The sequence below is a fragment of the Zootoca vivipara genome, chromosome 3, assembly GCF_963506605.1.
Source record: "Zootoca vivipara chromosome 3, rZooViv1.1, whole genome shotgun sequence".
Lineage (NCBI taxonomy): Eukaryota > Metazoa > Chordata > Lepidosauria > Squamata > Lacertidae > Zootoca > Zootoca vivipara.
The window spans coordinates 53,621,751-53,673,264 of NC_083278.1; the positions used below are offsets into that span (position 1 = coordinate 53,621,751).

At 41.7% G+C, this 51,514-nt stretch overlaps 1 protein-coding gene across 1 annotated transcript; it reads left to right on the forward strand.

Moving 5' to 3' along the window:
- The first annotated feature begins 8,529 nt into the window (after positions 1–8,529).
- On the forward strand, positions 8,530–43,841 carry CLVS2 (clavesin 2). The gene is made up of 5 exons (XM_035110688.2): positions 8,530–9,193; positions 15,861–16,035; positions 35,982–36,092; positions 38,652–38,872; positions 43,357–43,841. Exons 1-5 carry the CDS (start codon positions 8,805–8,807, stop codon positions 43,442–43,444), a joined length of 984 nt encoding a protein of 327 aa, XP_034966579.1. The 5' UTR covers positions 8,530–8,804; the 3' UTR covers positions 43,445–43,841.
- Positions 43,842–51,514: the final 7,673 nt, after the last annotated feature.

Genomic DNA, 51,514 nt, shown 5'->3' on the forward strand with positions numbered 1-51,514 from the left:
ACCAGGCTGGCCTGGCTATTCCAGCAATGGAATCCATGCTGGATCCTGGAATTAAAAGTGGGGTTTAGGCATACAGCGTCGTCCCTCCCCAACTCAGCCCTGTTTAGGGAGGCTTTTAATGTTTAATTGATTATTTTATTTTATTTTTCTGTTGGAAGCCGCCCAGAGTGGCTGGGGAAACCCAGCCAGATGGGCGGGATATAAATAATAAATTATTATTATTATAACAATACATTTTGTGGGTTTTATTTTCATCTTGCAGTAATTATTATTTTATGGTGGGTGAGCTGCTTGTTGTTTAGTCGTTCAGTCGTGTCCAACTCTTTGTGACCCCATGGACCAGAGCACGCCAGGCACTCCTGTCTTCCATTGCCTCTACTTACATTAAAAGTACAAATACTCCCCCCCTCTTTTTCCTAGAAAATGAATAGGTGATGGGGGGGCAGTAAGAAATCACCAGTTCTGCAACCACTGCATTTTCAGTCATGATTCCTGAGACAGCTTCTTAACTGACTTACAAGAACAAAGTCATGTAGAGAATACCTGCAGAAACAGTGGCTTGGTTTTATTCTCCTGTATATTGTTTAATTTTATTTCTGGCTTGCATGCGTGATGACATATTGCTTCTTCCTCCCTTTTAATGTTCCAAACATGGGAAAGAATAATCAGTACTTTTAATTGCTGAATTTAAAAACATCCAGATAACAAATGGCCCCTACTTATATAACATTTTGCAACTTCAAAGTGGTATGCAGATCTTAACTCATTAATCTCAAAATATCAGTGTGAGGAAGTTAATTAAATATTACTGTGCATATTTTAGAGATAGGGAGCCTCCAGCAAGGTCACAAAGCTATAATTCACAAAACTGCTTCAACTGGAGTACTTAAATTTGAGGTGTTGGGCAGCGAAAGAGCTCGTTCAGCTTCAACAGAGCTGAAAGATGTTTGTATTGCAATCGGCAGAGACTAGTCTATTAGGGCAAATGAGGCACTACCCAGCCAGTCTTAGTCTGCCCTCAATCAGCCTCTACCTGCTCACTTTCTTATTTATTACCTCCAGTCCAGGGAGTGGCCTTGGATTCTTCCTCCTTAAGTCTCACTGTTCCCCATGTAGGGAGGAGGGCAGGGACAAAACTAGAATTAGTTGGCTCTGCCTGTCATTGGCTCTGGCGCCACCTACTGTTGGCCTCCCAGCCTCCCACCCCACCAGTCCCAATAGCACTAGCAGCCACTGATTGTACCAGCCAAAGCAATAGGCTTTGCTTAGCAAATTGGGCTGAGGAAAAGGCAACAATCTCCTTGCAATCAATCAACTGTCACTGAATTTCTTGAAATACTTGTTTGTTTGTTTTTTAAAAAGACTCCCAGAATTGTGCTTGTTGCAGAGATCTGGGCTTCCAGAGTTTCATGGGACATAATCTCACTGGCCATGGGTAGTGAAAAAAATAACTGTGGGCCAGGCAGCACACAGAAGGTGACCTATGTGAGGTCATAACGTGCATTCCTGAACAGAAGAGAACACAGCTTCCTTTCAATGGCAAAAGATGTGTCTAAGCATATGAAAACATGCTGACAATGTTCAAATTTCCTGTCTTGCATTGCAATAAGATGGCTTTACTGAAACTAATGTCAAATTGAAGAAAAGCATGTGCGTATGGGATTATCCTAGATATTTTCAGAAATTGTTCATAAAATGGAATGCCAAATCTAATACTGCAGAAAACTAGAACTGGATCAAAGGGAGTGGGGATTTAGGCTATGCTTGCAACAACATGAAAATGTGAACAATATTGTTCAAGCTAAAATAATAGTTCAGGGCAACTCATTGCTAACAAAGGTAGAAACTGAATTCAGTCTTAAAGAGTCTTTCTCTCTATGTATATAAGGTGTTCTTTAGATCCTTCAGAACTACAAGTATCATTTGAAATACATTGTCATTCAAATACATTTTTTGAGGTACCTTCTGTGTGCTAAGTTGTGACTGAGGAACCAAACTAGTTAATTCCAAAACTATGAGTGCAATTATATGTACTAGATATGACAACAAAGGAGATTAGGATTTGCCCTAAATCCTAGGCCACCGCCAGTGTAACATTACACCAGCCAAAGAAAGATGTGGCAAGTCATGGTAACTCTCCACACAGGGACACAGGAAGCTGCCTCATACTGAGTCAGACCATTGACCCAGCTAGCTCAGTATTGCCTACCCGGACTGGCAGCACCTCTTTGGGGTTTCAGACTGGGGTCTCAGTCCTCCTTGAGGTGCTGGGGATTGAACCTGGGAATTTCTGCATGCAAAGCGGATGCACTACCCCTGAACCTCAGCCCTCCCCTACTCAATGGAGAACCACCACCTGGTGTTCTGCAACCCCCCCCCCACTAAGCCAGGAACCTCTTTGCAAAGCCAGGCTTTCCCCTATACCATTGCACACACCCCAAGATGTCTAGACCTGTTAGTATAACCGAGTATCCTCTAAAACAGTATTTTAGAAGAGCGGCTAATTGTCCATGTGTTTACTGGTGAGGCATTGCAATGAATAATAGAGAAGCCAGCAGCATAGCTGCCAAGTTATCCCTTTTTTTAAGGGATTTCCCCTTATGCTGAATAGGCTTCCTCGTGAGAAAAGGGAAAACTTGGCAGCTATGGCCAGCAGGCAGAGGGGCACCTCTGGTGCACTTTCCTCACCAGCAGCGCAAAACATAAATCAAATGTTGATAGAGCTTTAGTTTTCAGTTTCAGTTTCCACAACTGCAAAGTTCAATAGTTTCTCATTGTGCCTTTCAGCAAGATGTCAATACTGTATTACTGGGGGGCAGGGGAGAGAATTCCCAATTAACCTCTCTGAAAGCCTCTTCTGCCCTAGAGCAGCCTCCATCCCCATAGCAAACTCTAGATGGTGCTGAGCTCCAACTCCCACCAGCTGCAGCTAAAGGTTGACTGCGGTACTGGGACTTGTAGTCCAAAACAGCTGCCTGAGAGCTAGGGTTGCCAGACTCAATAGAGGACAGGACTTCTGAGCCTTTAATTGCCCTGCTCTCTTTTGAGTCTGGAAGCCTTAAAGAGAAAGCAGACCCTTTGTTTAATTTACAAGCAAAGGGTCTGTTGGTTTCCTCTTTAAGGTTTCCAGACTCAAAAGAGAGCAGGGCAATTAAAGGCACAGAAGTCCTGTCCTCTATTGAGTCTGGCAACCCCACTGAGAGCATTCATTTCCAAACTAATTGCAATGAACATTTCCTTTTTTGTTTAACACACACTGTATTTATTCCCGCTTTCCTTGTGTACTGTAACATTTGGACTGTAACATTTGCTGTTATTCACTAGAAACTTCACCAACTTTGTTAATATGGGATTAGGCCCACGGGTTTTTCATTTTAAAAAACAGATCTAGGGCAGGAGGATAACCAGGAGATTATAGGCTTGTTAGCCTAATATCGGACCCAATTTCAAAGCTAAAATCACCAAACTTATAGAATGGCATTTGCCATCCTGGTAGTCTCATAGCCATGCAGGGGGATTTTTTTTGGGGGGGAGGGAGGATCATGCTGGGGATGGGAATGGATAACCACCCTCTCCCCATGTGCTGCAGTCCCAATAACAATCCCTCTTCCCACACCTGTAATTAAGTAAAGATGAAAACCAGCTGCATGGTATACACTAAGTATACCTTGTATACTTAGATGGAGGTGTACAAAATCTCTCTCATAACAGAAGAACTTGCTGTTTATAATTTTATAAAGTTCAGAGACAAAACTGTTGTGCAATTCTTAAAGCAGATGTTTAACTTGATCAGTTGATTTTCATATTTCTGGGTGGTTAGAGAACTGCAGGTGATGATTCTGACTCCAAAACAACCAAGTTATCAGTGTCATAGCAGCACTGCTCTGGGTGAAGAGATGCAGCAGCAAATATACAGGAATTCTGAGTGGAAATATAGCCAAACAAATTGTACAAATCAGCTAGTCATCAGACTGAGTTATCACATGCAGCCAACTTACTCTTGAGGTTCAGAATAACATACCGGTAATAAGAATGTTTGCACATATAAAAGAATCAACCTTAAGAAATCAGATTCTGAATGTGTGTGTGTAGGAGTCTTGCAAACAGAAATTAAAATTATCTATCACTTTTATTCCTCCTTTTTTTTTTTTGCTATGCATGCCAAATCAACAAATCAAGTAATGTTTACAGTGCTTCAGTTCTATAATATATTGAAAGTCCTTGAGAATATCACGTAAAGACTGGCATATTCTTTGGTTTCTTAATTCCATCCAGACCTTTTCTATGCACACACAGTGCATTTGGAGGGGCTTTGGGATCTGTCTTAGAGGGGGAAAAGGAATAAATATTCCATAAGTGCATTTTTGCTATGAAACTCATCCAAGTGATTAATCAAAATGATATGCTGAGACTCCCTATTTATGGCTTCATATTTCAAGGGACAGAGTTAAATATCATGAAACAGTTGAGCATCTTGGTCACCAGACACAGAGATGACAGGCAGCTGCTTCTGAATTATATTGCAAATGCTCATGTAAAGGTCAGAGAAACCTGGTGACATTTGGAGATACAGATTTACTGGAGACTATTTCCTTTGATACAGAACTAACATGTGTCCAGATTGAAAAACCTATTTATTTTCTTATCCCACGATTTAGGGGTTTCAGAAGGTGCAGATTCAAAACACACACACACATACACTTACACTTCTCATTTGTAGAGAATATAGCATTTCTATAGATACCATGAACAGGTTGTTAGCAAAATGTATTCTTAAAATTATTGGATTTTTCCTGGAAATTATGTATCTGCAATAAAAGGGGGGGGGGGGAAACCTGTTGGTACCAACAATCCCACATGGATGTTTTGAAAAATTTGCATATGTGAAGAGCACCCACCCCACAATAAACATCTGCCTGGAAACCTCCTCCTGTCACAAGCCCTCAGTCTTCTTTGTGTACCACAAAGTCTTGGTTTAGTAGCCGTATATCCATGTAAAAGAAGAACTGTACGTTGGGTATATACAGTATACAATCACAGGGATTTATGGAGTAGAAAGATGTGAATACTGTGAAGAACCCTTTAGGTGAGATGCATCTCCTATGCACAGATACACTTTCTGGTACCTTGTCAGGTGTACCTCACTGGAGGCTGGGGAACTATTGCCAAGGATGGGCAGATTTTGACTCTACGGTGAGTGCCCTGGAGTGCGATACTTTTTCCCTGTAAGAGTTATTGGCAGATAACTAAAATGGGATAAATGAGTGAAATCCGGAACAACCGTGCTAATATTGTTGTAAGAAAGTAAGAGGAGCCTCACTGCATCAGGCCAATAGCCCATCTAGTCCAGCATCCTGTTCTCACAAAGGTCAACCAGGTGTCAGTGGGAAGCCTGCCAGCAGGAACCGAGTTCAACAGCAATCTCCCCACTTGCAAATCACAACAACTCACAGCCTCCAGCTGTGGCAGCAGAACACAGCCATTGTGACTAGTAGCCACTGGTGTCCACCAGCTTTGAGTGTGCCATTTCAAAAGATGTACCGTACTTTTGCTGCCAAAAAATTATGACGTGGTAAGAGTGATTCAAGGAATACAGATGAGAGTCGCATCATCTGCTGTCAACCGCCGCTCACCTTTTTATGATTGAACAGATAGCCTGATCCCTCCCTTACCGTTTATCACATATTACTGGAAGTTACTGAAGCAAAACCTTATTTAATAAGATGGAAGCACTATTGAAAACATGTTCTTATAGGGAAGATAAATCCATGGGAGAATTCACACCACTTTAGGTCAATTTCCAGTTATTGGTTTGGCTATGGCAGTCATATTTATTGGATATAAAGCCATTTTTTCCAGTATACAACTATCTATGCAACGATCATCACGCACAGTCAAGGGCAACTATAACACCATCTAGATCTAGATTGAACTGCACCTGTCAATCTATGATAATCATATGGTTGGACATCACATAATATTTAGCTGTGATTTGACACGTTGTAAGCAACCCCCACCCCACCCCAGTCCCATTATGTGTCACACCCCTGGCATCGCATGTATGAACCATCGTGCCTCCCTCCCTAAGCTGGGCAGAAGCTTCCTGGCCTTTGGGAGGGAGGTGCCATACTTTAATACTCTAATTGACCAGGAACATTTAGGGGATAAGCCTAAATATGTGCCTGGCCTAGAGAACCCAAGAAACACTTCCAGGCACTTCCCACTACTTCCTATATAGCTACCGTACGGTAGCATTGAGCCCATTTTCCTGCCCTCGCCCTCAGGGTCGTGTCCTTTGGTCAACACAGCAACTAATAACCTATCCAATATAGGTTATCTGAAGAAGTGTGCATGCACACGATATATAGGTTATCTGAAGAAGTGTGCATATAGAAGTGTGCATATAGGTTATCTGAATATAGGTTATCTGAAGAATAGGTTATCTGAATAGGTTATCTGAAGAAGTGTGCATATAGAAGTGTGCATATAGGTTATCTGAAGAAGTGTGCATATTATCAATATAGGTTATCTGAAGAAGTGTGCATGCACACGAAAGCTCATACCAAAATAAAAACTTAGTTGGTCTTTAAGGTGCTACTGAAGGAATTTTTTTATTTTACTTCGATCCAGACCAACACGGCTACCTACCTCTATCCAATATTGGAAGCTATTATTGACCGGCTAGCCACACATAGCTTTCAGCGGCTCCAAAATGTCTTGCCTTTAGTCGCAATCCTGCAAGGGAGCGCCCCAAAGCAACCGCCCTAAGCAACTCATGCCGCGCCACTTTGCACACAAAAGCGCAACAGGCAAGGCGCATTGGGGTGCAGAGGGCTTTCTTTTTCGGGTGCGTGTGTTCCGAGCGTAGATCGCGGAGGGTTGGCCGAGCAGGTGCCGAGAGCGTGGCATGATGCGGGGCGGCTGGTGGGGCTGGGCTCTTCTTGGGTAAACGCCCCTCCTACCCGCGCCCTTCCTTCAGCTTCCTCCTCCCGACCAACAATACCGAAGACTAGCGAGCTGGAGGAAGGGTCGTGCTGGGTAATAACAATGCGCGCGCGGGGGGCGGGGGCTGCATCGGGAGCCACTTGCCGCGGCAACAGCAGCAGCAGCAGCGACGGCTGCCGCCCAGGGAGCCTTGATTGACGTCGACCTGCTCGCGAAGCGGCGCATCGAGCGCCAGGCAGAGCCAAACAGCCGCCGAAGCCACCGGCTGGCTCGCGCCGGAGGAGCACAAAGAGGCGGCAGCTCCATCTTTCCCAGCGGCAGCGGATCGGCCCCTCCGAAGAGGAGCTCGCCGAGGATTGCCGCCCGCCTCCGCGCCCTGTCTGCGGCCAGACGGCGCCGCCATCCGGGCAGAAGGGCGAGGGCGAGGAGGAGGAGGGCAGGGAGAGGTTCGCCGGGGACCCACATGGGCATGTCCTTGGCTCGTCTGACCGCGCTCCTCGCCGCTGCTTCCCAGCGCTAGGAGCTGCCGTAGCTGATGGATGCCGGAAGGTGCCGCATTGCCTTGTGTGGCTTTGCAGCCTGCTTTGCTGGTGCGGATTACTTGGCTGTTCCGTTTTCGCCCCGGATGCCTTTCTCCTGGCGGATGGCTGTTTTGTGGCGAGGCGACTGAATCCTCTCTTGTCCTGCGAGTCTGTCTGTCCTCGCGGGGAGCGGGGCGGGTGGTGGGGAGGAAAGGACCTGGAGGATATTTTCACCGCCTGCCTGAGAAGACCTGGGAACGAACGAGAGGGACATGCGACAGTCTTGCTGGTAGTGGATGAGATCACTGTGTACGTAGGAGGGGAACTGGGGTGGGTGGGAGGGAGGGCGAATCCATCCCAAGCTTCATGGGCTAAAAGGAGTGGGGTGGGGTGCAAATAAGAACCTCGGGTTTTATTTCATTTTATTAAAAAAGGAAGCACCCTTCAGCAGACCAGTTGCATGCCCTTAGCACCCTGTCACGCACTGACTTCTAAATCCACGAGGATCTGAGTCTCTTATTTTGCGGGAGGGAGAAAGTCCCTGGTGGAAACGTTGCATTGCCACCTGATTTATTGATATAGTTCTTCTTGCTATCTCCATTGCACCAGTACCAAGGGTGAGATCACTGGTTTTCACAGAGGAGTGAGGTGGGAATATCTGAAGACAGCGGTGGGGTGGGGGCGCGGGAGAGAGATATCCAGTACTGATCGCCCCCAGCTTGGGGAAAGTCACTGTACAGCGGCTGTTTGGCCTTCTTCTCTGCCATCATGTTGCTTTAACAGTACCTGCTGATCAGGGAATCTGGTGATCAAGCCAACATGACTAGTTAACCCAAAGGACACTATTGAGTGGGAGGGAGGCAGGGAGCACCTTTCCTGTAGCTGGGCTGTAAGAATACCAGCTCCATCTACTTGGGCTGTGCCAAAGCCATTATTTCTGTCAATCAACAAGCAATTGCAGTGGAAGGATAGCAATTGGGGGTTCGGTTATATGCAAGGTATAGTTATACTGCAGCTTTGAGCTGTTAGTGGGTGTGGGAAGGGTGGGAATTTGAGGGCGAGGAAGAAAAGCAGCAGCTGAGTGGAGTCACTGTGAACGGGCCACCGGGAGATGGAAAGGGGAAACAGGAGCTGAGCGGGTTGTGCACACTGGACGACATCAGGGTATTTGCTTTGGAGAGATTCATGCTGTGAGGCAAAGGAGCACCCAACTTGTCGGTTCTGGAAAGGGAAATAAGGAACTCCCCTCTCTTTTTCTGGAAAGAAGAAGAACAGACTTTGTGGCATTAGGGGCTGCCTCCCTTTTTACTTCAGAGGAGTATTGGACGGAGTGGCACAATGACTCATTTGCAGGCAGGCCTGTCCCCAAAGACGCTGGAGAAAGCCCGGCTGGAACTGAATGAAAACCCGGACACCCTGCACCAGGACATCCAGGAGGTGCGGGACATGGTGATCACCCGGCCAGACATTGGCTTTCTCCGCACGGACGACGCCTTCATTCTCCGCTTCCTCCGGGCCAGGAAGTTCCAGCATTTCGAGGCGTTCCGCTTGTTGGCCCAGTACTTTGAGTACCGCCAGCAGAACCTCGATATGTTCAAGAGCTTCAAAGCCACGGACCCAGGCATCAAGCAGGCACTCAAGGATGGCTTCCCAGGAGGACTGGCTAACCTTGATCACTACGGCAGGAAGATCCTGGTTCTGTTTGCTGCCAACTGGGACCAAAGCAGGTAAACATAAGAGTTTTGGTTGTGGGTATCTGGGGTCAGATGAGACACTTGCCTGAATTTACCATCGTGCTGCAGTCCAGAAATGTCACCTCATCATAGCAAACTGAAATCCCGTTTGGCCCCCGTGATGAAATGGTGTTAATATTCCTTTCCCAGCCAGAAGAATGCTGGGTGTAAGGCGTCTTGTTTTGTCCTTAGTTCTCCGTGTGGCAAATTGCAATTTTGATGATCTGATCCAGATGTCCTGTCATAGTGGGGTGGTTTGATAGATGTCCTTCAAATTCTTTCCAAATGCAGAGCTCAGAGATAGGGAGAATCAACCTTCTTAGGTTCACATTTGCATTGGGCCAGGTTGGGCCATAAAATGTAGGAGAAGGGAATGATGAATGGAAACTTGTTCTTTTATCTTGGAGCCTTCACTTGGAGGGCTGTTGGCTAAGCCATTTTAGAGGTCCTGCTCAGTAGGGGAAGAGGGATGCTCTTGATATACCACCTTTAATATCTTTCTGTGACAAGAGCTGTGATGCCTGTAAAGGAGCAAAAGTGTTGGCCGTTTGTCCTGACACTGACAGATATTTATCCAATGCAGTTTTGCCTGCTTCTGTGAAATAAGCAGTCAGCTGGGATGACGTTCAGTAGTGCTCATTTGCATGTCACTGTTGTCCACTCTTTCCAATGTTTCCCAGCTGTTTCCCAGCTCTCAAAAGCAGCTGAGGATGTAGTGTTTGTCCTTCACACTTTGAGGACTTGAGAGGGACTTTGCCATTGTGGGCAACAAATTTTGCACAGAGGGGTCTTTGCCCATCAAATACGACAGCTGGATCTTAAATTTTGGTATGATAATATTTCTTACACCATTTTAATATCCCTAATCCTAATCCTGGCTGTGACATATAAAAGTGCCTCTAGGGCTAAATATTTGTCGTCATTTCACAGGAAAGGACACATCTCTTCTTCCTAATCTGTTTTAACCCAAATGCTCAAAGGGTGGGCACATAGAGGTGCTGTGGGCTGCCCAACATCACAACATTGTTAGAACAGCCTTCCCCAACCCAGTGCCTTTCAAATGTAGTTGGACTACAATTCCCATTGTCCTTTGCTGTTTGGCCTTACTGGCCAGTGCTGATGGGAGTTGTAGTCCAGTAATATTTGGAGGGCACCAGATTGGGGCAGGTGAAGTAAGTGAAGACAGCTTCTTCAAGTCTCTTGGAGTGAGGACTTTTAATGTCATCCTGTTACTTATGAGGGATATATTTATTTATTTATTACATATTTTATTGAAGGAGCTCAAGGCTTCTCTCCCTCTTCTATCTTCACAACAGCCTTTTGCATTAGATAAGTCTGAAAGATAGTTGTCACCCAATGAGCTTCACTGCAGGAGTGGGGATTTCAAGTCCTGGCCCATCAACATTCAACCCATAATTACTCAGAATTTGCCCCAGTTCGGAGGTAATTTTTATAGCGTTTCCTTCTGGTCATCTCCCATGTTGTAGCAGCAAAACCTGAACTTCTGCATCAGCATGGGTTGCCCAGAAGATAGCGATACTTCCTAAGACAACATTCCACTTCTCTTGGTGTCTGCATGGAAATTACCCATTGTGATATATAATTTCAGGTGATACCAATGAAATGTGGGAGCCAATCATAGTGGGGCAGAAAATTGGAACTCTGACTTGTTAATTCTACCAGTTTGGTTCAGTGGAAGATGATGGAATTCGGCTGAGATAAGTGCTGCACACATGCTGATTAAGCACTCTGTCACAATGCGACTGAGCCCACAAGGACTTGATCCAACCCTCTTGCAGGTACCTTGGAAAAGCAAGGACTTTATCTCAGAGGCAAACTCCATGACTCCTGCCAGTAAATCTATTTATCCTAAAATTTATCAGATGCCTTTCCAGGCAATGCACATCAGTTGCTTAAAATGTAGTGAAATGCAAATGCAAAAGCAGAGTAGTCCTAAAAATATATTGAGGCAGGAAATTTAATATTCATCCCCAAAGAAATGCCTTTATTCTCATAAAATCCTGCAAGGCTCCATCAAGTCTCCAGAGCATGCAGACTTCCTGGCTCAGGCTGGTCCCAGTTTCCTTTGTCTGGTGTGTGTGAGCACAGGCAAGGGACCAGCCTGGTTTACACCACTGGAATCTCTGATGTGCTGGAGATGGATATGCTTCAGGCCAGTGATGGAGAATCTGTGACCCTCTAAATGTTGCTGTACTAAACTCCCATTATCCCCGACAAGTGGCCATGCTGTTTTGGGTTGATGGACACTGGAGTCAAACAATATCTGTAGGGTCACAGGTTTCCGACTCCTCCTCTACAGTTAAAAAGGTATTGGCTATATCAGGTATGGCAAAGGCCTTTGCCCAAGGTTTTGGAGGGCAGGAATTACTAGGCACAAACAACCATGGATTAGATGTTCTGTGCTGTGATTGTTCTCATTTGCACATTCTCTCATATATATACTGAATGGATGGAGAAGGGAACAGAATTAGTGTTTGGCTCCATCTTCAACAGGAACAGTAAAACAACAAAATAGGCCTTATTATGGCATAGGTTTTCATTGACAACAGCTGTATTAATCAGATGCAGGAATTGAACTGAGACGGTAGGAGGCATGAGGTGAAGTGTAGTAGAAAATAAATCATACTAACCTAGTTCTGAATTTTCATTCAAACCCTTACATTTATCAAGCTAATACATGTAATACAAATTATTACAAGCTAATACATGTAATACATAGAGCAGAGTGAACAATACAATCTTGGCGAAATGACAACAGAAACCGAAATACAAGGAAGCCACATTTGCTTATAAGCACTTACACTTTTTTTTGGGGGGGGGAGGCAGTTACACCCAGGAGTTGATGTTAAACACTGCCACCATCATAAGGTGATTGGTGGGTTGTTGTTGTTTAATTAAAAAGGTAAAGATGACATCATTAGGATGCTGGATTTTGTAGTGTCAATTTTGAGCTTTTCCTGCAATTGCACATAACCATGAAATAGGCACAGCCCTGGTTAAAACCCGCTGAAGCATAATTCGTAAATTAAGCCTTTCCAAAAGTCAGTAGTTTATCATTTACGCTGGTACAACCCCATGCTGTATCAGTGTGAAAATAACAATAGCACAATCCTATATATCTTTGCTCAGAAGGAAGCCCCTTTTGTGCATGTTGGGGATTACTCTCAGGTAAGTGTGCATAAGATTGCAGCCTCAGTATGTGCATTTACTTTTAAGTATGTTTTGAGAGTTGGCAACAGTAAGAGTTAATTTTGCTTATAGCACACAAGTGCTACAACCACTTTACAGATGCGTAATTTTGTCTCTTTTCTTAAGGCATACAACATTTTAGAAATGGGATAAACAGTAGTTTTCTAACAGCATGCATAAATAGGGGGCATTAAACACAGTTAAATTAATCATGACTCTCAGATTATCTTTAGAAATTAGTTACACACCACTGAGTACATAAATGTGACCCACGAGACACTATAAGAAAACTAAGTTTCAGTGAAGGCAGCTGGATATAAAACAGAATTTAATTTACTGGCATGCTAATACAATTTTTCTCTATGTTACTGAAAGGCAATAGTTCCTAATTTACCTTTTCAGCTCTTGACATCCTTTACTATTTCTTTGAGAAAACTTGAAGATGAAGAAGGAAGAGGTTACTCTTACTTAAATTGTGTCTAATTTTGTCTTACAGACACCCTACAGTGGCCTTTGGGAAATTACACATAACTTCATATGTGGCAACATACATACTACTTACTTTTAATCACTTGATAAGTCATTGAAATGGGTTGGGTAAATATTTTATAGGCACTCCCAAAGTTGGCAAGTTTGAATTAGCTCTGAAACAAACTCTGGGGCTGGGGGATCCTGAAGCATATTCTCCAAACTCAGTTTGTACACAGAAATTTGAATGCACGTTGACCCAGTCCTCCCCCCTCCACACACAATCCTCTCATGGATAGTTTTTGATGTGGTGTTAGTTGTAAAAGCACTCCATTTCCTTCAAAGAGACTAACAGGGTTTCAAATTTAAGTGTCTCTCGGAATTGAGCACTTGGGAATTTTTCAGAATTCAAACTCTGGAATGTTGGCAAATTTCAAATTTGAGCAGAACTTCTTTTCAGCTCTACTTCAAATGTAACGTTTCAGTCCTTAAGGTCTATTTCAGAATGGAGCATGTGTTGTGTTTCATCACTCAAGAGAATACGTTAACGTAATCTGTCACGAGCCTGTGATGGAACTTCAAGTTTACATTCATCCGCCTTACTGTGCTGTCAACATAAATAACGATAAGGATGAGGTGAAATGTTGGATATTGCAAGTCCAGGGTGAATTTATGCAAATAGTTCCTTGCTGTGGGAAGACTTCAATGCAGATGTCTTTCATCATAATTTGCTTGGTACTGCCGCTTTGAAAACGAAAGCTTACAATTTGTGATTCCTACAATGTATCATGGGGCTAATGGTTCGGATGTCTTAGCCAAGTCTGGAATCAAGACCTGGTATCCTAACACCAGTTGCTGGGCTTGTCAGCTGCCATTTACACTTCCCAGGACATTCTGGACTAACATTATGTTGGGCACTTTGGAGCATTGCTAGAAATTTAAATGCCAGCTCTCAACCACCCTTGGAGTGCGACTGCCCATCCATTTTTAGTTCGAAAGCACGTCAAAAATGCAAGTAGATAAATAGGAACCGCTACAGCGGGAAGGTAAACAGCGTTTCCATGTGCTGCTCTGGTTTGCCAGAAGCGGCTTTGTCATGCTGGCCACATTACCTGGAAGCTATACGCTGGCTCCCTCGGCCAATAATGCGAGATGAGCGCGCAACCCCAGAGTCGGTCACGACTGGACCTAATGGTCAGGGGTCCCTTTACCCTTTACCTTTAAGGGATCCAGCAACATGAAAAGGGAGACACAGAGGGCATTTTGCTCATGCCTCTTCAAACCTAGCTTTGGCCCTGGTTTATCACGGTTTTTTGAAAAAAAAAATAAGAAAATTGCTGCCCTAAATTGTGTCCTCTAGTGGATATTATGTTCATCAGTGGTTTTGCAAAATGAAGCTTCCTTATCTCAATGCTATGTAAGGCAAGGAGAAGGCCACTTAAGGAAACCAAGGTATCCCACAGAGATTGCATATTGACTGCTATTTTTAAGTACTTTTAATGGGTCTTTCTGGATGAACAGGTTCTTTAAATGCTCGGTTCTTTTTAAAGTTAACGGCTGCAAACCTGAAAACAGTTACGCTTCGAAAATCCAATTGACTTCCATGAGCTTTAAGCAACTCAACAGGGAGCCGGACTGCAGCCAGTATTGCTACTCTCTCTTGCTAGCTAGCTAATGAAAATTCCGCAGGAGGTAAATCATGGAGAGGCATAGAGAAACATACTGAAGGAACATAGCTCAGTGGTAGCGCATATACTTTGCATGCAAAGAATTCCAGATTCAATCCCTGGCATCTCCAAGTAGTTTGGGAAATATTCCACCCCCAAATCCTTGAGAGCCACTGCCAGTCAGTACGGGCGAGAAAGGGATGGGAAACCTGTGTCCCTCTGGATATTGTTTGCACCATCCCTGATAGTTGGCCAGCTGGCTGTGGATGATGGGAGCGAAGTCCAATTGCATCTGGGGGGCCCTAGGTTTCCAGACCCCTGAACCTAGTACTAAGCTAGGCCAATGGTCTGACTAGGTGTAAACACCTTCAGAAATGTGGATGAGGCTCAGTGAGCCTTAACAAAGTGCTGGGCTTCAAACTCTCCCCTCTCTCCCGCCTCTGCCTCCTCTGAAACTGGAGGAAGGATTTATGCCAGGGTCCCCAAACTAAGGCCCGGGGGCCGGATGCGGCCCAATCACCTTCTTCATCTGGCCCATGGACAGTCTGGGAATCAGCGTGTTTTTACATGAGTAGAATGTGTCCTTTTATTTAAAATGCATCTCTGGGTTATTTGTGGGGCCTGCCTAGTGTTTTTACATGAGTAGAATGTGTCCTTTTAAAATGCATCTCTGGGTTATTTGTGGGGCCTGCCTAGTGTTTTTACATGAGGAGAATGTGCCCTTTTATTTAAAATGCATCTCTGGGTTATTTGTGGGGCATAGGAATTCATTCATAATTTTTTTCAAAATATAGTCCGGCCCCCCACAAAGTCTGAGGGACAGTGGACCGGCCCCCTGCTGAAAAAGTTTGCTGACCCCTGATTTATGCTAAGTTTAGTTTCATATTTAAAAATTCTTGCCTTGGTGTTATGTACAAACCAGGAATCCTATTTTAAAATACAGTATATTCTAGCCAGTTTATAAGAAGCCAACTTCAAAGCTTGGGCTATTATTAAACTAGGCAAAGATTGTTGCAAACCAAGTAACACTAAGATCTGAAATTATAAACTAAGAAGGGGGTTGGGAGTGTGCAAACCTGGCACTTCACTTGGACTCAGCCACATAGCTTCATGTTTCATACAAATGCTGCTGTGTCGCAGTGTCACCCCAATCTTAAAGGTTTGTGTATTTATCTGATCACATATAGTGAAACTGTGATTACCATACTTTATCATGTGCAAACTGGATACTTTGACAGCAGATTGCAAGTAATACATTTTCTTTTAGCATCGGAATATTGTTAGCTAGCTTAATACGATCTTGTCTTTGTTGGCAGGTACACACTGGTGGATATTTTGCGTGCCATACTTCTTTCCTTGGAAGCCATGATTGAGGATCCTGAACTTCAAGTAAATGGATTTGTTTTGATTATAGACTGGAGCAACTTCACTTTCAAACAGGCTTCTAAACTGACACCAAGTATGCTTCGATTAGCCATAGAAGGCCTTCAGGTAAAAAACTTTTTAAAAGCATTACTCATATATCTCCTAATCTTCCCTCCTCCTCACCCCCAACCCCCCCCAGTTGGTGTGCTTCCATGCTAAAAACAGAACAAGAAGAATATAAATTCAAACAATCCAGTACAGTGGTGCCTCGACTTACGAATTTATTCCATTCCGAAGGCACCTTCGTAGGTTGAAAAATTCGTAAGTTGAAAAGCGCCATTGGAAACGCGATTTCCCATAGGAATGCACTGGAAATGGAAAAATTTATAAGTCGAAGCAACCCCACCTAAAAATCCGTAAGTCGAAAAAACCCTATCTAAAACCGCCGCGGTTTCCGTTCGGATGTCGAGAAATTCGTAAGCGTGCGGCCATTTGCCCCACTCGTAAGTCGAAAAATTTGGTTGTTGAGTCGTTCGTAAGTTGAGGTACCACTGTAATTGAAATTTTAGGATCTATATTCATTTCTCTCAATTTGTGACCTAACTGAAGAAGAATCAAGTGGTTGTTTATTTTATGGCTGAGAAACCGAGTCTCATATTTGATGGTTGCCTCAAATCAATCAGCTCTAAATTATTATTGAGGGAAGAGAAATAACAAAAACTTCCAAAGGAGGCAGAGTTGGATTACTGATTTTTAAAATATATATATATATTTAATTTTCCATTTTTAACATTGATACAACATCTTATTTTCATTTGCAAATTTTTAGCTCCATAGAGCCCTTCATTTCCAGCAATTTTTATTTCTCATTCTATACATTTTAGCTAATTTAGTTGGGGTTAAAAACCATCTGTACATCATTTTCATTATATTTTCTTTCAACACCGTACATGCCGTAAATTTAATTCCTTCATTCGATAACTTTAACCACGATTCAAATGGAATGTTATGCCCAGACTCTTTCGCCCAGAGTTGGATTACTGGTGGATGTTGTGCGTTGCCCAGTCAAAGCAAATTCCTCTTCAATAGTGGTATTAATTTTGGGATAACCAAATGTGGAGTGTAAGTTCATTCCGTTTGCTGCGTATGCTTCACTCAAGTGAGTTATTTGGAGCTTTCTCTCTGTGTTGTATCTGTCTCATCTTTGCCTGGGGCACCTACGAGTCTGGATTGCAGCAGTTGACCTCTTGTGGGTGGGGAAGAACATCTAAATGGTTCTGTCTTGTGGCAGCAAGGTGGAGTAGATGGCATTTTGGCCTCTTCCTTCTGTAACTCATTTCCCCCCACTGATATCTTTTCTAAAACACAGAATAAGTTGGTTGTGCTAGTTGCTATGTATCACAAACCTATAATGTAATAGATGTGCTTCATTAGGTTTCTGGTGTGTTGTGAGGAGAGAGACTGAACAAATAACTGGATATCCATGCTTGTACGAATGATTGAAGAATTAATTTTACAATAGCCACTGCTTCGGCCACCTCAGGCCTATGGAGATGCATTTCTGAGATACTGAAGGAGTTACTTTCAGTATGCGAAATGTCATTCCTATGCAAGTTTCCCACTTCGACTGTTTCCAAGCATCGCTCAGCACATGAGTTGGGTGTGTGTGTGTTGCACAGCCCTGCCAGCTGCCACCATTGCCTTGAGTAATGCACAGTGGCCTTGTTTCATGTGGTGAATAAATGCTTCACAGCATTTATTTGGGAGGTAGGAAATTTGCTACTGGGACATTGACCACTGTGGTGAAAGTAATGTCTAGATTGGCTAAAATATTGTCCTCAGGATAGAGTTCTGAGGTAGCCTCAGTAGTTCACTAACCACATGGAGAGCTTATCATTTGTAGTTTCAGGCTATACAGTATACTTGCTGTCACCACACACCCAGTTCTCTCAATTTTCTACCATGTTTAGGAGTGTGGTGATTCTTAGCCTGAGGGCAACAGAAAATGAGTTCATTAGTGTGGCTAGAGGCACTACAGCACAATATTTTCAGAGGCCACTATGCAGTAAATGGTTGTGTGATTCAACCCTGTATCTTGAGAGTTTGCTGATACCTTAATGCTTAATGGAGGTTGCTGTGAGCTTTTCCTTAGCCATTAACCGCATACTTGATTAAAGTTATCTATAGGTTAAAGTGCTTCTCTTGCAGTTAAATCATTGAATCATGGTGCATAAGTGCTTTACGTTGTATTTAATAAATGCAAAACTATTTTCATTAAAGCAAATGTTTATCTAAGAGAGAACTGAATTTTTATATCCAAATATTGAGGTTTTTGCCTCACTTCTTACTGCAGTTGGTTCTGCTTTTACTCGAGGAAATGCTTTCATTCCCTTACACTTCAACCTCTGAAATGTTTTTATGACTCCTATAAAGCAAATGAGCAACCATCTCTGTGAGCTTTTATGCGCTTTGATATTGCAGTCAATTTTAGTAGGGTCTGCCAGAATTTTCATCGTTCTTCTGTAGAGTTATGATCTAAGGCCACTTTCCCATGTCAATTCTACACCCAATATACATCAGGCTAATGAAATGGATTCGCATGTCCCTGGACTTGACACGAGACTGTTAGATAAATGCCAGGTTGGTTGAGGAAATGCACATTTCTTTGGGGCTGGGGCAAAAAGGACTCATTTCTCACCCTCATCCCTGAGTGCAGAAAGTTACTTTCCATTTCTGGAAACTTTAGGCCCACTTATTTGTTCTTCTGGGCACCACTTTCCTGCTTCTGTGTCCACTCTAGCCCTGTGTAGCTTCTGTATAGAAGAACATAGGAGCAGGGCTGCACTCAGAAGCCCTGCCTCTTATATGATGGAAGCTGAGAAGCCAGTCTGTTGGCATCCACACATACAGAGTGGATGTCTACAGGGAAGGTGCCCCCCCATGCATACAGCTGGAGGTACAAACATCTACAGATGTTCTCACTGTTTTCACAGATGCTGTGCAAACAGAACACATGATATTAGGAGGCAGATACTACTAGGCCTGCTCCTGCTCCCGTGTCACTGCATGAGTGAGCTAGAATGCCTGAAGGGGGCTACGGTAATTTTGCCCTGTTTGCCCACCTGGTTGTTTAATCTGATTGGTGGTGGTAAGCCATGTGATGTCCCCATAGTATTCTGACATGATGATGCCACAGACACATTGAAACAAAATCACCCAAGCCCATAAGTTGAAATGACATTGTGGGAAAATCAGAAAGGAAACAGTGTTCAGGAAACAACCGGAAGAACAAAAGGAACAGCACGGAAACAATGGAAATGTTCAGTTGGAAAGTCAATCTGCCTCTTATGTATGTTGTTTTCCTCTTTCGTTCCACGCGAGCTGTGGTTACTCTTCCTTTGAAAATGCGCACCCTTGGAGTGTATAAAGACATCTCACAGGTTTTTCAAACAAAAACTAACTTAAGGAGGTAGACTTACTGACAGAGCAATCCCATTACATGTCTACTCAGAAGAAGGTAGTCCCATTGTGTTTACTGTGGCTTGCTCCCAGATAAATGGCTATAGGATTGCAGCCTTCAGTGCCCTTCTCCTGACACCTCATGTGGATTTGTTTTGGGGCATTATACTTCCTTGAGACACATTGGAATTTGGCTTGTGGACAGTTGTTCTACAAATCATCCCTTTGTTTATGTTCCTATTTATCAATGTTAAAGCATTCTTGTACACTGCAATATTAATTCAGCAGCACCCACCAAAGCATTTTAAGGAGCCATTCAGGACTCATGATGACTGCCCTGAATGGGCTAAAGTGTTGTGTTGGGAGGCCGCTTGCTGAATCTGAATGAAAACCTTCAGGTGACAGTCAGGAAAAAAGAGCATTTATAAACTGGTTCCTTTCCTTTTCTTGCCATGTGACGTGCACATCAGAAACTGGTCCATCTGAGTTACAGAGCAGGTTAGAAAAGTACAGATGGGAGATACTGAAAAAGGAGCGTAACCAATAAGTACAAGACTTGCTGTCTCGATAAACAGCTACACTATTTAATCAGTGGAATTGTATTTGCTTTGGCTTACAAGACTTTGCCGAGATCACACGGCAGCTGAGGAAGAAAAAAAACTAGCACTCTAGTAAATTAATTGCTTTTATAGGAAAAGAAAAAAGACACAGAGATGGGTGGTTACCTCAGGATTACAGGAGAGAGAAATTTGGATGGGCGACTCCAGCAGACTAGCACAGGCTGTTTAATGCCAAGTGCACCTGTATACCAAATCAGCCTGCTTAAAGGTAGCCAATATTTTGTACTCCAGATGTTGCACTACAACTCCCATTATCTCTGATTGTTGTCCATACTGGCTGGGGCTCATGGGATTTGGAGTCCATCTGGAGTCCATCTGGAGTTCTAACCCCACTAACCTGGAAGTGAGGTCCGTTGAGGACTTCTGATTGTGCACGATGAGGATTGCACTGTTATTAAAAAAATTAATAATGGTTGGAATGCATGCTGGGTGATTCTTTGGTGACCTTTCTCCCTGCAAGGTACAGAAGCACCTTGGTTGTGTGTAAGAGGTAAGGGATAAATACATGGAAGTGTGTCCTCCAGGGTGCCCTTTTGTCTTGTCTCACTTTCTGGACCCACATGCATGATTTCCCTCTGGATGTCATTAGGCAGCATATGGTCCACCTCTACCTGATTACGTTGTATGGGTGACATTTGAATTCCAGAAACATTTCAGGAGTTGAAAAATAATTTCATACAATTGAGCAGGCCACAATGAAGCCAGATAGATCTGATGTTAGCAGTTCCACATTGTCGCAGTGGTCGTTACACAGGATTGGGCTCCCAAGTCCCCTCTTGCCCAGCTCCTCTGACTTTCAGGGGTTGGTGAAAGAGGTCTTCTTGTCTATACAGTGCTACTTTGGTTTACAAATGCTTCAGGTTACAAACGCTTCGGGTTACAAACTCCGCTAACCCAGAAGTAGTTACCTCGGGTTGAGAACTTTGCCCCAGGATGAGAACAGAAATCGCGCGCCAGCAGTATGCCGGCAGCAGGAGGCCCCATTAGCAAAAGCGCGCCTCAGGTTAAGAATGGTTTCGGGTTAAGAATGGACCTCTGGAATGAATTAAGTATGTAACCCGAGGTACCACTGTATTATTAATGCACCCAACGGCTAACAAGCCTAGTGTTTAAAAATCTGTCCCTGTTTCCTTTCCCCTTTTTATGTTATTACATGTAATTGGCCTTCACACATCGCTGAGCATTTCCAAGGAAGTCTGCTAATTAATTAAAGCAAAAATTACTTAATAGGGATCCTTTTAAGAACATACAGCTCTTCCTTGCTTGAAAATATTGTGATGTTAATTAACACTTCCATAATTTCTCACGCACGGGAGAAGCTCTGTGTGTCATGGAGCTTCCTATTGTCAGTATAACTGAGTGAAGAACAGGGGCTTACATCATGATCCCTGTTCTCCCCCTGCCCCACACTTCCAACGCCCTAGCTACTGGGAATACTAGAATTTTCTTCCAGTTCTCAGGAACCTTTTTCAGCCCAAGGGCCACATTCCCTTCCATGCAACCTTCCAGGGGCCACATGCCAGTGGTGGGCAGGACCAGGGGCAAAAGTGGGCAGGGCAACAAATGTGACTGTGATCTTCGTTTCTTCACACATTTGAACCAGGCAAGCAAGAAGCGTTCCAGCTGCACAAAACTGGGCACTCAAAGAGGATACAAAAGCATAGCTAGTAAGGGGTGTGGCATGGGAACAAGGGTGTGGCCTGGAGAGAATCCCAAGGGCCAGATAGAGAGGCTTGGAGGGCCACATTTGGCCCCTGGGCCTGAAGTTCCCCATCACCCCTGATCTGCTTCCACATTCCCCTTTCCTGCACACAAGCATAATAAGGTATCCCCACTTCTCTCTCTCAGTTCTGAGTGCTTGGCACTTTCCGCAGGGCCAGTATTTAGTAGTTATATTCCCAGGGACTGATGGGTCATTTGAGAATGGTCCAGCACCATACTGGTTCCCAGGAACTTCTGTGCATCTTGATGAGATTCATTTATACTTCCCCCTCACCCCTGACCCCTGCTTTCCCGCCATTATGTTGTCCAGATAAGTTTGATATTTGAAAGCCTCCTTAGAGAACGGCATTCAGCATGACGCTTCGGTTCAAGGATGGCTGGGGCAAGGGGGCAGCCAGGCCTGTTCTGTGCTTTCTCTTTCTCCTTCGACTGGTTTTGCAGAGCTCACTGGCTTGTTGCTCACATTATGTCACAGAATCAAAGGCTAGAGATGAACTAGCAGATCAACACACTGGAAGGTAGCAGTGTGGTAAAAGGTGTTTGTGTGTGAGAGATCTATCATCTATATCTACCTACCTACCTACCTACCTACCTACCTACCGACCGGTATCTATCTATCTATCTATCTATCTATCTATCTATCTATCTATCTATCTATCTATCTATCTATCTATCTATCTCAAATGGAAAGGATAGCAGAGCACCACATTAATTTATTAACATCTCTGTGTCAAGGTGATATTTAACTATTTGAGACAAAGTAAAAGGAGGGGGAGGGGAAAGGATATCCAGTTTAGGTTGCCATCCTTCTAAGGGAGCAATCCTAACAGCGCAATGGGATTTTCCTCTGAGCAAACGCATAGAATTGCATGCTGTGGATGTATGAATAAATCACGTGATAGGACTACTTTTTTTAAAAAAATCACTTCAAATGAGGGAAGGGAAAATAGGGAATGTTCTAGGTGTTATAAATTGATCGTGGGTGGACTCTCTGGACAGAATCATTGTTTTTTACATCTTTGTTTGGAAACACATGTTGGGGGGGGGAAAAACTTGCTCTCTTTAAGGGTAAATTTAATGTTACACAAAGGCAGAAGGCAAATGCCAGAAGTTCTTTTAAAAATTATTATTATTCCATCTCTTTGGAAGTGTCTTAAAGGGAAACTAGAGAAATGCTAAAGCTGCATTTTAAATTTGAGTTACAGAAAATCTATCAGAAAAACAGAGCAAGCTTGTTTTTAAGAAGCTAAGCTTTCCAGTGTTGTCATTTGGTGAAGTCATTTCTGGGATCTGCTGCAACAGATGAAAAACAAAAAGCAAAGTAGGCACAGTGGTAGGCCTACAATACTGCAGCTCTTCATTTGTATGCTGACAGATGGGAGAATGTATTGTTCATGCCTGAGAGGGACAAGGAAGGGCTGTCTGGGCTTGCACTTACAGTAGCTTTTTCTACATTTTGAGCCTTTTTTGTGTAATATAGTTCTATCTATTCCCCAAAATGATTTTGTAAAAGGCTGGCATAAGCAATGGGAAAGAATCTGTATTTTATCTCAGCTATTCAATTTGTATTCATGTTTGTCTTCATGTTTGTCATTGCTTTTACTTGCTGGATTTTGATATGATAAGGTATATAATTTTGAAAAGGGTCCCTGCATCCTTATCTTTGTCCAGTGACAACCTATCATCAAACACATGCATCCATGAACTCCCCGTTTCTTTTCAAGTCTATTGAATGGAAAGGGAAGTAATCATCACTCTTGTCAATGAGCAATTAATTACTATTGCTTGTTCTCCTGTAATGGCATAAAAAAAAACCATGCTGATGACATTAACGGCTGTTATTCAAGCCAGGCTAATTAGCAGTTCTGGTCTAAGGTAATGTTGAGTTGCAATGAAAATCATGTCAGAGTAATGCTGGAAATATTGTCAGTTATCAGCATAGTTCTCTGTATACTTGGATGCAAAGCAGTTCCTCACTTAAGCTGACAGTTACCATGGTGAGCCTTGATCAGTTAGTATGCAAACATGCATGAAATTGTGGTACAGGAGAATAAACACAGATCTTAGATGCTTAAAGCGGGAGGCGAATAGTTGTGAACTATGTGAAGAAAATTGCTCCGTTTCTTTTTTTCTTTCTAACTCATAATGTTTCCAAAGGGCAGCCAGTAGGTTTTTAACATACAATAGGAAACTTGGAAATAGACCATTTGAAAAAGTAATCTGCCATTCAAACAACCCCCTGCTCTTCCCTGACTGCTAAATGACTGATGAAATTAGGCTTCATGTTGGTTCTAGAGCAGATTTTGGTTGGATTTTCTTAGCCATTTGAAGAAAAAGAGCCATCTAATGAACTTTCCACAATTGGATTTGTTGCTCTGGGGGTATCACACAGAGACCTCTCTCAATTGACTGTAAAGTTTGTAACCAATTGTAGGGAAGGAAACGATTTTTTTTTTTAGTTCCTCCAAATCAAGCAAGCAAGCAAGCAGGTCAGAATTGTTGTAGCTTTGACCTGAAAGCCAACGTTCAGGCATATTGATTTCTAAAAAGAGAAACTGGAATCTGGAGAAAATGAGTGATAGGTTTCAAAGTTTGGTTTGATTTTCTTTGAAAAATACGAAGGACAGCAACATTCAATTTGTTCTGCTAGGGTTTATAGATGGGGCCTTGGCCTGCTGTCAGAAACTATGCAGCAATCATACAATGCACTATTGGGGTTTTATTGCTATTTTCCCCTTCTGCTTTTCAGGAAGTGGAGAGGAGGACAGGTATACTGAATTGTTTTCTGGCCTGTTGGCAACCCTACTACAATTACGTGGTAGGGGTGGTTGCAAATTAGCCAGTCGAATAGATTGCAGGTGGACCTTGGTGGATCAGAAATTATATAAATCTGCAGCAGGGAAATGACTTTGTAGAGTTGTGACTTCAGTGCTTAAGAAGCTGAGCAGAAATGTAGTGGTAGCAACAGAATCCAGGAAATATGCATAGATAAGGTGACACCTGGAAATAAGATTTCATTCTTGAGAAAATAGCTAAGGGTTTTATCCAACACTACAGTTGCACTTGCTCAACAGACCTCTGCTTGTACAACAGAACTTCCTGTTGTCCCTCTCCTGTGCATTCCCTTTCCTCTCAAAATCTGCTCCAGAGCGTAGGTGGACGCTCCAGAACCTGTTTTGGGGGCACACAGAGAGGAGAGAAAGAGATAGTCCTGTTGTGCAAAGAGAACTATGCATGTTCAGCACTGGACACAATTCTTAAGTTGGGCTTGCTTCCAGGTAAAAGTCTTAGGCTGCAATCCTGTACCCCACTGCTTCTTTTTCTGAGAATATATTTATTCATCGGTGCTGTTAAACATCGATTGCTGGACCACAACTCAGCGTTTTATTGTTTCCCTCCAATATCCATTCACCTCGAAACATGGCCATGAAAGACACAATAAATCCCTCTTTTTCCTCCATAGAATTGATGGATTTTCTTTTGCTTTCACTCACATTATGATGACAAAAAGCCTCAATAATTTTTATTGCTTTGTGTAGGAGTGTAGCACTGAAGGAAACCCTTATGTAAGTGTAACAGAAGAATTATTTAATGACCGTATTATTTATTTATTAATATCTTGTGGACCCAGTCTAAGCTTTCAGCTCTTAGACTCTGCGTTCAAATGTTATGATTCCTACAAGAGGGTTTGTGATATATATATATGATTAAACCACTGAGCCTAGGGCTTGCTGATCAGAAGGTCGGCGGTTCGAATCCCTGTGACGGGGTGAGCTCCCGTTGCTTGGTCTCAGCTCCTGCCAACCTAGCAGTTCGAAAGCATGTCAAAATGCAAGTAGATAAATAGGAACCGCTACAGTGGGAAGGTAAACGGCGTTTCCATGTGCTGCTCTGGTTTGCCAGAAGCGGCTTTGTCATGCTGGCCACATGACCTGGAAGCTATACGCCGGCTCCCTCGGCCAATAATGCGAGATGAGAGCGCAACCCCAGAGTCGGTCACGACTGGACCTAATGGTCAGGGGTCCCTTTACCTTTACCTTTAACCTGTCAGCATCCTCCGCTTAACAACTTCTGCTTTGAAAAATGACATTATTTTCAAAGAGCTATATATCTACATTTAGTTCTGTGAATAAAAACAAACTGATGGAGCTTTGTTCTATCCAGTATTTATGTACAAATTACTGAATATTATTATTATAAATTCTGTTTATATTTATACTTTTTGTTCTGCCACAGGACTCATTTAAATATACATGTTATATGCATTACAAAAACCACCCATGTCCATTTGGAGACAAACACTTTTAAGCCTAGGTATTGGTGCTTTTGGTCAAGTCCCACCCATATCTGTATAAAAACTGCATGATTGGAGTAAATTTTAAACTTGTCTAAATGCAAGATATTTCAATCCTCTTTAGTTCCAGTACAGACATCCAAATGAGGATGGTAATTATTTTCAAAAATCATTAAGAATCCATAGGGTCATCCCTTTCAGATATGGTGCCAAGACAGTGTTCAAGCTTGGCAGTCTCCAAACATTCCCTCAGAGCTTCTTTGTTCATACAATATCTAGCAGTCAGGTTTGCACCACCTACACTAATGCTGCCATGGAGTTTCCGGCAGGAAACATATATAGCAAGGATGAGGAACCTGTGGTCCTCCAGATATCTACTGCTGCAATCACCTGTGATCAACTCAAGCTTGAGGCAGGCGGGAGTTGGAGTCGACACCTGGAAGGTCACAGATGCCTTGTCCAAGATACATAGTGTGCGAGGCAGGTGTGCATCTCTAAATATTAAAGAACACATACAGTCATACCTCGGTTTAAGTGCGCTTCGGTTTGAGTACTTTCAGTTTAAGTACTTCGCGGACCCACCTGGAACGGATTAATACACTTTCCATTACTTTCAATGGGAAAATTCACTTCAGGTTAAGTACAGACTTCCGGAACCAATTGTGTACCGTACTTAAACCGAGGTACCACTGCATTAGGAAGCCGTGATTTGATGCTGCTCCCTTACACACGTCCACCATGCTCATTCAATTCATCCAACCTATTCAAGCTCTGAACAGGGTTCAAGATGATCACCATTAGATCTATGTGAGTTGGCATGCAGCATTAGCCTGAGGTTCTGTCATGCCAGTTACTTCATGACTTTCATCAAACCTAACAAATTGAAATGACAACAACTGAGAAAACCTGAAATATTTGTTTATTGATTGACCACTGGGCTTTCCACAACTACTCTTTGGGTGTCTCCAAGTGATAGATTTGTCCCTTACAAAACTTGCCCTCACTAATGGGCAATATATTAATATGATTAGATTTGCCTGTGATGGTCTGATTTGTGAATGACATTTCCAAAGCCAAGGAATCCTATGATAATGAACCGTGCATGATGCTCATGTGGTGTGAATGGGCTTGAAGAAACTAAACATCATTAAGGGAATATTCAGCATCTGGAATAGTTCAGGGTGAATTCATACTTGCACTTTCCAACCTTACTCTGGACTTTGCACACAGCCAAATCAGTAGGGAGCTGGCTAGCAATATAGACAGTAATAAGGTGAAACACAACATTTGTTGGAGTTACTGCTGGAATAAAGTGATGCTATTTGATTGCATAGATGCAAACACACACACCCTGATGGTTTCCCACCTTTCTTTCCAAACAAGTTTCAGTATATATCTCCACAATAGAGGGTGGTTTCTTTTGAATGTGAGAAGAGCTATGTGGTGTGCATTTGTTAATATTTATTATTTATCAGGCATTTAGACAGTAGATTGGAACAGCTACTAATCTCTGTAATTATGCATTTAAACAGCAGGCGATAACAGCTCCAGAACAACCATTTAAACCTGTCCAATCAATAGTGTGCAACTTTCTGAATGTTTGCTGATTTAAAGCCCATAAACTCATAAATGTATTACTGCTGGGACAGCATTCTGTGCATTTTAAATTCAGGCGTGCAGCTGCAGATACGATCTTCAGACAAAATCTGTGCTGTTCAAATGTGTGCTGAGCTGTCAGCAGTTAGAATGAGCTGCTCTGAATGCTTCAGGGAGTTCAGTGTGCCAGGAAAGTTTTTGCAGGATCACTAGGCTAATGGACATAGCCCATTTGTGTCTTCTGGGCATGCACTTACAATCCAGCAGCCTTTAGATATCAGTCTGTCTCTTAGTTATGTGATTAGTGCATTTCAGCACCTCCAGGGCTCTGGACAGAGCAAGCATGGCTTGGAGTCAATAAGTGACTGCTGAAAACGAGCAGAATGCTTGTGAATTCTAGTAAGCCGTTTCTATAAATCTTCCCCAAACCTAAGCCCTTATATCGATTTCTGCTGGAATTTGAATGAGGGCAAGAAATTCTGAGTAAACTTCCTTCCTTCCTCCTTGTGGGGCCCAGATTGATTCATGGAATTTCCCTCTCAGTTTTTGGCCATCTAATGGTTAGGCTAAGGATGCTAATATCATTAAGATTATAGACTCATGTAGCTGGAAGAGAATGAATTACCCCAGGACAGTACATGCACTAGCTCCCTATAACTCAGCCTTGTTGATCACATGTCACATATAGGGGAAAAGGTGAACATAAACGTGGCTGGAAATAATGCTAGCTTTTCACATCTTTTGTGCACAGGCCATGGAATATGGTAGATTTCAATCAACTTGACCTTTCTGAAGATTTCAAAAGAAGTACGCATTTCTGGGGCATAGCCAGCATTTCACTTCAGTTTATTAATTGTGATAACTCACTGCTGAATTTACAGTTCTTGACTCATTGTTCATTCTATTAAGCAAATGCAACCATTCCTAGTTGCCTTAAAAACAAAGGAAAAAAGTACACAGCAAATTTTCTTACAACTTCAGGATGCAAAGAAACATTATGTGAAGCTAAGGGAGGAATTTTAGACCAAAGAAAATAGCTCAAGTTGGAATCTAAGCTGAATTTTAAAGATACTTTTGAGGGTTACTTTTCCAGAATTTCCAATCCAAAACTATTGAGAGCTTTTAAAGAATTTTGTTACTGGTTTTAACCAGGTGCGGATTGCTGCCATAGAATGCTGCATGATCTCATTCTACATATGTTGTTAGTACTTCAGTTTTAGATGTGTCATGGAAGTAGAAAAGTGTTGCACTGTTGCTTCTTAGAAGAAGCCTAGACAAGGGACATTATTTTTGAAACCATGCATTCAGAACATTGCATGGTTTTGAATTGCCAATATTAGGTAGAGTAAAAAGATAATACTGCATTTGCAGCTTACAGTGCATTTTTGCTGAAACTACTTCTAGATATGCCCCTACAAGCTGGAGGATATGTACTTGGCGGGCATTAGTTTGACAAGAAAATATTTCAGGAAACTCCAGCAGTAGGTAGCTTCTGTTTCTCCTTGGATATTTGAAAGGGTGGCTCAAGTGAGTTGGGAGTGGATCAGTACCCTGTACAATTGCTAGTAGATACCGGTAGTATATTCTTTACTAAGTAGGGTGTGCAGAATTGCAACCATAAATGGATTTTCTGTGCCTTTGGTGCAGAAGGGAAATATTAACTTTATACAGTCCTTATTCTGTCACCTTAAATTTATATCAAATGACTAATAAACACCAAATAAAACATGTCAATTTACTCAAGTCTTGATAGTTTGGGGCCAAAAGAAAAAAAAAATCACTGCTTTAAATCCCCCTTTATATAAGAAGACAGTTTCAGCCTACATTGCCTTAGATTCAGCACTTTGTCTGGCATTTGCTCTGAATACACCCCCGCCCCACTGCCGCCAACCATGTGACCTTGCACCTGTTATTGACTCACTCAAGTGTTTGATTGCTGGCTCCTTTTGTCTGTGTATCTGTACGGAGGTGTGAAAATGACTTTTTTTTTGGTGACATGATCTCTAGGCTGTCTCAGCACCTGCATCCTCTGTCAATGGCAGATCGGCATAAGCAGAATCAATTTGCATCAAGTAAGAGCCGTTTTGATTGTGCCTCTGCTTGTCATATGGCCTCACTGACGGAGGCTGCCTGCAGCTGGTGAAAATATGCCTCTTTTCTCCAAGGGCGGCTCTTGACTGTTCAGTGAAAAGATGGCAATTCTCATTCTGGGATTAAAGCCTCATCCTCTGGGAATGCTGGTGCCGCAGATGCCATTTATTTAAGAGGAGCTTGAGCTCGCAGATCCCTTTAAGGAGCACTCTGGTGTAAATCTTTTTTGTTGCACACTTGGGCATTGATCTAGCTCTGGTAATGTTATTTATTTTAAGGCATTCTGTGCCATCTTCCTGTCAGACATGACATTCAAGGCAGCTTATAGTTTCATAAAAGCAGAATGAATTTTTCAAAAAGCAACCACCCTGAAAACCACTGTAAGAGAACAGAGGGTGATGCCTAGCATGGGCATGCACACAGGGGGGGGGGTGCAGTAGCAACTGGAAGGCACCATATATCTATGTATATACTGTGCCTCAGTCCTGAGTGTTTAGGAAAATACATTTCAGCTCCAATGACATTCGGATGTCCATCTGTGCCCCACTGAAATGATGTGCATCCCCTTATCCAGAGCCACCCCTTTGACTGCCCAGTGATCATGTAACAATTTTTATGTAGGGTGGCTTAGAGATTAGGACTAGGTGTTGCATTTTATGTTTGCCTTTCCCATTAATGATACTGCTTTAAACCGCTGCTCCTAGTTTCTTCTCTGATGCTTCCAATTTATATTGTGGCCTGAAGTATTTGCTCTGTTCTCCTACTCCTCAGCACCTGCAGTTTTGCTGTAATTCATTATCTGGGTCGTATCCAACTAAGTCACACTCACATAGACCCACTGAAATGAATGCACTTACATTAATCAAGTTCACTGACTTCAATGGGTCTTCCCTTATCTCACCAAATTCACAGCGTTTCCATGACTTCTGCCACCTCTTACCGTTTATTGCACCGTCCGACCTCTTTGGGGTATTAACTTCTCTTACGTCTTCAGAACCGAGAGAAAAACTATTCGAAAACAATATTGGTCTAAGGAACTTCATAAAGAAAGCACAAATGGTCTTCCAGCTTGAAATGGATAGAATGCCCCTAGCTCTTGTCTTCTAGCAGGTCAGTAGAAGAGCTTTGCCCTTGCAGATCCTGGAGAGCTTTAGCTGTCATCTCCAATGCCTCATTTATCTGAGCACTTCTTCCAACTGACACCCTGCTTTCTGTGATGGTCTGGTTGGCTCTCTCTCCTAATACACAAGTTGCTTTTCTGTTAACTCTGCTCTTTGTCCTGGACTCTGCTGGCTCCCCCCCCCACCCCCAATAATAGACTCCCCAGTCTTCCCTGCCCCTGAGCCTACTCGCTTGATGGAATGGATGGGCTGGATGCAAAGGAGTGGTGGGAGGCACCAGCTGGGGAACCCCCAGGGGAAGAAGGTTCAGAGCCAGGGGATTGGTGGTGGGACAGAGAAGAGGGGGCTGACTGGGAGGAAGAAGTGTCAGAAACTGAAGAGGTAACAGGGTTTAGTGAGCAGGAAAAGGTGGAGGCAGAGTGCAGTCCAGAATCAGAGGCAGAAGCTGGAGCTGAGTATGGGGCAGGGCTGAAGAAGCTAGAGAACAAAATCTGCAGAGAGCAAAATCTGCAGAGACTTGTGCTTCCTATTTATCTCTCTCTAAGCAAGTAAGGTTCCTTTCTTGATGCTCTTCCTTCCTTCCAAGTGTCATCCTGTCCTTTATTCCCATTCATAATTGCCTCCTTGGCAAGAATTGCAGAGAACAATGATTTTGGTAGATTCCTTCTGTAGGGGTTCTCTTAGCTTACTCAGAAGGGCTTTCCCAAGGTAGTCAGCTCTTATGTGGTTTCTTGCCACTTCCTTCATGTTGCTCTTGCCTCTATGCAGAACCTTTTTTTGTCATCTGTTGTATTTACTTTAAAATGATTCCAAGAAAGCTGAGCCCTTCAATTATCAGGGCTTGGGGGGCATTCCTTTGGTTGGGTCCTCAGGCTATCAGCCTTTGCCAACCTGTAGTGATGGGATTTCCCAACCAAAACATGCAGAGGGCATCAGGTTGGGGAACCTTGAGCTGAGGAGCTTTTTCTTATAAAAGGAGACACATGAAAAGGCACACCCACAGGAGGTGTGGGTAAATCTAGTTAGTTTATTCAGAGGACTTCATTTTGAACAAAGGTGAGGTTAAAAAAATTAGGAGTTTTTTTCTTGCAGATCTATCAATATCACGAAACACACCATTCAGCTTTCCAACTTATGAAACCTCATTCATCAGTAATGAAATGTGTGATCCATAGCTAATGAAATGTGTAGCAACAGCTGTACACCTGAGGGGTTTGTAGAACAGTAACAGATCTGACAGCTCCAGCTAAACTTTTGATTCTGGATTTTTCCATTTCTTTCATTGAAAGAATGAAAGGCACCAGCTGCATGTTATGTCATTCTAGGGTCATATCAACCACAGACCAACTTTATATTGTAAAATAACAGGGGTAGAAGTGTGCTCTCATGCAGTGATGAGCTATACGGCATTTTAGCTTGGGGATTTAGGGTTAGGGTTAGGGTTCACGAAGCTGAATGAGAGTTTCTGATTTGGCACTGCAATGCACACAGGAACATAACTCCAGAGAAATGATCTGTTGGTCAGTTTCATGAGTCATCATCATGGATTCCTCAAGCCTTCTCTGAGTTGAAAACAAATTAAGAACACTGGCTGGAGTCTACACCACCACCATCATCAGTGTGGTTGAAGATTTTGTATCCACAGCTTGTAGTACTGATAGAAAACAGAAAATCCAATAAACTAGCCATTAAGCTGCCATAGGAACAAAAGACACAGGTACTCCAGGTTTTATCCAAAGTACCACATTGCTTTCAGGAGAAAAGAGAAGAAAAACCACATGTGAAGATTAGCACTTGTAGACTGATGATCCTTACTGCATCAAAGGGCTGATTCTGCTGTTTTATACTCTCACCAGGTAGCTTTTCCTGTTTTGCTGACCATGCAATCTGCAACTCAGGTGTTCTGTAGGGGGGGAGAGAGGTGGATGATTCAAGAAGATAATAAAAGTCACATTTTAAACTTCTGCTGAAAATAAGAAAGCAAGGCATTCCCAGGAATCATGGAAAATTTCACATTTAAGTGTGTCTGCCTCACATTTAGAAAGTGGGTGAAGAGTTTATATAGGAGGGCTCTCATGTGAGGAAGGGCAATATATAATGAAATCATGAAATCACCATCAGAAGATGTTTAGCTGAAAAGGGAAACAGGGAATCTTTTAGCAGGAAGTTTAGGAAAAAGTCAGTGAGATGATTTCTGAGAGAGGCCCTCAGAGTTGGGAAAACATATATGCTTGAATTGTTCATCAGGATAATCATGGTGCAGGCTTGACTGGAAAGCAGGAAGGTGACAAAGGGTATATGTCTACTGCATAAGAGACTTGGCTGTTAAGTTTGAATGAATATGATCCAGCCTCTTCATAAATCTTGATAGTCGGTCAACAACAAAAAAGTTAACCTGATTGTAGTACAAATATATTGTAGCATTAAAAATTCCAAGTGCTATATGTGTTGTTCCCTAATCAGCTCTTGCTACTATATAGTTGTACATGGATATTCAGCAATTACATTAAATTGACATTTAAAAATCCATTGTTCCTTTGCACAATGACTTGTATAATTTCCCCAAGAGCTAGTGAAGTACAACTAGAATATTGCATGCAGATATGGTAAATAAGGTTCCAATCTTTTACACACACAGTACAATGTTTGTTCTGCAGCTGCAAGGAATAGATCTTTTATATTTGTATTTAATAAATATTTATGTATACTGCATTTGATATCTATGTATACATGTTTTTAGTGTATTTGTGTATGATAGATCTTTATATTTCTTTAAAAGTCTGTTAATTTATCTATATTTTGATAATTTTATGTCTACTTGTTTTTACAGTCTGTTGATTTTTTCAGTGTTTTACTTAAGGTACAGGTAGGTAGCCGTGTTGGTCTGAGTCGAAACAAAATAAAAAAATTCCTTCAGTAGCACCTTAAAGACCAACTAAGTTTTTATTTTGGTATGAGCTTTCGTGTGCATGCACACTTCATCAGATACTCTGATGAAGTGTGCATGCACACGAAAGCTCATACCAAAATAAAAACTTACTTAAGGTACATAATGTATTCTTTTTTTAATTAAATGGTCAATAAATCTTGCTTTTTTAAAAAAATCCCCACTTTGCCAGGAACAAATCTCTTAGTCTGGTCTACCTCACTGTGTTGTTGCGAAAATAAATCAGACACTTCTTTTTTTACACACAATGACTGGGTTATTATAGTGGTAGCCTAAACATCTTTACTTGGATGTAAGACCCACTGAGTTTAATGTAGTTTCCTCCTAGCTGATTAGTTTAGGATTGCAGTCTTGCTAGGAGAATTTGACATAAATAAATAAAGTTTAAGAGCATATCCCAGGAGCTGGGCATAGCAGCAAAGCATGGAAATGCATATTGGGTATACTGTATAGGCTTATGTGGGGGTGATGTTCCCAGGTACCATGCAGAATTCAGTGCGGAACACCATCTGAAAAGCCTGTAAACACCCTCTAAACTTCTGAAAACCTTTGAAAAACACTTTAAAAACCAGCAGCACTTACCAGACTGGCATGAATGGTGGCAATGATGTCTCTCAGCCTTCCTCATCACTGGAGGATGATGTGAAAATAGCAACAAAGGGGGTAGACCCAGTACCCCAAAGTGGGATTGCAGTTGCAAAGGTTCCTGGGATTGCTAGCCGTTTTCTTGCTCTTTTCAGGCTGTTTTTGCCCTTTCCATGCCTTTTTGCAGTTTAAACCAATTCATTTATATATTTCCTGGCTTTGCATGTATTTGCTGTTGCACGTAAGTGAAACATGTGTTGGGGTGTGTGTGCCTGTACTGAAGCGTAAATCTTTAAATAACTGAAGTTATTACTTGGAACCTGCCAGAAAGGATATTCTTGATCATCAAAGCTCTGCTGAAACTCATGAAATCACAGCATTTCTCTTGCTGCTTAAAATTAATCCAATAACTGCAATATGTTGAGAGAGGGGTGTGCTTGAAGTGATAACTTGGAAAGATGTTGTAGACAGAGGCTATGATTCTACAGAGAGGATGGATGTGCAGAGGGAGGTGTGTATACATGGCATGAGTGAAAAAAAGTGAGAGGGATAGATGGAACGTAGATAGGAAGGTTCATCTAGGTTACGTTTTCAAGATTTCCTTTTTTCTTTTGCAACAATGAGGCCTTGGAACTTGCATTTTAATATGAAAACCCAACATTCCAGGGTTTTTACAAAATGATTAGAATCCTGCCCCTCTGTACACAGATTCTGTGAGCCGCCAAGTAATGCAGCAGAGTCAAGTATTGCTTGTAAAATTGGTTTGCACGGTTACATTTTCCATTCTTTCATGTTTCTTTAATAGCCGCCTGTAGAGAAACAGCCAAAGCCAATTTAGAAAGCAGTTCAGTAGAGAAGCTTTCTCCCTACATTTCTTATAGAAAAATCTCTCTGAGTGTGCAGCATAGACAGAGGTTCATAAATATTCTACAGTCACATTTAAAGAATACATAATGTAATTTCAGCTTTATGATATATTGTGAGTACTGAGTAAGTATTTACCTGTAACTCCCTCATCTCTTTTAATAATCTAAAACATAGGAAAGCAAATATATAATTGTTAGACCGAGGAACGGGACAAACTACTGTGTTAATTTATTGAAACATTTATAGGTTCCCCCTCCCCAATCAAAGACTCGTATATAAAACAAGAATAGTGTTCATTCATAAAAGATAAACGAAAGTGAATTTGGGTACATGGATGGGGAAAACAACTTGTGATGGCAAATCTTGTATCTCTTTATCTGAAAGAGAGAGAGAGCTACTGACAGGAAATTGGGCATCTTGGTTCTTGCTATCCTGAAATGAAAAATTGAAATTTCATTCTTTAAATATTACCTTACTTTTGTTCTTTGCCATTTATGTATGAAATAACGTGGCTACATTTTAGGATAGAGAATTCAAATGCCATGCATGAAATGACGTAGGTGTGATAATTGCCAATAGAATATTGGATTTGGAGTGAGAAGGTCTGGATTCAGATTCGCATTCAAGCATGATTGCACTAGCCAAAATCTCAGCCAAACCTACTGTACAAGGTTGTGTGAGGGTACACTTTGCGATGAGAAGGAAGCAAATTGCAACTGTGATGAATAAAACAAGTCCACTAACCATCTTTTATATATATTATATCCTAGGACAGTTTTCCAGCTCGCTTTGGAGGAATTCATTTTGTAAATCAACCATGGTACATCCATGCCCTCTATACAGTTATACGGCCATTTTTGAAGGAAAAGACAAGGAAAAGGGTATTTTTCTCTTGTTTGTTTGCATGGCTTTGCAAAATTGTTCTTTGTTTCTTGATTGATCACTTTGATTGGCAAGCAACACAAGCAGCAGAGGCAGTGCCCCTAGTATTGAAATAAATTCCTTATGAAACACATTCACTCATTCTAAAACTATGTTTGTCTCATCATGCAATGTGCCAATGGGGAATGGCTTCTGTTGTTCTATTAAGAGTTTTAACTTCCAATATATTAGGAAGCTTTGCAAAGTCATAATACAGTAATCATATTTTTAAAAGAGTAAGAACAATTGTAAATATATTTCATGTAAGAGATAAAACATTGATACTAATAGACTGCAGCATCCAGATGATAACAGAGACTAAACAAATTCACCTTTAAACACTGTTCCTTGATCAATCAAAGCTTGCCCCGATTTTACAGTGTGAGAGCCAGTGTGGTGTAGTGGTTAAGAGCGGTAGACTTGTAATATGGGGAACCAGTTCGTGTCTCTGCTCCTCCACATGCAGCTGCTGGGTGACCTTGGGCTAGTCACACTTCTTTGAAGTCTCTCAGCCCCACTCACCTCACAGGGTGTCTGTTGTGGGGGAGGAGGGGAAAGGAGATTGTTAGCGCTTTGAGACTCCTTCGGGTAGTGATAAAGCGGGATATCAAATCCAAACTCTTCTTCTCTTCTTCTTACAGTGCTTTAAAATGTTCTGAACCTAATTCAGTGAGCATAGTTTTAAAATGCTGCGTGTCAGTTAATAAAGAAGCTGTCATGAAATGGGACATCATCAAATTGCCTGTGTTTTAACTTATGGGAATGTACATTTTCACAAATCTTGGTTATGTTGGGTGCAGGTTCCTAACCTATTACTTTTATTGAGATGCCTAACGCTATAAGCAGCCGACATGTGAAGCGTTGGAGTAAAATACTCCCATGAAGCACCCCATCAATAACTGGACTATAATATTTTGTACCAGCTGATACTTCTGAATATCATCTCTGCAGATGATAGTCAGAAGTATCAGCTGGTACAGAATACTATGTTGACTAGTCAAAGTTATAATGCCATGAGTGGCTCATGCTAACTTAACAAAAATACGATGCCTGTGTTTTAACATATGGCGATGTACATTTTCACAAGAGTCATAACTGGAAACCTTACCTGCTGGCTTAAAAGAGAAATGGTGGTTGGACTCTGGGGCATTGATTATAATGACTGCAGCACTCTGTGTTTTCATTGCCAATTTTCATCAGTCCAGTGTACCAATTTGTTTGATGTGGACACTAATCAAACTCCAGGAAAGTACACCAGCAGGAAAACCCAACTCATAGGTGTTAGGGCTTTCCCCCCATCCCTTTCCCAAGAACAGCCCTTGCACCACATTCATGCGCTGCCTTTGAAATCCATAGGAAATTCAAAAGCAGCTTGAAATGACATGCTAAGTAGCACTATTCTTTGAAGGGAAAGAAAAGAAAGTTCCACTGTACATGCTGGAGCCCTTGAGGGTACATGAAAAGGCTAGCTAGATGGCAGCTACTAACGGTATCTAGAAGCAAAATGAGATGTAGCTGAATTAACCATTTCCTGCTGTAGTCGGAGCAAGTGGAATTTGACAAAGGAAGAAGAAATAAATTCCATGAGACACATCACAGATACCACCCAGTAGGATATTTAAAAAGACCCTGGCGGGGTGCTGTGGTTTATCTTAGATTTCTGAGGAGCAGAGCTGCTGTTGTTATCCAAGTCATTCTGGGTTTTTCTCTCCAAAAACACTGTAGTGTTTCTCGGCCACATGTCAGATTTCTTGATTTTTTTTTAGTCTGGAAAATATGCTTGGGGATATTTGGGGTCACTTACGAACCTATGATTGCCTATTCTTTTAATATAAACATACACACACACTGAAAAGCCATCTTGCTGGATATATTTGCATTCTCCCTTCAGCTTCTGCCACAAAGTGTCAGCTGCATGAAACTTATTCCGGCATGAGATGCACTGGAAGTGGTCCGAATTTTAAAATTCTGCCCAGCGGGTTTGTATCCAGTGCTGTGTGAATGGAAGTCCACATGTACCAAGAAGTATCTTTGCAACCATTTGCTTGCACTACCGGTAGCTACTTCAACCTAATTTTGGCAATCCTCCTTCCCTTTTGTACCCTCCTGCCCCACACCTCAGGCCATACTTGATAATGCCTGCCCTTGGAGAGGCTTTTCAGTGGGCACAAGAGGCTACATTGGGGAAGAGGTATGTGGACTTCTGATCGCACTGGGTACAATCCAGTACACATGATTTCTAATAAATTAGAACCCTTTAAGTGGTCCTAAAATGCAACATGCCTTAGAGTTTAGCAGAGCTTATATACATATACATTACACACATACATGTATTAGCTAGGATCCATAGAATGAGATGCGTGCACTAGTGGGATATTTTTTTACTTTTCCTCGTTGAACATCAGACATCCCCAACATAGCTGCTTTTTGAAAATCCTGCATGGATTTGCCATGTGAGAAAGGACTTCTATCCACTGAAGGTGCTGGCTTGTAATGTCTTTGATTCCTCCCTTTAACAGATATTTCTCCATGGAAATAACCTCAACAGCCTGCACCAGCTAATCCACCCTGAGATTCTGCCTTCTGAATTTGGTGGAATGCTGCCGCCTTACGATATGGGCACATGGGCAAGAACGCTGCTTGATCATGAATACGACGACGACAGCGAATACAGTGTGGACTCGTACAACACTTCTGCAAAAGAAGTCGAAAAGGACCTGTCTCCCAAATCCATGAAGCGGTAAGTTAGTCAGGCCTGTTGAAACAGAAAAGAAGGGTGTAGACAAAATGGTACCCTCCAGATTTTTGGATGGACTACAATTCCTGACCATTGATGATGCTTGGATGGGGTTGATGGGAGTCGGAGTCCCAAACTTCTAAAGGGCATGTCAGTAGCTTATCTCTCATGTAGATGATTTTCTAGCCTGAAGGACTTCTGCTGAGTGCCAGGACAGTAGCATATGATATCATAGGAACATAGGAAGCTGCCTTATGACTCAGTCAATGTTGGTCCATTTAGCTCATTACTGTTGACACTGTCTGGCAGCCGGTTTTCAAGCAGCATTCTTTATATACTTGGAGATATTAGTAATATAATCTGAGATTTTTGGCATGCAAAGCATGAGCTATGGTCCTTCCCCTATGTAATTTAGCCATTCCATTAAATTGTAATGCATTTTGATGCAGTGACATTCGTTGTTTTGTATTAAAGCGTTTTGAAGTGGAAAAAGAAAACTCCACTCAAGGCAGCTTGCAACATAGAACATTACATTTTCATTAATGACAAAGAGAGGGGGGGGAATCAGCAGTTTAAAAAGATCATAAAAATATTGTCTGCCTCATATAATAAAAGCCTGCCAGAACAGAAAGTAGTGATGGACAGGGACCAAATGCACTTCATTGATTTGATTGACCATGTATTTCTATGCCACCTTCCATTCAAAGGAGTCCCAATGTGGCTTACCAACAATAAAGAACAGCCACAGCTCTAAGCTACAATTACAATGTCTGGGCCATTTAGAGCTGACCCCACCAAGGCATATAATACCATTAACAAATCAACAATCACATGATCATAGGTAATTATAAAACAATACTAGCAAAACAGCAGCTAAAACACAGGCTAAACATTCACCCTCACCCCTCTGCACATATGGCCTCAATAATCATTTACTTTACTGATTGAAATACAAATCCCAGAAAACAAGAGGACATTGATCCAATAGAAATACCTACAGACAGAACCATACTGCAGCAAACACCTTGTCACCAAGGTGTGTGGGCAGCAGCCCCCCTTCTGTTCCCCAAAAGGAGTACGAACCACCCCCTCGCAAGCAATCTCCATCCAAGAAACAAACAAAAGCAGTGAAACAAACAAAAGCAGGTGGGCTATCCAGTAATTGGCAACGGACACACCTCATCACTCTTCCCAGTAGCTACAGCTCATCAGTGTCCAGGCTGCTAGAGCTGCCAGTGAACTGGGTGGGTGGGTGGAATTAGTTCCCTTTCTCCTCTCCCTTTGCTCGTACTACCTGGTAGTCTGAGAGCCAGTCAGATTCTCTCCATCCACGTTTCATGCTCCAGCTGCTCACCACTAAGAAATTCCTCTCTTTTGTCCCATGCAGCTGTGCTTCCACATTTAGCAGGACACAGAGGATGGCCTCTCCTTCTGATCTAAGGGAGCAGGCGGGATGGTGTGAAGTTATTGCAGGTCATGGCACTTTCATACCAGCCCTGTGGAGTGTTGTGTGATTCCAGATGTGGAGGGCAACCCATTGGGACACAGATATCAGATATTATCATGGGGGAACCAAGTTAATTCCCCCTTCAGGCATTATGCTGGAAGAACAAAAGCTATGGAATTGAAACACAAATGCAGCAAAGCAAGCCCAACGAGATATGCCCAACTTGTCAGACATTGCTCATTTGCTACACCTGTGCAAGCCACGCTGTGTGCAACAGAGTTCAGAAATTTAGGAACCAGAGAAATAACCTCTCAATAACAGGTTAGACAGTATTGTTAGGAATTACATATGTGACTACATTATTATGCTGAGATCTGAAGCTATCCAATTCTACAACATCAGTAACAAATATTAAATTACATCATTTAAGGGAGGATTTTAGAGAAAAAACTGCAGTTTCTTTCTGATGAAAAAAGTGTTAATGGAATGTAGCTGCATGAACTCTGAAGCTTTGTTCTCTGCTAGTTGACCAGCTTTGCTGGAGTAAACTGTCCTTGCTCAGTGTGATAATAGGGTAACATGTTTCCCTTTGTGTTGTCAGAAATATTAGTGCTGGCTGGTTGTCAGTCCATTTAAGTTCAAGTGCAAGGGGTGCCGCCATGTGTCACTATCCCAAAGTATCTGCTTGAATCCTTTCTTTCTAAGCCACAGCCTGAGCTCATCCACCTACTCATGTTTTTAATATCCTCCTTTGGCATTTCCAAGCCACCCACCAGAGATCTACAACCAATTTGTTTCATTAGTCAAGTACTGTAGATTAATCTTTTCTGTTGTACCTCGGCTAGTGGTCAAGTTAATCTCAAGAAGCTGGCACAAGTATTGCTTCAGCCAAGAATCATTCTGCTCCATGGCTTTGGGGTAAATACTGTTTTGGGTGCCTGCTAATGCTCCTCTTGAAAAGGCCAAGTAGGGCCTCTAGGTAGCATGTGATGCCAGTTTCAGAGCACTATTAGCCAGATGGTGTGTTGGAAATATTCCACTGCCAGCAGCCGGCAGCTGGCATGGCTTTGTATGAAATCTAATCCCCTTTCCTCAGTAACAGACCGTTTTCACCTTACTGCCAGCACCAGTGCATGGAAATCCTTGCTTGACTTCAGTAATAGCTAGTAAACCTATTTTTTGTAACATTCATTGAATTCAGATATGTGTTTTTTTAATCTGATATTTCTACAGTCAGTATTTTATTTTTATTTTTATTATTTATCGGATTTATATACCATCCTTTATCACAAGATCACAGGGCGGCTTGTCCTCTTTGATCCATAACAGTTTCACTTCTAATAGGTAGCTCCCATCCTGTGAATTAAGTTGATGTCTCTGCACTTGCTCAGGACACATACCCCTATAGACATGTGTGCATTTTTGTTCAGGAATAAGGCCTTTTGAAACACAAAAGACTGGAAGGGAATTTAGCTCAAACGTGCTAGGAATTTGTTGTTGTTTAGTCATTTAGCCGTGTCCGACTCTTCGTGACCCCATGGACCAGAGCACGCCAGGCACTCCTGTCTTCCACTGCCTCCCGCAGTTCGGTCAAACTCATGTTCGTAGCTTCGAGAACAATGTCCAACCATCTCGTCCTCTGTCGTCCCCTTCAACTTGTGTCCTCAATTTTTCCCAACCTCAGGGTCTTTTCCAGAGGGTCTTCTCTTCTCATGAGGTGGCCAAAGTATTGGAGCCTCAGCTTCAGGATCTGTCCTTCCAGTCAGCACTCAGGGCTGATTTCCTTCAGAATGGATAGGTTTGATCTTCTTGCAATCCATGGGACTCCTCCAGCACCATAATTCAAAAGCATCAATTCTTCAGCGATCAGCCTTCTTTATGGTCCAGCTCTCACTTCCATACATCACTACTGGGAAAACCATAACTTTAACTATGCTAGGAATTACTTACTTGGAACTCTGGCTCTTCTCTTCTGGAGGGTAGCCTGCTGCCTGTTTGGTAGAGATGCTTTTGCCCCATCTGGAACATGATACTTTTGCCCAGTGATTTCCCCTCCTGGTGCAGTCCCAGACCACACAGGAGCCCACTGACCTGCTGGAGGGGCTTTGTGGGTACAGGGGGCTGCAGATGAAGAGAAAGGTTGGTTGCTCAATATGCCTTCTGCTTGCACACACCAATGAATTCCATTCCATTTGTATAACTAATGTTTCTCACATTATTTCAACACCTGACTTATTTTTGTATCCAAAATGAGTAAATTGGATGTTGAAGTTCATTGATTTGTGCAAGATCAGAAGCCTTTAACTTCTATATGTTTTTATCATGGAGTAAGTGATCATGTAAACTTGAGGGTACCCAACAGAGTGCTCTCCAAATGTTGCTGGACTCCATTGGCCATTCTAACTTGGGCTGACGGGAGTTATAGTCCACAACATCTGGAGGGCACCACCTTGGTGATCCCTAATATAAAGAATTCAGTGTTGTTCTCTTTGGTGGGTGGATCAGTTTCAATCAACAGAATGGCATGTGAATGACCCAAAAAGGTATTCTTTGTTAGAATTCTTTGTTGTGAAATAATGATTGAAAGTGATTTATCTGTTAGCGTAGACAGAATTTGTATCTCAAGGTAGCATTCTGGGGTGACAAACCTCAAAAAAAATTTTTTTGACTCTGTCCTGAGAAAAGTTTACCAGCTTTCTTTAGAGGAAGTATGGAGAAGCTGTAGCCCTTTAGGTGTTCTTGGACTATAGCTGCCATCATCTGTGACTATTAATAACGACAATTTTGTTATTATTGGCCATGCTGGCAGGGTCTGATGGGCATCGATTTCCAACAACATCTGGAGGGCCACAGTTCCCCACCCCTGATATAGCGTGTGGAGGATAGGTGTACATCCTTAAATATGAAATATAAACTGGTTGTAGGTATCACACCATATTTCCCAAGCAATTTTCTGGATACTGGCTAGCTTTCAAATAAATAAATAAATAAATGAAGTCTATTTTCATTTGTCTTTAAAAAAATACTTTTTCCCCCACAGGTCTCAGTCAGTTGTGGACCCTGGAGTGTTAAAGCGCATGGATAAAAATGAAGAAGAAAACATGCAGCCCTTGCTTTCTCTTGACTAACAATGTCTGAGCATCGAACATGAATTGGGGTGGAAGGTATTGCCTTTCGGCAACAAGCAAACCATTGGGAGGAGAATGTGTACCAGCCGGAATCCTATTTTTCATGTTAATGTAGCATAACGTAATGAGGCAGCAGGTTTTGCCAGTCAGCCTGGAACATGTGTGCCCTGGGCTGGAAAACAGGGTGGAAAGGAAGAAGATGAAAAGGAGCAAATATCAATAATATATTCTGTTAAGTGCCAACCTGTTTGTAAATAGAGTCTATTCCTTCTCTTTGCATTTGTAAGTAATGGTAGGGATGTAGTACAGGAAAAGGGAAAAAAGAGTGGCTATTAAAATATGCCAGTTGAATGCACTGTAAAAGAACGAAAAGCACTCTGAGAAAAAAGAAAGAAAGAAATCAGACCTAAGTAACGTTCATCCTTTTTATACAAAGCCATATTACACCTTTCATATGGACTGCTTTATTCTGTTCCAACATTTTCCCTTTAAATGAGAAGATATAGGGTCTTGTAGACATCGTTGTAACTGGTGTGATGTTACCTGTCAATCAGATTGTCTTTCACAGACATTGCTGAGATTCATGACGGAGACTAGAAACCATATGAGAGAGAGAGAGAGAAAGAAAGAAAGAGAGAGAGAGAGAAGAAAAAAAGAAGGTATAGACACAGGGAGCCAAGCAGCATTCTTTGGCATATAAGACAACTGGTTTTTAATCTTTTAATACTAAGTTCGGGGTTTTGAGACCCATTTAGGTCCTGAGCATAAGGTGGATCTCAAAGCATCTGCCTCTTATCTGGTCCCCATTTGAGAACTTTCCTCCTTGACTGGACCATTTGTAGTAATGCTCAGCATTCCACACATAATACTCAGTAGCAACAGATTGATGCATTTCTAAAACTTACAAAACTGAAGTCTGAATACATATCTATATATTTTTACCACTCTCTACATATAAAGTGTCATTGGTAGATAAGTATATGTAATCAAGGATTTATAAAAACAAATCATACCTATTTGGTGTGTTTAGAGTTTATTATAGATTGTATATTAAGACAATGTCATCGTTAACATAGTAAAAGATTAAGTACAGCATCCTACTTTGAGCAAGGTTTAATTGTTATAAGTACGGTGTAGTACAATACCATGCTAACGCCATCTTTTGTTTTGTGATGTAATTGTGTAGATGAAACATGTGCCATATTAGACAGAAAATACATTTTTACCTCAAAAGACTAAACAGTCCCTAAAGTGGACTGAACACGGTCAGCTGTAGTTTAGGGGTATATATTCATCTTTGATGTGTGCTGATATGCTTGTGTATTTTCGCCGTACATCAAGACAAGAATGTACCCTACAACTATACAGATCTCTGTCATCAGAATTTAATATGCCACTTGAACAGGAATGACAAGATCTCTTTCTTGCAAAAAAACCAAAATGTTACTACCAAACTCTTAAGGGCTCTGAAGAAATATATTGGAATTAATTATTGGATATTTAAGATGCCTAAGATCAGGCTTAATGCTGCGACAGATTGTGTTCCCAATGAAAATCTTCAGTTTCAAGACAGTAGAATGGCTTGTTTGTTTTAAATCGCCTCCATACCATTCAGAGACAACCTTCAGATAATTCTTGGGGAAAGAGAAATCAAAATACATTCTGCCTGTACTGTCTTTGTGTAATTCAGATACTCTGTTGAGACACCATACGCATGTCTGCTATCATTGATTTCCACTGCAAGCTAGTGTTAAAATGATGCGAGGCTGTAGTGTATTCTAGACCACTTAATGGACTGCTGGATCCACAGTTAAGAAATTCTTATTTGGCTTAATTTTTCTTTTCCTTATTTAAATTATGACAATGGTGTTCTTTGCAGGCTAGAGCATTACGCTTGGTTACATATTGGAGCATTCATCATTCTAATAACATGGTAAACAAGCAACCTATCTATTAAGCATGGAAGCCTTCATAGTGGGAACACTATGATGAATGCATTAACCAAAAGGGAACCTGTTTTTGACAGGAATGGCTTGTCGTTGACAAGACCTATGCTTATCACATCCAGAGATCTTAAGTTGAAGGCTGTGATCTTTAAATAATGACTGCCTATTCTATGATATCAATTGCCTTTGGGCCATCTCACTGAATAAACACTTAACAGGAAGCCATGGCCAATCTAGGCTAGCTAGCATATGTGCCAGGACCAGCAACTGTATCTGGTTTGACCCTTGGTGGTACGTAAGCAGCCTAACATATCACAAGACTGCAGCCTCAGAGTTTTCCTAGAAATACAGCTGCAGAACCTTTAGCAACATCAGCAGTAAGAACATTGCATGTCTCTACATGGGGTTCTACATCAGTTCCCATGGAGTAATTTGATTAGATATGTGTTATTTCTAAATTGAAGCTTGGGTCTCTAACTTTAGAAGTTCCCTGTATAGCACTAATACCTTTTTGCATGGCTCCTTAGGAATGAGCAAGCTGTTTAATGATTGGGATCCTTATGATTCCAAACTGATAAGAGTTAGACAATTTGGTACAGAAAACATGTTAGGCAAAATGAAATGATAATTTGTTCTCAGCTCTATAGTGGATAAGCTTAACTGCAGGTGCAGACATTTGTAGCGATGCCAGACAAGAGGACAAGAGATCTTGGTGCAGCACAAAAAAGTGTCTGGTGTTAAAAACAAAGATGAAACACACCTGTAGTTGGCACCTGTCTGTCTCGGAAGACAACGGACAAGTGTTCTTTTACCGGTGAGATCAAACTGTTGGCAGGTTGCAACACTTACTGTGGCTGTAGATGCAGGAGAGACATGATCTGTTGCAGCTGGGGCAGATGATGATGCCCGGTTGTGCTGTTGCAGACACACCATGGTGTTTCTTCTCTCTGTGATCCTCCCAGAGGTCATTTCTCCTATGCTATGGATACACGACTTGACTGCCCATCTCCAGGCACTGCAGTCATCTGCAAGGGATTCCCATAGAGTGGGGTTTATGTTGTCAGGCTTCATGTCATGTTCACAGACATCTTTATAGCACAGAGTTGGTCTGCCATGTGGCCTATGGAATCCAGTTAAGAGATCAGCTCACCTATTACGCAATTTCATCAAACCACATTGGCAGCAACATATAATGCATGGCTCCGAAATTATATCTGTGAAATGAATAATGGCATCTGTACACAACTGTGTTGTGTACATACAGTAGATCTGGGTAGGTGGTGAATGAATGATCTTTCTGGTGGTTAAAGTTGGGAGATGTTGTGTTATATGGTATGCTAGTCACTTTGAAGTCTTAAGATTTGAGATCTGCCAAATGCACACGTTGATAGAGATAGGAAGCTCCGGGAACCCTGGAATTACGCTACAGCCAGTGTCTCATTGTACAATAATATCCTGGCTGAGGCAGTAGGGAAAGAGCTAAGCAAAGGCTTTGTTGAGTGGGAGAGCATGCTCACTTCATTATGGGCTACAGGAGCTATCCTTTCAGGACCATATGCATGTCAGTGTACCATCTGTTTCCCTATAAATCCTTGTTCTCTGGCAAAAAGCTTTTATTCAGAAAGCCTAGGGGGCGGGGGATAAATGAATTCAAGCCTCAAATACTGTGTTATGTATCACTAGGGCCTGTCCCCATGATTCCTTCCATATATATGCTGTCAGGAAATGGATTATAGGTGGGTTTATTTCATAGGTTGAATCACTCTCATTTAGAGCAAAAAAAAAAAAAGATCTTTTTTCTTGCAGTGTCAGAACTAATTTGCCCAGAGTTAACATGTTCCATATTTAAGCTTCAGTCAAGTCAGTGGCGCTTAAGCCACAGTTGACAGTTTCTGAATGTACACAGACAGAACTGCTGCTGGTGTGACTGAGCATAGCTTTATTAATTCCACTTTACAAAAGCTGAATTTCATTAAGGCTGTTATCCTGGCCTCACTTACCTGGGAATAAGCCCAGCTGAATTCAATAGGACTTACCTCTGAGTAGTCATGGTTAGAATTGCAGTGCAACTCACTTTTAACAGCACAATCCCATCGAGGTCTACTCACTGGATATTAGGTATAGAAAATGGGTATATGATGGCATCTCTAAAGGTTATTATTTTTGCAATCTTCACGAAACTTCATAAAGGAAAAAATCAATCTTACCTCATGAAACCTCTGTATACTAAGTGGCTCATTTTAGTTTTATTTTTGCATTTGAATTCTTGTCTCTATGTGCAATTTCTGAAATGCATTGTGATGCCTATTCAGCTATTGCTGTAATGAACACTCAGATAGTCCTCTCAGGAGGTAACACCATGATTTTACATAATTCAGCCTCCATATTTTGCTGAGAATAAACTGATATGTTCCAAAAGGAAGTACTCTCGTCGTACAAAATCGGGTCTTCAGAGAGCACCAGCAGATTCTAGGCGCACTATGTCCCATAGCCACAAATTAATTCTGCAGCAGATTTTCAGAGGTGGTTGAGGGAAATTAATAGCTTATTCCTGAGCAGGTTTCTTCCTTTTATGAATTCAAGAAGGCTTATGATGCCAGTAGAAAAAGTCCTTTAAACGAGAAAGCCGACCCCTTTGATAGAGGTGATCTAAAGGAATATAGGACATGATAAAAATCTTACTAATTGAGCCATCCTTGGGTACAACCTCAAAAGCAGTTTAGGAACATCCTGTACCTATTTTACATGTTTGTCTGAAATATAAACTAAAACATACTGAGAGCTAGATCCTTGGCAAAGTGATTGTTTTGACTATCATATCCTAGAGCAGCCACGGACTGGAGGTTCAGCCTTAAATCTCACATAAGAACACATGATGCACATTTTTGTTACAGGATCAGCAATTTCACATTTGAGAGAACTCTTGGGTGGATTCCACACTGACCCAGTGAGTTGTTCATTTTATTTCTTAGTAAAGCCTACGACTTCATCTTTTGTCACCACTGCCTCAGATGCTGACTCCCTTCCCAAGAAAGTTAGTTCAGGCACAGGGATCTGCCTTACATCTTCCACAGTTAAAACAGATGCAAACAATTCATTCAGATTCTCTACGGTCTCATTTTCCTCTTTTAGCAGGCCTTTAACTCCTCTGCTGTCTAAACATCCAATTACCTCTCTGCTCCTGGTGTTTTTCTTCTTGGAAATTGTTGGGTTCAACATTTTAAACAACATGCTTCTTAAATTATTATTTTTCCTTCCATCCATTATTGTCTACTTGCATTTCTTTTGCCAAAGTTTACATTCCTTTTTGTTCTCATTTCGACAACACTTCCATTTTGCTTCCTTGACTGCTTGATACACATTCTGGTATCCTCTTGGTCTTGGTGGTACCTTTCCCAGTTCTAGCTAAGCTTCTATTATTGTGGTTTTTAATAACCCCAAACATTCTGGGGAGAATGGTAGCTTTCTGCTCCTCAGGGCACATCTGGACCTCTGCCATGGCTACGATTCCACCCCCGAAGTGGTGGTCCCCAGCAAATATGCATATGTGCCATCCTGCCGCCACACCCTCCATCTACATTGGTCAACACCAATATATGGGTGGCAGCTGTGTTAGGATTGGACTCTAACTCTCTATTGGGTTGCAACTGTTAAATGTCAGTGCAAATCATGACTTCATTGCCATTGCTTTTATTACCACATCTAGTTATGTGTAGGAAAGGGTTTACTAAACCCCTTGAAACAAGGTCACATTTCAGCCTAAGTTAAGTACATGCTTACTGTTCTGAATGAAATATCTGAATCTGGCTCATGCCAAATCTCAGTAAAAAGACAGGCTTCTAAGAATACCTTTTGGTTTGTTGCCATCAACAGGCTTCTAAGATTTGTTAGAAGCTTATGAGCCCAGAGGCAGAAACTGCAACCAGGCAGTTTTGTGGTTTTATTTTGGATTAGACGCTTGATAGCAACTGATATGGCATTAACATGAACGACAATATTAAGCATAAGTATGTTAACATGAAATCAAGCTAATGAGATGTCATTTCTTTTAAAGCTTTGTACTGTAAAGTGCCATATTAATGTGTATAGTAGTGCCTGTTAGATATATAAATATGTGCAAAGCATTGCTTATCATATTGTGCTGGCATTATATCAAGATTTTTGTTGTTTGTGTCACCGTTCTTCAGGTGAAAAATAGAAACTGAGGCCTAAATGCATGCAGATTTCAGATCTGTATTCTTTGCCAATTAATGTTTGAGGCTGGTGGAAAAAGTCAAGCTGGTAACTTCCCAATTCTTTTCCTGAAATTGCCCCACGTGGTCGAATTGAGAATTAACAACACCTTGGAAAATTGTAGGACACATTAATCATTGGCCCATCACATAAGGATGGTGGAAACTTCATCACAAAAAAGGGGGAAATACACCTCAGGGTAACTGTTCTGTCGAAAAATGGTGCAAATCAGGCAAATGTTTTCAGAGAGGAAATGTTGGATGACTTGTCCATACTCTCAGTTGAGCACTGCTAGTCTGTAGTGATTAATAGATTACTAATAGCACTGGCTTTTGTGCTATTTTTAAATACACATCTAACATTATGTATTTCTGTCTCTGTGTGATGTGCAGCACAATCGTTCATATACCTACTAAAAAGTAAGCCTTGTTGAACTCAATGGGGCTTATTCTCCCAAGTAAGTGGGTATGGGATTGCAGCCAGAAGCATCTTTCATGCTCACTCTCTTTTGTGTTATACGTCTGTGCTACCTGTTCATGTGACATTTTTGACTAGGATGGGGTTAAGAATGGAAAGTGAATGATGCCGACAATTTGTGTAGACCATATTGCAGCCAAGTTACCTAAAGCTGTAAGTGCTGGATTTGAAAGAGAAAGATTTTTTTTTAAAAGGAAACACTGAAAAGTTAATTCAGAGAGGGAAATGGAACTGATTTTTTTCCAGTGTTATTAAAAGCCAGCCAGTTTTCAGATGAGGCAGGGACCACATTCCCATGTTCGTTTTTGACAAGAAAGTTACGACATAATGACATTACCTTTTCAATTTCACCTGGTAACTGTTCTTATAAAATGCACCTCCACATGGTGCCAGGTGGTATTTATCACATTAGGAAATGCTTGAGGCCTGCCAGGTGCCCCGAGGCGATATTAAATAGCAGGCACATTTATAAGAATGACCCTCCCTATGAAACTGACAGGGTAAAATTGTATTGTGATTGAATCTGGGATTTGGACCAAATCCATGTTGCTAATGAGAGTTCTGCTGAGAGAGATCTTTTTTCTTGTTCACTGTACTGACTGGGAAGAACGTATATTTATTGTACTACATTTGTGCCAAAACTGATCAGTATAAGTACATGGAATAGAATGTTTCAAATTCATTTATTTGCGCAAGACTCTTTGAAAAGTTGTAACAAACCTTTTCACTGTTTATATAAACAATATATATTTGAACAAAAATAAACAACTGAAGCTAATTAGTAAGGATGGCTTCAATTTTGTCAAAATAAAGCTTTGATGAAAAAATGGCTCAGGACATCTTGATTTTGTCTTAATTTTCATGGCTTTTTCCTTTTCTGACAGTACTGAGAATCAACAGTTTTAAGAAAAAATAGTAACCTTATGATATGTTGCTTAGATGATATTAAATATAAACATCAGCTAATTTTTGAATTATTTTTGATCCAAACTCATTTTTTTATCAGACCTCCTTATTATATTTTAAAAGTTGTTTGCATATCATAAATCTGAATTGCCTTCCTTCTAGAAGGAGCTCAGGGCAATGCACAATAAAAATCCCACCAGGACAGAAGAACATATCAAATGAACAAACCATATACAAATAACTATACATTCCCTGGAGAAAGGGGAAAGAAGGCAACATTTGATGTGCAAAAGGAAGAAGAGATTTGGGGGCTTAAAAAAAAGTACTGCAGTGTTCTGCATTGTCTAGGAACTATAGGATGAACTCTGCCTCCCTAGAAGGTGAAGCTAGGGCAAACCTGTTTCGTTGCTGCCTGTTGTATTTGAGGATGGCTTTGCTGGATCAAATCATCAAATCAGAGTCCCTCTGGTCAAGCATTCACAAACAGAGCACATTGGAAATGAATACC

Bases quoted from the DNA above. Each gene is read 5' to 3' on its own strand.
- CLVS2 (XM_035110688.2), top strand. From the start codon at position 8,805: ATGACTCATTTGCAGGCAGGCCTGTCCCCAAAGACGCTGGAGAAAGCC. The intron at 36,093-38,651 runs GTATTTTTCTCT...TCCCTTTAACAG, and splicing joins AGGAAAAGACAAGGAAAAGG to ATATTTCTCCATGGAAATAA. The intron at 38,873-43,356 runs GTAAGTTAGTCA...TTTCCCCCACAG, and splicing joins TCTCCCAAATCCATGAAGCG to GTCTCAGTCAGTTGTGGACC.